Raw genomic sequence first — 60,948 nt, 5'->3', positions numbered from 1 at the left:
CCGCGACAATTGACAATTGGTTATATATTAATTATTTAATACTAATCCTGATAATGCCGCCTCGTTGGTACCTCTTGTCCTTTCCGTCCAACGATAAACGCGTGTTGTCCAAAAGATTTGCCACGTGTCGCCCAATCACCATGAAAACTAGATTTTTTCTTTAAAAATTTTAATTCTATTATTATTTCTTCTCATGACAACAATAAGAAAACCCCTCTCTAACATCGAACATTTCGTATGGATGCAACCTGAAGAATATATTTAATTATAGATATAGATACAAAGAAAATAAAAGAAAATGTGCGGAGCGTCTTCATAAATATTGAAATTGTATTCCACAAAGAAAACGAGAACTTGGAATTGTATTTATAAATGTACATTGTCCGTATTTTGTTTAAAAAATACGGAAATTAGAATACTAGAGTAGATGAATAAGAGTATGAATATGGATAAAGAATTGTGAGAAGTTGAGAAAGAGAAAGAGTAGTGTGGACTGTGGAGGAGGAGTATGTGTTGTGTTAGTGAGTAGCTAAGCTAGGTAGGTGGGTAGCAACTAGCAAGTAAGTGAATATTGTTTCGTTTCCTTGCTGTTTTCCTCTCTTAGCTGTTTCCCATCTCTTTCTCCCTCCCTTGCTTCACTGCCAGGTTCCAAACATTTCTTTTTCTTTCATCAGTAATCCAGTTGCTATGTGGGTATAGAAACATGTTCAAACCATTCTTCTAACTGCTGTCTTTATTTGTCAACAAACAAAAGAAAATGGTGTCAAGATCTTATTCAAATCTACTGGAGCTGGCATCCGGTGAGTCTCCATCATTTGGGACCATGAACAGGAGAATCCCTCGGATTATGACTGTGGCTGGTTTGATATCCGATGTTGATGATGACCCTGCTGACAGTGTGTGCTCTGACCCCTCTTCTTCCTCTGTCCACCGTGATAGGATCATCATTGTGGCTAATCAGCTTCCTATAAGGGTTCAGAGAAAGCCAGATGGTAACAGGAACTGGCTCTTCACTTGGGATGACAATTCACTTCTCCTTCAACTCAAAGATGGCTTAGGTGATGATGACACTGAGGTTATCTATGTTGGTTGCCTCAAAGAGGAAGTGCATCCAAATGAACAAGATGAGGTTTCTCAGATACTTCTTGAGACTTTCAAGTGTGTCCCTACTTTTCTCCCTCCTGATCTCTTCACCAGGTACTACCATGGCTTCTGCAAGCAACAGTTATGGCCACTGTTCCATTACATGCTGCCGTTGTCACCAGACCTTGGAGGCAGGTTCAATAGGTCACTGTGGCAGGCTTATGTATCTGTCAATAAAATCTTTGCAGATAGGATTATGGAAGTTATTAACCCTGAGGATGATTATGTCTGGATACATGATTATCATCTCATGGTGTTGCCAACTTTCTTGAGGAAGAGATTCAACAGAGTCAAACTTGGGTTTTTCCTACATAGTCCATTTCCTTCATCGGAAATATACAAGACATTGCCTATTAGGGAAGAACTCCTGAGAGCACTTTTGAATTCAGATTTGATTGGATTCCACACCTTTGACTATGCAAGGCATTTTCTCTCATGTTGTGGTAGGATGCTTGGTCTAACCTATGAGTCCAAAAGGGGTTATATTGGGATTGAGTATTATGGTAGAACTGTTAGTATCAAGATTCTTCCCGTTGGGATTCACTTGGGACAGCTTCAATCAGTTTTAAGCATGTCCAAGACTGAAGAGAAAGTTTCTGAGCTTATTACACAGTTTACTGATGAAGGCAAGATAATGTTACTTGGTGTTGATGACATGGACATCTTTAAGGGAATAAGTTTGAAGCTATTGGCAATGGAGCAGCTCCTGATTCAGCACCCTGAGTGGCAAGGAAAGGTTGTGTTGGTTCAGATAGCCAACCCTGCAAGGGGAAGAGGGAAGGATGTGAAGGAAGTGCAGGCCGAGACGAAGGCTACCGCGAAACGAATCAACGAAACCTTTGGGAAGCCAGGGTATGATCCTGTTATTCTTATTGAAGAGCCACTGAGGTTTTATGAGAGAGTTGCATACTATGTTGTTGCTGAGTGTTGTTTGGTGACTGCAGTGAGGGATGGAATGAATCTCATACCATATGAATACATAATCAGTCGTCAAGGGAATGATGGGTTGGACAAAGTTTTGGGAGTAGCTTCCTCTCCAAAGAAAAGCATGCTGGTTGTGTCTGAGTTCATTGGTTGTTCGCCATCTTTGAGTGGCGCAATCAGAGTGAACCCTTGGAACATTGATGCTGTGGCAGATGCAATGGACTCTGCCCTTGAAATGGCTGATTCAGAGAAGCAGCTTCGGCATGAGAAGCATTATAGATATGTTAGTACTCATGATGTAGGTTACTGGGCGCGCAGCTTCTTGCAAGATTTGGAAAGGACTTGTGGTGATCATGTACGGCGAAGGTGGTGGGGGATTGGCTTTGGATTGAGTTTTAGAGTTGTGGCACTTGATCCAAACTTCAGGAAGCTCTCAATGGAGCACATAGTTTCGGCTTACAAGAGGACGACAACTCGGGCGATACTTCTTGATTATGATGGTACATTGATACCTCAGGCATCCATTGATAAGAGCCCAACAAGTAACTCCATTAAGATGCTTAACAGTTTGTGTAGGGATAAGGACAACATGGTGTTTCTCGTCAGTGCTAGAAGCCGAAAGAGGCTTGCAGAATGGTTTTCTCCTTGTGAGAGTCTTGTAATTGCTGCTGAGCATGGTTACTTTCTAAGGTAACATTTTTGGACCTATAAGTTATAACATTTCTAAAGATTTGTTATTTTTCTCGCGGCTGATGTTGGTTTGTATGGTTTATTGTTTTAGATTGAAAAGAGATGCAGAATGGGAAACCTGTGGGCCTGCTATAGACTGTAGTTGGAAACAAATTGCAGAACCTGTAATGAAGCTTTATACAGAAACAACTGATGGATCCACCATTGAGGATAAGGAAACTGCACTTGTTTGGTGCTATGAGGATGCAGATCCTGATTTCGGATCATGCCAGGCTAAGGAACTTCTTGATCATCTGGAAAGCGTGCTTGCAAATGAACCGGTAACAGTCAAGAGTGGACAGAACAATGTTGAGGTTATACCACAGGTGTGTATAATTTGCAAGTTATATTTGTTTTCAATCAGCTAATAATTTCGGGTTAAGACTGATAGAATTGGTGGTGTTAGATTCAGTATCAGTAATGGTTCATACTTCAATTTTGTCTCCCTGAATGAATTAATTTATGTATATGTATCAAACTTTGGGAAATGACTATTTAATGTGTATAAACGTGCAGGGCGTAAGCAAGGGGCTCGTGGCGAAGCGGCTGCTTTCCATGATGCATGAGAAGGGAATGTCACCTGATTTTGTTTTGTGTATAGGAGATGATCGGTCGGACGAAGACATGTTCGAAGTAATCACCACTTCCATGGCTGGTTCTTCGGCAACACCCAGGGCTGAAGTATTTGCATGTACTGTTGGTAAAAAACCAAGCAAGGCTAAGTACTACCTTGATGATACCGCTGAAATAGTGAGATTGGTGCATGGTTTGGCTTCTGTTTCGGAACAAAAAGTGTTACTCTAGGCATGGTAGTGCAAGGTATTGAGATTGCCCTTGCTTTCTTTCCTTTGTCACGCACTATTTAGCCTCAGTTGTGCTCTCCATACTTTTGAGCTTTTTTGCTTTTTCTTGGTTGTGATAATATTCAGTGTATATTGTTACATTTGTTAATGAGAATCCTGTAGGAATTCTCCTCTCAAGTGTTTGTTTCTATTATCAGGAGAACTTGTAAATATAATTTGTTTTTGCATTGTGAACTCTGTTTTTTGTTGCCCTTTAGTGCAGTTGATACTTGATACTGGTTTGTTTTGGATATTAATTCTTCTCTTGAAATCAGTACTTTGACAAGGAAAATGACTATGTCAATATGATGCTTGTGTTGTGACTTGCGACGGTTGCGATTATGCATGTTATTTTCATATGGTGAAAACTCAGGTGCAATCGACTTCACGTGAAGTTGATAACTGAGAGCCGTTAGATTATTTGACTGATTTGACTAAATTTTCATCTAACGGCTTTCAGCTATCAAATTCACGTGAAGTCGACTGCACCTGAGTTTTCACTTTTTCATATTTGTATCATATAAGTTGCCTTATTTGTCATAATACGATACATGCCAGGATTCATTGTCAATGGCTATTGGCAAAGCTTGAAATTCTAGTTTTCTCAAAGGAAGGGGACGAAAGAAAGCGATGAGTCAAAAGAAAAGGCAGCAGATGAAAGCTCTACGAAAATGCTTATACTCGTTTTCTTCAGGCATGGGTCAACCGTCAAAGGACTTTGACTCCTTAATTAGTATTATTTTCTTTATTCATTGCATGCACATTCCTACACCGCAAAATGCTCAAACAATGGAGATTTCTTTTCATAGTTTAGGGAGGAAAATATTTACCTTTGAATTTAAAAATAATAGAAATAGAATAAAGATAGAGAGATGGTGGATGAAGAATTTTTAACTTTTCTTGTATAGAAGAATCTTTTTTCATTAAGGACTTCCTCATTAAGGTTCTTTGTAAGAAGTCTCTAGTATTGCGTGTACTTTCTATGGTATTTTGTTTTAGGATTTCTAACGGCATCTGTGATTTAATGACTGGAAATTTCGTTGTAAACCTGAGGAAGACAACAGAAGGAGAGAAAAAAAAAAGAGGGGGGGGGGGGGGTGCATAGTTTTTAAAGAACAAAAGAAAGGTTGACATTGCAATGGGTGATATCCGATGATCATAAGTTAGGTTAAATTTGACTGAGTTATCAGGGTAAAACTTAACAGAGATGTAATTGGACTTTAATTTGTAATCATAAGAAAACAATATGAGTTATACTTATTACCTGAAAAATGATCTAAAGGAAGAGCTTCAAATAACATTAATTGACAGATGCCACAACACCATTGTGGTTTTGCTGATCCAGCAATTCCTGAAAAACGAAGTTTTAAGAACACAATGGATTACAAGTTATCAACAATTCCTGATTTCAGTGTGTGTGTTTGCCAAACTCTTGCTTAGAATTTTAATCCACCTCTCAGTTTATCAGTGCTGCAGCTTACCCTTCCCTTATTGCTGGCAAGGTCGCAATGCACATGATTGTCAATCATAGTTGCTACATTAATATTACCAATAATCTCCACATGAACAAGATCCATTCTTAAAATGGTGAAATCGGCTATTATCCCAGAAAATGATTTCTCTGCCAACTATTGCTGCAATAAACTTAATTGCTGCATGGCAGTCCACACAAACCCGAATATTCTTTATTACGGGGATAGTTGTACCAGAGTGCTAATGATTCCAAATGCTATGGCTAGCCTCTCACTGTAGGTGAGTAACAAGTCACGTCGGTGATCCTCATCAACATCATGAAGTGCCTCACTTGTCAAGAACATAACCTTAGTTTATTTTGTCAAAATATGGATGTGATTTATCTCCAGCAGTAAAAGTATGGACTTTGTTTCCAACTTCAATTCAGCTGCATGCTGGAGTCTTCTTCAAACCCCTTTTCCTCATGTAGATTCTCAACTTTGAAGCATCTTTCCATCCTCGAGCAGAAAAATAGATGTTTGACATCAAAGTATTGGCACCTATGTTTTCAGGATCAACCAATATTATCTTGTCAAAAACCTTCTCAGCTAATTCAACATTCTTATGAAGCCTAGAAGCAGCCAACAATGTCAACCACACACTTGCTGAAGTCATAGGCTTCCTCCAATCTTCCAGCTCTGCCAAGCAAGTCTGCCACAGCAACATAGTGGTCCATGCCAGGAGTAATACCAAACTCTTTTTCCGTACTGTTTAAATACTTCCAACTTCCAAGCTTCATCTACCAACCCTGCGTGACTGCGTGCTGTCAGAACAGCCATAAATGCTACATAGTCGGGCTCTACTCCATCCATTAGCATCTGCTCAAACAAGGAAACAGCATCAAGAGCATGGCCATGCATAGCGCATCCCATGATGATGGCTGTCCTGCCAGTCCATGATACCATGTTATTCGCCTCTATTTTGTTGAAAATACATCTAGCCATCTTGATGTGGCCACATTAGGCATACATGTTATCCGAGAGCTCGCTATATATTTGTTATCAAGTCCAATTCTAATTATATACCCATGGATCTGTTTCCCCAAACTGAGGGCAGTCAAATGGCACAAAGCTTGTATTACACTGGAGAAGGAATCATCAATAGGTTTGACTTTGTCCTTCAACATTTGACGGAATATCATGCGCCTCTGATCGAATTTACTATTTTGCACAGAGCCTGCAATGATAGTGTTCCACAAAATAGTGTCTTTCTTGGGCAAGAGGTAGAAGGAACGAAGCTAGTCTTCCAGGCGAGTACATTTTGCGTACATATCAATTAAGCTGTTTCCAATGACCGTTTCTGCTAGCATTATGAATCTCCTTTCCTTTCATAAGATCAACATGCTATGCAAAGATAGGGAGAATGCTTGACAAAGTATAGAGAATCGGGCTTCATTTTGAGCATTTCCGGCAATAACAGTGCTCCAAGAAACAACATCCCTGACAGGCATTCTATCAAAAACCTTGCTAACACTATCTATGCCTCTGCGTCTCTCAGGCAATCCATCAAGCACCTTACCTGCATAGCCACCCAAGACATGTTTGCATTCCCTCTTACTTCTCTCTGCAACTCTCATTCCGACATTCATCAACACCACCACAGGTAGAATCTAAATGGGCCTGCCATTTAGGCAAGTCCAACCCAAATACTTGTTGCGTCAGCTTGACGTCGTTTTTCTAACTCACAACACAGCTTTCGTCACTTTGCGCCTTCTTCTGCTACTGCTATGCTCATAAGTCATAACTTTTGACCATGCGCATAGCACCCACACACTACGTTTGAGACCCAAAACGGTGCCTGATAACTTAGGCAATTTATGTAGCAAATCAAATTGAAACTATAACATGAGGTCCATGAATAAATGAACATATGCTTTATTTTGTTTTGCTATCAAATTCTGAAAACGACAGTTGTTTATTTATTACCGCTAGAGACCCTTTCAACTCCTTGATCCTGAGTGCGTGTGGCTTACGTCATTTTTCTTTTAACCGTTTCCATTTAATAATATAATTTAATTTTAATTAAGTATATTTTAAAAATGATTCATATTGTTAGAGATAAGAGCCATTAATCTAGCCATAAGTCCGATCCTAGTTACTATTGGTTTAATAAGATATTTGGATATGAATTTATTTGAACCTCACAAAACGAGATTATGGTAAATAAATAAATAAATAAATATTTTTGTTGTTTGTATTTTGGCTTATTGTACTTACCAACCCACTGTGTGAATGGGGTCCCATGTTTCCTTGTTTCCGTAGCAACCGGAAAGAAATGGAATTAAAAAAAAAACTTAGAAAACAGAATGACCAAACAGGAATTCAAACTCTCCAATTAACCTAACGTATCACAGTCAACCCCAAGAAAAATAAATGATGGCACAAACGATACAACCTAGAAAGTTAAAAAATAAGTGGCTGTGTCAATTCCATTTTACACTATAAATGAATGAGTTGATCAATTTCATTGAAAAAGGGAATAGAAGGAAGGGAGAGAGAGATATATATGATGGGAAAAGAGGAGATAGTGGAGGAAGCATTCAGGAGCTTAGGAAAAGGGTTTGACTTGACCTCAGATTTCAGACTCAAGTTCTGCAAAGGCGAAGAGCGTATGGTTGTTCTGAACGAAACGGAGAGAAGAGATGTCAGGGTGCCTGGTTTCGGAACCATTAAGGATGTCTCTGTTGACATCAAATGCGACAAAGGTGACCGCACTCGTTACCAGTCCGACATCCTTACCTTCACCCAGGTAAGTATTAAGCTTTAAGAAGCATGTATGCAGATAAAGTTAATATTTAAGAATCGTTTAGATGACAATTTAGTTAAATATATTAAATTAGTTAAGAATTCTCATTTTAAGCTTTTAATATATTATCAGATGTCGGAGCTGTTCAACCAGAAGAGCTCAATACATGGGAAAATTCCGTCAGGGTATTTCAACAGAGTGTTTGGATTTGATGAAGCTTCGTGGGCAAGTGATGCAGCCAACACAAAGAATTTGGGTCTTGATGGATATTTCATAATTCTCTTCAATGTTCATATTGATCGATACCCGCTTCAACTATCCAAACAAGTCATTCAACATCTTCCTTCTTCCTGGGATCCTCCTGCACTTGCAAGGTACTCTCACTTTATTTTTCCGATTAATGCACCTAAAATTCCCCATAAATATATGGAAAGCCAAAAATAGAATTTAATTAATTATAAATATAGTAATTAATTTTATTTATTTATGATTTAAATTAGGAGAGATATGCTCAAAAATTAATTAATTAGTTTCCGTCTCTTCTTTCTCCAAATGCCTAAACCATAATAAATCAAAAAACAAATTTAAAACCATCCAATTTACAAAGAAAAGATATCTTAATGTCTAATATAAGCACCATCCACTTAGAAATTTTAGATTAATCCAAAAATATTTAGCTAATTTTTTACTGAAACCATCTTGATTCCTAACATTATTGATATATATATTATTTCTTTCTTTGAGATATAAGTCAAAATAAATTTTTCATTAATACATTATAAAAATAATCAAAAATATTATTTATATACTAAAATAAATTACTAAAATATCATTATTATTTGAATATAAATATATATATTAATTTATTTATTTTAATATCTATTTTATATTAGTTGATTTTAATATATACCTAATAGTTGAAAAATTATATAGTTCTTTAATTAAAAATGGAGGAATACTAATAAGCTAATATCTTATGGTAAAAAAAAGTGATTACTATTTATTTAAAAATAAAATAAAAGTATTAATCATCAAATATTTCTGTTAAAAATGAGCCACACAATATATTGACTAATTGACTTGCACGCAATTGCGAGATCAACCATACGAATAAAAAACAATATAATATCTATGAACATCTCACCCATTAAGTTCATAACTAACTTTCGTGAGAAATTTATTGACATTACTCTTTTTCTTTTCTATTTATTTATTGTTTTGTAAATGAAAATCTAATGACAGGACAAAGATATCAAAAGCAAAACAGAATGTGCAGAATATGTTTTTATACTTATTTAATTTATAAAACAACAATAATAATGTTTTTTTTTTTCTTTTGCTTCAGTCATCTTTTACTCATCAACAAATTTTTCATTTTTAAAATAACCAAGTAAAATAATATTACTGTTTATGAAAATAAAAAAGATTACGTTAATTAAGTGTGATTAGCGAACTAGGTCAAATAAGTATACTTATTTGTATGTAGCATCAGCACGCATCACATACACACTGATATATTAGAAGTGGTCCATTTCATCTTTTATTGTAGAAAAAGGATAGTTGAAACAATTTTTAATCAGTCAATTTTAAACGAGGATAATTAATAATTATTAATTTTATATTTTTAAAAAATAAAATTTAAATAATTTTAATTAATGATAATTAATTAATATAGAGTGTAGTTTAAAAATATTTATTAACTTATTGTTAGTTAAACTCCTATTAATTACCTAAGGAGAATTGTTTACTATATTTATACGTTAGTCAACTACGACTCATTATTGCCATTGAGAAATGCACTCCATCCACCACTTTAAATAAAACTAGTTATTGAATTTAGGTGTGAAACCAATACTAGGAATTAATGAGAAGAAAATGTGCGAAAATGGTACTCCATAACTTCTGTGTATGTACCAAATTTGGGTTATTTGAATGGTTTTTTTTTCATATGCTTAAGTAAATATTGGTCGAATCTCGATCTATGCATGCAGTAATTTATTGACTAACAACAAACTCTTAAATAAAATTCAGAGACAGATTAATTATTGATCTGTCGAGTCAGAAAATATCATGGACAACCTAAAAAAAACTACTAATACATATGTAGTAATGATTTCGCTAAAGAAATATTAGTTGCCTCACTTCATAAGCTTTCTACGTCAAACTGGTAATTTCTTTTACGCGTGATGATTTAGAACACACTTATATTAATCATCATCAATGAGTTATAGGGTTTGGAAATTAGAGAAATTATTAGTGGAGACGAGATCAGAGAATGTGAATAATGATGTTCTGTATTTATCGTTATTTTAATTTTAATGTGCCGCTCGAATTGCATTGCAATGAGGTTCATACGGAGAAGCTAGCTCAATTAGTTGTCATGCAATGCATGCTATCCCAGCAAACAATCCTACGTTTGAATTGACTTTTAGCCTTTGATCCTTTCAATTCAGTACTCATCGTCTTTCCCAAAACGCCTTGTAACGTCAATGGTTTTCAACTACTTTATAAAAGAAAACGCCACATGCCCTATAATTATTTGATTGAACTTCAAGTTTTCACCAATGCTTATCCTTTATTTTTAGGATCATCTTCCTCTTAAATAATTCTCAACAAACTAGGTCATTAATCATTATTTATGTTTATTATCGTCGGCAATTTTATGGTTAATTCAACTTTTTAGTAAAAAACAAAATAAAAACTCACATACAGTAGTTATTTTTTTTGTGAAGTTAATATTTTAGAATTATTAAATAATTTAATAAGTCTAACTAAATTTTAATTTAATAATTTTTAATTGTGAATTTTTCATAAAAACAACTGCATAGAAGTGTTCACCATAGAACAATGTCACGTCTGTCTATTGAATTTCTAGGATGCTAACTAGAAAGTAAGCGGAAAAAATAGACAATAGACTATGTAATGTATGATGTATGATTTATTTTTTATATTTTATTTTTCCACCACTGCTGTTCATGGGTCGCATTCTCATATTATTGGACAAGTAGAGGTCAATTATATGCATTTTAAAAATAACAAATGATATCGAGTTATCAACGTTGCAATAATGTTGGAAATTTTCTAAAAGATAACGTGTTACATAAGCTAACTAAATTATCCTTTTTCTCTGATGATTTTTTATTTGATGATTTTGTGTTACACAATTTGAACTCAAAGCACTTGGATTTGTTTATTTTTTTGGAATGAAATTCTAAAATAATAAAAAAACGCAGAAAATTAATAGCATCATTAATAACTATGATTTGCGTGCATTATTATTCTGTCTTCTGAAGAACTCCATTTGTTACATTGTGTTTGTTTGAGGTGAAAATGGGAGAAAAGAAAAGAGAGGGAAAGAAATTGGAAAGAAAATAGTTATTTTTTTTTGTTTGGTTGAGGAGAGAAATAGGAGAGGAAGGAAAATGGAGAGAAAACTAAATCTCTCTCTACTTCTAATATTGCCTTTTTATTTTTTTAATATATTTTATAATATAAGGATATTTATAACATTTCTTTCCTTTTTATTTTCTTTTCATCCAAACACATCTAAGAAAAATAAAAATTCACTCAATTTTTTTTCTTTCTATTTCTTTCCTTCCAACAAAACATAGCAGAGAATTGCTCTGCTCTGTAATCACTGATAAGACATATTTAAGCAAGGTTGGTATGTAAACCTGATTAATTAAGTAATTTAAACAGATTCATTGAGAAATATGGGACACACATCCTGGTGGGGCTGAGCATTGGTGGCAAAGATTTGGTGCTTGTGAAGCAAGACGTGTCTTCCAATTTGGGGCCATCAGATCTGGGGAAGCACTTGGATGACCTTGGAGATCAGTTATTCACTGGCACTTGCAATTTCCTTCCTAAAACCAAAGATCACAAGAACAAGGTTTTTACACTTTTACTTTACTTTCTCTTCTTATGCCTGATCTTTTCGGACAATTCTATAGTGCTTTTTGTTTGATATCTAACTTTTACTTAAATTACTTTTTATAGTAATTTTAAAATATTTAAAATTTTTTAATTTTTATATTTTTAAATTTAAAATTAATTATTTTATCTATTTTAATAATTAGACAATACTTTTTAGGCATCATAACAAACACCTTTCTTAAATCTTATTCAATGTGATGTATACAGGCACCACAGGCTTTTGATGTGTTTGGTCCCAAAGTTGTTGCCTTCAATAGCTCCACATGGGTTTGTGCAAAGGATGTAAGTTGTCCCAATTGAGTTCAGTTAGTTATATAATTTTGTTGAGATAGAATATGGTTTTTTATATGGTAATAATAATAATAATAATTAGTCGACTTCACGTAAAGTTGATATCTAAGAGTCGTTAGATGAAAATTTAGTTAAATCAGTGTCAAATCATCTAACGGCTCTCAGATATCAACTTCACGTAAAGTCGACTGCACCTGAGTTTCCACTTAATAATAATTGTGTGTGCAGGGAATAACAGTGATATGTTCAAAGAGAGGAGGAGACACACAAGTGAGCAACCATTGTGAGTGGCTTCTCACAGTTCCAGAGAAGCCAGATGCAGTTCATTTCAACTTCATTCCCATCACTTCTCTTCTCAAAGGTGCTCCTGGCAGAGGCTTCCTCTCACATGCTATCAACCTCTACCTCAGATGTAATAACCTTGTTTTTTGTTTTCATTTAGTTGAAGTCATCATGGATGGTAATTTAGTTAATTAGACTTTAATGTGAAATATGTAGATAAACCTCCTATGTCAGATTTGCCATACTTTCTTGACTTCCAAGCACACAAACTTTGGGCTCCCATTCACAATGATCTGCCTTTGGGTCCACTCACAAACAGAACCAATCCTTCACCTTCTCTCACCTTCAACTTGATGGGTCCCAAGCTTTATGTCAACACAGCTAAGGTACATTATATTCATTCAACTACTCACATTCCATGCATCTTCTTCTGCCTAATAAGTTTCCTAGTCCTAATTACATAACAGGTTACAGTGGGTAAGAGACCAATCACAGGGATGCGTTTGTTTCTTGAGGGCATCAAGTGCAACAGGTTCTTTCCACACTAGCAATATATATAAGGTTAAATTACACGGTACCTACACTTTTAGTGAAACTGTAAATTGGTCATTACACTTTAAAAATTGATAATTGGGTCTCTAAAGATAATTAAAATTTGCAATTTAGTCCCTGTCGTTCAAAAAGTGTTTGATTTAACAGAATATTCTCAGCATATTCTCTATTTTAACAGAATATTTTTAGCATATTCTGAGAATATTATGTTAAATAAACACTTTTTGACCGACGGAGACTAAATTACAAATTTTAATTCTTTTTAGAGACTCAATTACAAACTTTTAAATTGTAGGGACCAATTTACAATTTTAGTGAAAGTGTAGGGACTAACTGTGTAATTTAACCTATATATAATTATAGAGATAATTAGGGGTGTAAGTTACCGAACCGGACCGAATTTTACCGCAAAACCGAACCGAAATTTACAACAACCGAAAGAAAAACCAAAAAAATCGGTTTTTTTGGTTTTTTTCGAATTAAACCGATCGGTTCGGTTCGGTTTTCGGTTGGCTCAGTAAAAATCGAACCGAACCGAACCGAACCGAAATATTGGTTAAGAAACCTTGTTTTTACACATTTACCCTTTAACCTTATTGTTTTGCTAGACATTTTTAATTGTCTTTGTTTTATGTTTAATTAAATTGAATTTGTATTGAATTTAAATGTGATAAATTCTTGTTTTTCTAGTTTATTGAAGGTTTTAAATTTTATTTTATGGCATTTTAAATTCAGATAAGTAGGTATAAAAAAATCGAAAAAACCGACCGAACCAAACCGCTGTTGGTTCGGTTCGGTTGCTCAAACTGCAGCCAACCGAACGATTGGTCTCTTTGAAGAACCAATCAGGTCGGTTCGGTTGGTTTTCGGTCCAAAACCGAACCGAACCGAACCGATTACACCCCTAGAGATAATGGTGGTTTAACATTGTTGACAATAATGATGTTATTTGGTGAAACAGATTAGCCATACACCTGCAACACCTCTTAAACACTCCAATAATGTTTGATGGGAAAATAGAGGACACAACAATATGGTCAGAAGAAGTCAACGATGACCGTTTCTATGAAGCAGTCAACAGCAAGAAATTCTCTCATGTGTGCACAGCACCAGTGAAATACAACACTAGATGGAGGACTGGAAATGAGGACGTGGCATTTATTGTCACTGGGGCACAACTTCATGTGAAGAAACATGATTCAGTAAGGAATGTACTTCATCTTAGGCTACTGTTCTCTAAGGTGTCTAATTCAGTTGTTGTGAAATCAAATTGGACACAATGGTCTTCAGGGTTGTCCCAGAAATCTGGGATATTCTCAGCAATAAGCACATCAATTATTTCTGGAAGTAACAAAGAACATAAAAAACCAGCATCAGTGGTTGTGGATTCAAGTGTGTTTCCAACAGGGCCTCCAGTGCCAGTGCAAACACACAAGCTACTGAAATTTGTTGAATTGTCACAGTTATGTAAAGGGCCACAAGATAGCCCTGGCCATTGGTTGGTCACTGGAGCAAGATTGGTCTTGGATAAGGGTAAAATACGTTTATGGGTTAAGTTTTCTTTGTTAAACACTGGTGAATGAAACAACATAAAAGGAAGGAAATTTTTTCAAACAATTATGTTTATATCATAGAATAGTTTATAGGTTCAATCATTAGAATAGTTACTCCATGGTCCATGCCATGTACGCTTCATTAGATTCTTACTCTCTTTTTTTTCATTCTTTCTTTTTGTTTTCAAGAAACGAGAATGTATAATTCATTTTTTTTTTCAATCGAAAAGACATATGTATATAGAATTTTGATATTCATGAAAATAAGGGTCAAAATGGGGCAAGAGAAAGACATCTTCCCTGATCTTTCTAACATTTGAATTCAATGATCAATAAGAGGATTTCCAATGCTAGTTTTAATTTTATTTTATTTTGGATTTTACAAAGATATTTGTGAATCATATGATATAAATAGTGATTTGAAATTAAAAATAAAATTTGCTCCTCTAATGTTTAGTATTAATTTAAGAGAATAGATTCTTTCTATTTTTTGTAATAATTGAAAAAGTAAAGTGTGATCTCTTATTGTTAATTTTATAAGTGGGACCAACAATAAATATGAGAGAGAGTAATGGAGGGTTAAAGATTACATTTTACGCTCTCAAATTTTTTTAACAATTGAGATGATCTATTTCCTTAATTCAATTATAATTTTATATTATTTTTAATTATTTCATCAACATAATTATACAAATGACAAAATTTTATTAGTTTTCTATCAAAGTAATATCATTTCTCTAAAGTGATATCAATTTTATTTCATAAATTAATTTTAGTGCATATTTCAATTCTAAATCAATTTACTTTTTAAAAATATTAAAAATGACACTCTAAAAATACTTTATTAGAAATGCTCTAATTATAATTACAAGATTAAGGATTTTCTTGTCTTTGACTAATCTCAAGTTAATTACTTTTAAAATATAGCATAAACAAAATATGCTAATGTCTATTAAGTATTAACTCACTAATAATTTAACCAAGGATTATAAACAACAATTTAGGATAATTAAACAAAAATTCACCGAACATATATAACAAAATAGTTTAATTTTAAAGCATACAGTAAAGAATTTTATAGGATCATTTTTTTTATCGAATATATGGAGACTCGAACAAACAACTTCTTAAATGAGTATAAGGAGACTATGTCATTCGAGCGATAGCACATTGACAAGATCATTTAAGGGCCGTTTAGAAAGCTTCAAAAGTAACTTTTTTTAGTTTTTGACTGATGAAGAGTAGTAGTATTAATGTCTGATATAATTTTTAAAACCAAATTGCAGCTTTCTAAGAAATTATTTAGGAGCTTATAAAGAAGTTAAAAAATGACTTCTCTTCTAATACTACTACTTTTTACTATATTTTTATAAAATAAACATTTTTAGAACTTAAAATTCAAATACAAAATAACTTATTTATAAGTTACTTTTAATATAGTCATTTATTGTTTAAATTATTTTTTAAAAGAAACTTAATTAAGTTATTTACCTGTCATTGAGTTACAAAATGAATATTATTCCTACTATCTAGAATAACCAACTGATTTTAGAGTTCACCAATGCTTATATCTCTAATACTCTCTAAACTTTCATTGTATATTGTACAAATATTCTCCTGGTACTTTCCCTTTTTGAAATAGGAAATTTAAAAGGTGAAAATTCATGTGCAGTCGACTTCACGTGAAGTTGATAGCTGAGAGTCGTTAGATTGTTTGACTAATTTAACTAAATTTTCATCTAACGGCTCTCAACTATCAACTGAAGTCGACTGCACATGAGTTTTCATATTTAAAAATAGATGATTTATTGTAGCCATTAGATTTGATCTGATCTTAATCTTAGAATGAAAGGAAAACGAATATATGGTAATGTGAAAGAGATTCCGATTCCCATTCCCATTCCACGTCAGAGATCGTTGGCATGCGGCAGTTGTTGACTGCGTGGAACTTGTGTGCTCTTGTTTTCCTCTCCCTCGCTTTCTTCCTCTATTCTCATTCGCACCCTTCTCCCTCTTCCATGGCTCAAGAATCTTCCAAATCCATCTACGATTTCACTGTCAAGGTCACCTTCCCCTAATTCTAAATTTCCAGGGTTTTGCTCAAATCACTATGCTGTTTTTCGATTTCGAGGATTGTGTATGCCTGTGGTATAATAAAATTGAATTGAATTGAATTTGCAGGACATCCATGGTAACGATGTGAGTTTGAATCAATACACTGGCAAGGTTCTGCTCATTGTCAACGTTGCCTCCCAGTGGTAACTGCTAACATACTCATTTCTTATACTCTCAATTGACTCTTATTGTTCTTGATAAATCCCGAACCCTAAATATTCATTGTTGTTATTCTAAATAATCGCTGCAGTGGTTTGACACAAACAAATTACAAGGAACTCAATGTACTCTACAAGAAGTACAAGGATCAAGGTTTATCACTTTACCGAAATGAATACATGTCATGTTTTGTTTATGAGGTGGTGAATTTTGTAGCACTATGTTGTGTACAGGGCTTGAAATCTTGGCATTTCCATGCAATCAGTTTGCTGGACAGGAACCAGGAAATAAGGAAGAAATCCGGAAAGTTGTATGCACAAAGTTTAAAGCTGAGTTTCCTATCTTTGATAAGGTACTTTCTGAACTTATCAAGACCTTACAACATTGTTTTTCCAATCATAAAATACTTTAACTGTTGTCTAGGTTGAAGTCAATGGGAAGAATGCAGCACCACTTTATAAATATTTGAAGGATCAGAAAGGGGGAATATTTGGAGATGGCATCAAGTGGAACTTCACAAAGTTCTTGGTAAGCAAAGATGGTAAGGTCGTTGAAAGATATGCTCCAACCACCTCACCTCTCAAAATTGAGGTAAGAGATATTTTGGTGCATCTCTTTTAAAATCCTCTTTTTACACTTAATTTTAACTCAATCCCTCTATCCAGAACCATGAAATTTTACATGTCAATAGTTTCTAATTTTCTATGTATATGTTCCCTTTTACAGAAAGACATCCAGAACCTCTTACAGTCTTCTTGAGTTGCATGATTTTACTGTCTCAGAGGTTAGTTTTGCAGTCATTTAGTTTTCTCCCTTCCTTTCTTCTTGATATATGCTCATGCGAGTTGACAATAATATTTGCTGATTCTATATCTTGCTTATGCAAATGCTTGCATTTCATTCAGTGATCAAGCCAACCTTTTCTTCACCCAAATATTTTGGTTGTGGCACATTACTTCTAAGAGAAATACTAATAATCCCCTTTATTTGGAACTAGTGTATTTCAAACACTTTTGTTGAAGGGTTTCCTCTCAAATGGGTAAGATTATTACTCCAATGGAAACTTCATCAGCTGATGCTCTACCCTTGTGGTCTTGTGTACAGGTCACAGGAAACGTCTACAGCGCTTTCAAAGAATCAGCAGCTTCTCAGTGGATGTAGTGCTTCATTGCCTAATTATTATCATTTTGTAACACATATCCTTTGCCTGGATTATAAAATAAGTATAGTTTGGCACTATGATCATGTCGCCAAAACAATGTAATTTGGATGCATGTTTATGTTAATGTGTGTGATCCATAGATTTAATCTGTTGCCACCGCTGTTGTGGTGTAGTTACCAACCACAAGCATTTGTTCCTATTGAATTTTCACGCACAATTTAAGCATAGATGATGAGCACACTTTTTTTCCCCTCTTACATTACATGACACATTAAGAAAAAGCTTTTTATATTGTAAATACATTTAAAAAAAAATTTGCAGCATTAAAAACCTAATGCCAACAAGAGTTGTCATTATTGTCGATATAGGTAAAATATATATATTTTTTTAAGTTTTTGAAAAATTTTAAAAAATTTGATCATATTGTTTGAAATATGTTTCAATTTTTGTTCTACTAGTTAGTCAAACTTTTAATTAATTACTATCTAATAAGATGACCCTATTGTTAATAGATAATTTGCTAAGAAACGGAACTTTTAAGAGATGCCACGTATATAAATTTTTTTATAACTAAATCCAATTAAGTTGGCATAAAATCTAGCGAAAAAAATATGTACATATATTATTACTTTTTTTTGTGTTTTTATAACACAGATTTTTGTTGGAAAATACAAAAATTTATTAATTAGCACATAAATCTTTAAAGTATAACACACAAAATTTTGCATATAACACAAATTTATCGAAATAGTACACAAATTTTCACACATAGTACATATATTTGTATATAGCACACAAATCTTTGCATATATAGTTCAATTTTTTGTTGGGAAGGTATTTTGTTAGTCAATATTCTAGGTATATAATCTTCTAAAATTTTTTATGTTACACATAAGAAATTATATGTTATGCAATAAGATTTTTGTGTTGTACACCAAAATTTATGTATAATACGTATTTAATTGGATGTGTGTCAATATTTTAAACATGTAGTCTTCAAAAATTATTTATGCTATATACTAAATTTATATATTGTGCATTAAATATGAGGAGGATAAAAAAAAAAAATTAAACAACATCAAAAAGAAGCTATGATTATTAAAAGAGAAAGAAGTGATGTGCAAATAAATTTTTATTTTAAACGATTTGATTAGACTTGACTACTCAAAAGACTTAGACATCTAATATTTTTGTTTTCTAAATTTCAGAGTTGTATCTTATTTTTTACTCTGCTAGAATAATTAGGATTAATCCATCTAAATAATAAAAATTGAAAATTTAATTCTAATGCATTAATCTTATCTTATATTATTAAATTTATTCGTCTAAATTAAACATAATTATTTGCACAAACTTGCATAAAAATAAAAAATAACTATCATACTGTTATCTAATTACATACATCATATGAGTTCTAAAATAGAGAAGATAAAAAGTGGAATAATTTTATTGATATTGTAATATATGAAATGAAAAAGTTACGAAACGATGCGTTGAAGGGGTTATCAGCTTTGATGTTCTTTCCTCAGTCGTCGTTGGCCAAGAACGCAGCATTACCCTCTCAGCAATCAGCATCAACCTATTTCAACCAAAATGCATATTCGGGATACACAATCTCTTCACTTTTGAGAACACCACAAAATTTGTGGCTTCTAAATTTAGTTTTGTTTCGTAAAGGTTGTTCCTCAGCTAATTCCTAAAATGGGTTCCACGATTTTCAGAAGCTTTCAAGTTCACTCCTTTATGCTTTACCCAACATCATTAATCACAAGGAGAAATGGGGTTTTCCGCTTCACAACAAAGTCCTCACAATCCCAAACAGAGACCCAACAGAGGCAACAAACCAAAGTTTCACAGAGCACACAGTCCAAAAAGCTTGACAAAATCCCAAAAGACTATGAAGCAGTTATTGGGATTGAAACTCACGTTCAGCTCTCAACTCTCACCAAAGCATTCTGTGGTTGCCCTTACAATTATGGCTCCCATCCCAATAGCACAATTTGCCCAATTTGCATGGGTTTGCCCGGTGCATTGCCTGTGCTGAATTCTAAGGTCATTGAGTTTGCTGTGAAGTTGGGTCTTGCCCTTAATTGCAACCTTGCTTTGAATTCCAAGTTTGATAGGAAGCAGTATTTCTACCCAGATCTTCCAAAAGGGTATCAGATTTCTCAGTTTGATGTCCCAATTGCCACTTCTGGTTTTCTTGATGTGGATATTCCAGTGGAGTTTGGTGGGGGCCACAGGAGGTTTGGCATTACAAGGGTTCACATGGAAGAGGATGCAGGCAAGCTCCTACATACAGAAGGCGAAAATTACTCACAGGTAAATCCTTTTTTCTTCTTTTTTTGGAACTTTAGTTGTTCTAACTTCAGTGCTTGATATGTAGTTTTTATTTGCTGAATTGCATACTATTAGGATGTGGAAATGATTTCACACATCTATATTTGGACAATTCCTCATAGCTTTTGTAGTGTACACTTCATTATTTGATCACACATAAAGATGCTCAACAACCATTATCCATGATAAGAGAGTGTTGAAGTTGGTAGTGTTTTCATGATAGGTTGATCTAAATAGAGCAGGGGTACCTTTGCTTGAGATAGTTTCTGAGCCTGATATGAGAACTGGTATTGAAGCAGCAGAGTATGCAGCAGAAATACAGAGATTGGTTCGGTATTTGGGAGTGAGCAATGGCAATATGCAAGAAGGATCTCTTCGTTGTGATGTCAATGTCTCAATTCGACCCATTGGTCAATCAAAATTCGGGACAAAGGTATGTAGCTATTGGCCTTTTGCAGGTCTGTTACTGAATTTTTGGAATTGGCACTTTGTTTCATCATTATGAAGCTTGTTGGATATTAGTCACTTTAAAATTGTTATTACTATTTATTTGGACAACAATTAAGTGCATAGAATTTTTTGCTTTTACTAACCTGAAGGCTAAAAGAATTATGAATAATATTGTTATAAGCAGGTCTTGTGTGTTGGAAAAACTTGTCAAATATATATATATTTTTTTGTAGCAGCGCTTTAGCAAAGTTCATCTACCCTTGCTTTTGGTAGAAATAAAGTTTCACAGAATGACTATATCTTTTCTCAATGCAATAAGAGCAAAAGACAATTTATTTCAGCTTTAGCAGATAATTTGAAAAATTGTTCTGGCAGGTTGAAATAAAGAATTTGAACTCATTTTCGTCCGTGAGCAGAGCCATTGATTATGAAATTGCGAGACAGGTGCAACTCCATAGAGAAGGCCAGGAAGATCGGATAGTACAGGAAACTCGTCTATGGGAAGAAGGCGCTCAAGTTAGTATTTTGATTTTGTTTTAGTTTTCTTTCCAATCTAGCAGGCAGAAGATAGTACTATATTCCTTTGTAGTCATTTAAGTGGATTACTTTTTTTTATCTGTTTAGAAAACAATTACAATGAGGAAAAAGGAAGGGCTTGCTGATTATCGATATTTTCCAGAACCCGACTTGCCAGCAGTAATACTTTCTCAAGAATATGTTGATGATATTCAAAGTTCTTTACCAGAGCTTCCAGAAATTAAGCGGAGAAGATATGAAACCATGGGCTTAAGCATGCAAGATGTTCTTTTCCTGGCTAATGACAAAAATGTGAGTTTGCTGCTGTTTTCTAATATTTTAAAATAAATAATAATAAATGTCAATTAATTGTATTACACTATTAATACAAGTGATCTAACAAGATTTTTATTGTCTGAAATGATTATTAGGTTGCAGATTTTTTTGATGCTACTGTTGCAAAGGGTGCAGATGCAAAGCTGGTTGCCAACTGGATTATGAGTGATGTTGCTGCCTTCATGAAAAACGAAAAGTTGACCATAAATGAAATAAAGCTTACACCTGATGAGCTGTTTGAGTTGATAGCATCCATTAAAGATGGAGTCATCAGTGGCAAGATTGGCAAGGAGGTATAGCTTGGTTCGGCACTAACGAATGGTGCTTAGCTAAGTTCTAAGCTTCCATCATACTTTGTTCATACAATTTGTTCATGCATTTGCAGATACTATTTGAGCTATTATCCAAGGGAGGAACTGTTAAGGGAATTATAGAGGAAAAAGACTTGGTTCAGGTTAGTTGTAGAATCATGCATCATTGAAATTCAATTAAAAGTAGTGTGATATTGGTGCTCTATTTTGATGCTAAGAAAGAAAATGTAATGTTCATGAGGCTTGGAAATTGACAGATAGTAGATCCCGCCGAGATCGAAAAAATTGTGGATAAAGTGATTGCAGATAATCCGAAACAGTTAGAGCAATATCGCGGTGGCAAAACCAAACTACAAGGTTATTTTGCTGGCCAGGTATGAACCTGTGGAGTTGGAAGCAATTCATATATTATTTTTCTCATCATCTATGAAGTAATCTTTATACCTCTTTGTCCACAAAGCAGGTGATGAAATTATCTAAAGGCAAGGCAAATCCAGGTCTCCTTAACAAGATCCTCTTGGAGAAATTGAATTCAAATAGCTGATCCTAATAGGCTGCTATCGGATTACAGATCATACGCATCGCCTGACAATGGATATCGTCGGACATTTTTGGATTAAACGGCAATCCTTTAGAAAAATTGCCAGTGAAAATTATAAGAGGAAGATAAGTTCTTGTTCTACTCGTTATGTTGGCTAATTAATTTAGAAGATTTTAAAGATAAACCTTGTAAGGTGGATGAGTTCCACAGGGTTTTCAGTTAAAATGAAGCATATCTGTTGTTATTCTGCAAAGAAAATAATCAATCTGTGTAGGCTGTATTTGGTTCTGGGAACAAGACATGACAAAACAATGTGAACAAGATACAAAGGATAGAAACACAAAAATTAATATTCTTGTATTTTGTTTGGTGATAAACTAAAATAAATTGTAAAAGTTTAATTTATTCTTATTTTTTTTCATTCAAAAAATTTAGGAAGAAAAATATAATAATAAAAAATATAATTATAAAAAATTAAAAAGAATAATGAAAAAATAAAATAAAAAATAGATTGTATTTTTGTTAGTATTTCTGTGTTTTTTTGTCAGGATAAATATAAAATACAATAATTCAATATTGTGTCTCTATCTCACTGTCCTCCTATTTATATTTGGTCCTACTTATAGAATTAAAAGTGAGAGATCACACTTTATTCTAGGATCACTCACACGCACTACATGGGTATTATGGATTCTTTAAACAACATCCCGCCTCAGCTGGGATTTAAACCCGGGTGCAGCTTGCAAGAAGCATATTGTTACAGCGTATTTGGGTTAAGCAACGCGTACAAATTGGTGTTCTTTATGTTGTAGCCTTGTAGGTAAACCATCATTTTGGTCCCAAACTCCCAATCACGTATCAATGTTCTTTTCGTGAAATCTTATTCTACTTTGAACTCAATAAAAAATTAGTAATGATAGTAACTTGTGCCATAAAAGGTAAATATTGCCTCTAACAAATTTTTATGATATTATTGTTGTGAATAAATTTAAAAGATAGTTAAGGGAAACAAATAAATTTATATATATATATATATTCACTCCGTGTCATCATTAAGTTTCTATAACTATATAAATCCAAGTTTTTTCTCTAGAAAAAAGTAGTATTGGAGAAAATATATTTTGTGTTAGTATTCTTGAAAGAATTAAAAGTGAGGATAAATTTTTGAATTATTTTTGAAAACATTTGGAGCCCAAATACAAATATGGAATTTTTTCTTTTTAATATTGTATTAGTATGGATAAAATCTTTTATGATGAACCAAACTGTGTGTTAAACATTATTATGGTCATCTACAAAACGTCACTGACGTTTTGTGTTTCTTCAATTAAAATAATATTTTTTTAATAAAACGTCGTTGACGTTTTGTGTTTTAGTAATTAAAATAATATTTTTTATTATAAAATGTCAGTGACGTTTTGTTCTTTCATAATTAAAAAAAAAAATATTATAAAACGTCAATGACATTTTGTGCTATTACCACAACCATGTAGAACACTAAAATGATCAAATATTTTGGTATTTCACATTCAAATTATTTATATATAAAAATTTTAGCCCCCAAATATGATTTAAAAAAACCCGTTAAAAATAATATAGACATCTACTCTATATGTTTTGGACAAAAAAAATATTTTATTAAAAAATTTTATGTTTGTAATACATGAGCATGGGTAGCATCTTGATGATTATCTTCAGTAAGAAGAGAATAATTTATAGGAAAACGATAATCTTACCTCTATTTTAATAATATTACTCATTTTTTTATAAATACATACATATATATAACTCAAAAAAAATATAAAGAGTGATATTACCAAAAACAAGAGTGAAATGATCATTTTTCTAATTTATAATCTTGATAGGTAATAATTGGTTGCTTTATATTAATACTTTATTTCTGAAAGATTACCATGTGTTCATAACACGCAGCGGAAGAAAAAAAAGTAATCGTAAAGATCTATTTTGTGCTTAAACTTTATTCCAATAATAAATATACAGTAGATCAGATCTAAATACCTTTAGACGCTTTAGCAAAAACTTTATTCTTCGATTGTACGAAGACTCTATGCGTATCCACACCGAAACTAATATTTGCTGTCAACTCTTTGACCAATGGATATCTGATCTAAATTGAGAACCTCTTTGCAACTCTTTGCACACCATAAAATTCTTCTCCAACAATTAGGTTCACATACATTTATGTGTATAGAGATAAAGGAATAAAACTCTTGTTATTCTCTCGTTGCTTTCCTGTACTCTTGACGTACATATATATAGTATGAGATTTATTATTGATTTTAAATTTGATTCTCAATTCAAATTTAAATCATATCTTGAAATTCCAAATTTGAATCGTTCAAATTTTATGAATCATATCATAACTCAATTTGAAAACAGAATCAGTTAGGATCTCATCCAAATTCAGAAATAGAATAACTAATTATTCTCAAATCTCATTTAATGTTCTCAATTATCATACTATTATTATATTCTTGGTGCTAGCAAAGAATACAATAATATTTCATTTGAATTAATATAATTATTTATTTGATCAAATCAAAATAATAATTAAATAATTCTATAGCAAAGGTTAGAACACTCGTTAGTGTGTGACCCTATAGGTTCAATACTAAGCGGGTAGTAAATTAGTCGTACTAAATTTACTAATCAAAGTTGGCGTCTAGCAACACTCCTCAACGACCCGATAGTATGAAGTAATATATTTTTACTAAGAACCTCAGAAGAACAAAATATAATTCCTTCCATCTTTCTAGCTCTTGGTTAACCCTTAGAGTATGGTTTAATTGTCAAACTCTAACTTGTTACCATTATTATAATGAACTGTGAATGACCTAAGAAACTCATTTCTTCATTCATTCAATCCCCTTGACCAAGGTTTTATTCATCTCAGTCATTATAATCATAGAGCTCAAACTCTTTAACGAGAGTTGACGGATTCCTTATTGATTAATCATTAATTCTACAAGTATTTAAATCATACCCAATATCCATTCAACTAGCACCCTATAGTATTAGGTGTCCAGAATCAAAGTATAATAAATACATTGTTAATTACTATGATAGTCACAGGTTAAAGGAAACTCTATTACTATGTTCATCTTGAGAATATCCTATTGACAAATATACGGTAATTATAACCATTAGAAATTCTTAGAGTGAGTCAGTTCAATGGTCATATCTCTATATGCACCATCTATATGTATAATTTAATAAATGAGATTTATTAATCTTCATCCAATGAAGACCATTATATATATGTTGATCTTTTCGGATTATTAATGTCCTTTTTAATAATCCTATGACCAAGAACAATTTAGATTAAATTATAAAAGATTTATCTCTCAATATTATGATCATTATCACAATGATAAATCTCTAAATTTTAATCAATAACATTATTATATTAACATTTTAATATAATAACAATAACAAATTATTTGACACGTGATTGATTGGATTATGGTCATACTACTTATTTCCAACAATTTCATCGTTTAATCAAATTATTTTATGCCTTCACATTAGCCAGTATAATTGAAAAAAATAAAGTTAATTATAATTTGAATATGTTGATCAAATGTGTTTTTTTTCTTTTCATATTTTCTTTAGTCCCTCTCGGAGATTGCATGATGCAGGATATAGTAGCTGATTTTGTCGAGTAAAAATCTGCTTCCGCCAATCATTATTTTATTTTGGAAAGAAACCTAATTATAAAAGAAGATTCAGTATACTAATAAAAATAATCCTAAAATTAACGATTTCTATATCTTCATTACCTATCTATCTCTCCATGCATGTTTCACTGTATAGTTTATTCATTCATGTTTTGCATTCAATTCATTCCTTCCCCCATGCATGATGCAATGTCGGCAGCACCATACCAAAGATTATGGTTGATGATATGTTACTATCCTTAGCATAGTGACATGAACCATAATTGAACAATAACAAAATCCCTGACACTTTGTTACTTCACAATCATGTTTTCTAAGATTTCAACTCTATATATAACAACTTTATTATTAATATGTGATATGTCCTTGATCGATCTTATGTGTAGGTACTAGGTAGTAGGTAATGCAACTTGCACATACCCACCATCATTTCTTTAAAGATCAAATTGGGACTGTTCGAGACTGATTCAACCCATCAATTTCTCATGATGTATCCACTTGTTTGCTTGAATTCCTTATTATATATGGAGCTTATTAATTATATGTAATAATGTTTCCATTCCGTTACTTTTTAATCTTAGAAGAACATATTATCCAAAATTAATATTTTACTTTTACATATGGTCATATATAATTATATAAATGCAATTCTGCGATAATGTATATCATTATAAGCCACCAGTAGTGCAGGAGAAAAATTATTGTATGGCCAAGTATTTGTTTATAATTAACTTTCTTGCCTCACATGCATGCATGATCGCCCTCATTGTATGTTCTCGTTTTAATTATTATTATTATTATTGTTATTTTTCATTCTTTTTTAAATGTTTTCTTTTTGAAAATAAAATTTAATATATTTTGAAAATTTTAAGTTGTTTCATGTGTAGATGTAAAATCATTTTATAATTAATTATTTCACCAAAAGATTTATATTTGAAATAAATGTTAAAATAACTTAATAAGAAAGTTTAGGAAGCAACATTTTTATTAAAATTTGTTCAACACTTAACCATCAAAAGAAAAATGAGAGAATTTTATACCATGAGAGAATTTTATACCATTAGATGTCATATGATCTCACACCATTAAAAACACTGATGATGGCTAATTAATAGCTACACATTACAAATTCTATTGGCCCCTAACACCCCTCATTCCAAAATACATATATCATACATATATCTCTTCTGAGAAAACAAAAAGCAAAATCAAAATGAATAAATGGAAGAACAATAATTTACACCGTTGTGTGAATATACTTAACTAAAAGCAATTCAGGTAAAGATTGATTCTAGCTAACCTATATTTAAAAGATTCTTAGGACATTGTAAAAATGCAAAATATCATTTTCATGAGTTTAGCACATTGTTCAGATTACATAATACTCTTTTTACATCATGTGATGAAGTTTTTAACCGTTATTATTCAAAGTGTTTTAAATGTATGTTATTGAGCAAACTTTTGAGATTTGTAAAACAAAGTGAAAATTTTTACAAAATATGACTAATTTTAAGTTTAAAATTCAATTTTAAATCCTTTGAACTTGTTTTGCTTTGCATAACTACATAAGAAGAACAAACTCAAATGATGTCATGTTAATATTCTTGAGCAATTTAAAGATATCTCTTTTATAAGTTATGAATATGTATTTATTTATTTTTATTTATATAATTAAGTTGAGCAAACACATGCAGTCCTATATAAAAATATTAGATTACAGTAAGAGAGATGATGTAGTATTTTATATTTTAGAGGCATATTAGTGGTATGTATATTAGGAGTTGAAATATACAAAGGATGTATTGTGGTTGTTAGTCATGAATTTTGTATTTTGATTTTATTTTTGATTTAATTATTCTGTTGGTTATTTTTTATAGTTTTGCGAAATTTTTAATTAGATTTCCGTATTTTTTTTCTTTTCAATTGAGTCGTTGTACTAAATTTTTTTTTAATTGGGTTTTTACACTATTTTTTCTTTTATTTGGTTCCTGCACTAATTTTTTTAGTTGGATCTCTATTAAATTAAGTCAATTACTGTCAAAAGGGATCTAATTAAAAAAAATAATACACGGACCTAATTTAAAAAAAAACATAGGATCTAATTGAAATTTTCGCAAAACTAGAGTAATTAAACCTTTAGTTTTTTTTATCTAATTAAACTTTGTAACAAATATAAGATTTTGAAATATATCCAAAATAAACTAAGTCTAGGACACATTTAAAATAACATAATAACACACAAAATATTTTTTAAACATATCTAAAATCCCTTTAAATTTATAATCAAAATAAATATCATTAAATATTAAACTACACTCACATTAAAAAAACTTTTCATTTTAAAAAAAACTTTTAACTTTTTGTTTTTTATTTTCTTGCTTCCAGATTAAAAGACGTTGTCTACCTTTTGCGAAACACTTTCTTATTTTTGTTTTTGTTTTCTTTGCTTCCCAGATTAAATGATTTAGTATTTTTTTTATTTTAAAAAGTTATAATTCTAAAAATTTTAAATTTAATTTAAAATAACTACTTTTTAAATTTTTAAATTGATTTTTTTGAATGTTAAAGAAAAAAGAATTTAATTTTCATGTATTGATAGTGTAAAACATTTTACATAATCGTGCAATCATAATCATTCTCTTAGATGATCATTTATGCAATCAACGTAAAATAGTTATTTTTTATAATGTGACTTTATATAATTGGATGTATGTATAAAATAGTTTTACACTAATAATTTTATACTACAGTTTATCAAAATTAAATTTAAGAAAAAAAGCATTAAATTTAGATGCAGTTATTGTAACTTTGTAAGTATATATTTGAAATTTTTGTAAAAAACATAGCTGAAAAATAGAATAATTTAATGGATATTTAGTTGCATTGATAGAAATATTAGACTACTAAAGAAGATTGTATAGTATTTTATATTTTAGAGATATGTTAATGGCATGTATTAGGATCGGAGTTGAAACATATAAAAGAGATGTAGTTACTAATAATGAATTTTGTGTTTTCATCTTGTTCTTTTCTATAATTTAAATAAAAAATATTTTTTATCTTGGGATGAGTTTAAGAGTAGTCTTAAATGAGACTGTCTCTCTATTTAAGCAGTTTCTTATTTTGTTTGTTTTGTTTTTCTTTATTTAATTTATTTCAGTCACCAAAAAAGAATTTTTTTGTTTATCTAAATAAAACTAAAAATACTTTTTATATTTAAATTTTTTAAAAAAATCTTATCTAACTATAAAATAGTTTTTTATTAAAAAAACTTTTATAAAAAATAAAAAATTTAAGTTCTTTCTTTCTTTCCAGAGTTAATCTAAACTAATTTTAATATATAAAGACAGCTTATATCCAAACTAACCCTAATATGTGAAGACAACATATATGAAAAAAGAGGAGTGTTAGGGGCAGCAATTTTTGTGTTTTGTAATCATCAATTAGCCATCAATAGTATTTTTAATGGTATGAGATTACATCTAATGGTATGAGATTATTTAAGTATTGGCCACAAAACAAAAAAATTATTGGTCCTAGACTTTTTTTTGAAAAAAAAGAATAATTTGGGTTGAATCCATTTTCTCAATCAAAATTAAACCTCAAGGTTGATAAGTACTTGTGATTTACCTTGATATAAACCAAAGTTATAATATGTGATTATTATCCATGAAAACTTGTCCTTGATAACCATCAAGTAAGGAATCAATGGATGTTGAAGAAGAACCATATAGAGTGGGAACTTGTGAAAGAGCTACAGCTGCTGCATTTCTTCTATGCAAGTCAGTTCCATACTCACATATGACATAACTCAATCACATAGTATTTCTTTTTTTTAACTTAAATTCAGTAGAATGGCTTTGGCCTGGTTATTTCAGCATAATGGTTTTAGACTTCAGATAGTTGGCATGTTGTAGTAATGGACATTGGTTAACTGCCTCATTTTTTTTACTCAATTTAGTTTATTTTATTAAAAAGAATTTTTTTTACTAGTACAAAAAATTCAAATCTTAGTAAGTATACATTATAATTTTTAAGATTTATTGTTGTAACTAAAATTTTTCTTTACCTATTTAACATTATATATATTCTGAACTTTCTACAACTATAATGATAAAAAAATTTTAAAGAATTGATGGTTTTTTTTAGAGAACGAAAGACTGTTCAAGAAGAAAAAAAAGTATATTTTTTATGAAATTGACATCTATTGATAATAGTTTCATTACTTTAATAATCAAGAAAAAAGTAATCCCATACAATTTATAAAAATTCAAAGATCACATCTAATAAATTTGATCTTAATTTTTTTAAATGAAATTCTAAAAATGATTTTAAAGCATCACCCAAATGTCAAAAGATCTTATTTTAAATGAGATCTATATCAAAAATATTTAAACAATTATTCTCTATTAGATACAGATTATCTAGAACATCTCAATGTGCTTGGTTTGATAATGTTTTTTCTTAATTAGCATAAAAGTGCGACATTACTGTTTGTTATTTTTCAAAGAGTATATAGGCCGTCCCAAAAATTGTCGTCAAGGTCCCCGGCTGGAAGCTGCTGATGATTGTGCTGGTGGTGAGTTCTTGAGAAGAATCCTGTTGGAGAAAGGGACGATGATGATGAGGGTGGTGCTGATGATGATGATATATAGCCATCATTCAGAATCTCAGCAATGCTGCCACTTCCGCTGACTGAATTATTATTCATTTTATGATGATAATGATCAAGTGGTGCTGACGATGATGAAGAAAATGTATTGTATTCAACAAGAGGATCACTCCTACAGCCACCACTACCTCCCCTAGTTCTCCCTTGAAAAGCAGCTCCATCAAAGGATTGAGGAGCCATCATTGGATAATAATGACTTTGATTACGATGATGGTAGTGATTTTGCACCTGTCGCTGTTGTTGCTGTTGCATTAGGTTCATAGTAATATACCGACCATAATCATTATTCTGATGATTAAGTGCCATGTTACTTCCAACAATGCCATTGTTGTTGATGAGACCAAAGGGGTTACTATTAGGGAATTTCAAAGTATGAGGTGCAGCACTAACAGTTGGCACAGATAATGAAGAATAATATTGATGATGAAGGGGCAGTGTTTGTGGAATTTGAGGAATGTTGGTTGTAGCTTGAACCCTCAATGGTGCACAAAGTTGCTTATTAGCTTCTCTATTAACATTTAGCTTCCCAATAATATTTGTTTGCATAGTCTCCTCACTCTTCTGCTTAAGATGCATCCGATATTTCTGCAAACCAATAACAACAGAATAATTATACAGTGTTCAAATAAATTAGGATTCAAATAAATCATGTAACATACACAATGCAAGTTTATTATTTGCATTAGTAACATACCTGGAGATGGCTTGCTACATTTTCCCTTGTCAAGTCAGGGATATCCATCAATTCTAGAATTTTCTTTGGCACAGCTTCTGAAAAATTGAAACTTGCATTCATAAGTAAACACCCACGCACGTGAATTAAAAGGAAGAGGAAGAAGAAGAAGAAGAAGAAAGAATGGTCGTACTATCAATCCCTAGTTGGAGTACAGCATCGACGAACATTTGATGCCTTTCTGGGGTCCAAATAAAACGTGGCTTCTTGTTAGGAGTGTTGGGCTGAACATCATGATCACGATCGTCTCTTTCCGTTGATAAGCTCCTCTTCCTTCTATTCACTGTTCCTTTGCTCTCATCATCATCATAGCAAACTTCTTTCTGGGTTTTCTCCACCACATTCTGCCACATGTTCCTCAAATCTTGCTCGCTAAGAGGTTTAACTAAATTATAACAAGCCCCTTTCTTTTTCATACCCTCCATCACTGCACTTGATGACTCATCATCTGTTGCACACATCACTGCAACAACACCAACACCATAATCATGATTAATTAATATCCCTAATCATCAATAATTGATCATTCAAACAAGGTCGGTAGTCAAAGTTACTTACTTACGACAGGAATATTGAATTCTTGGAGAACATGGTCAAGTAACCGAGAACCATCATCCATTATCCCTGGCATATGAACATCACATAGTACCACATCGAAACACCCACTGCTCTCCCGAAGAAGATTCAAAGCATGAGAACCCTCGAAGCATGTGGTCACTGCATTTATTTGTGTATAGCATAAAGATTACTTTTTTATCATGAAAAATCAAAACTTGAATTGTTTATAAATAAAGAAACCTTGTTACCTTGATAGTTGCATTGAAAAGCGATATCTTGAATAAGTCTTAAGTGTTCAGGATCATGATCAACGACCAGAAGCCTAAGAGCAGGGGTAGTGGAGAATTGATGATCAAGAATAGGCGGAAGCATAGAATTCGCATTCTGATCAGTGAGAGAATGCGGATTGTTGTTGGCGGCCATAGCAGAAAAGAAGAGTGAAGAGTAGAGAGTGCAGTGAACAAGTTTGGATTTAATTAACAGAAACCAGAGAGAATCGTGATATTGTTGTAACAGATTGGAATGGAAAAGAATAAGAGTGGAAAACTTATAAATTTGAGTTGAAAAAAAGGTGACTGTGAAATATGGAAGGAATACGGGGATCAAAGAGAGCAATCACCAACTTTGGATCAAAGCTAGGGCTACCTCACATTCAATGCTACTTCCACCCACCATTAATTCTTTCCAAAATTAACTTGATTGATTTTTAGACTAAATCCTAGCATATCTTTTATAATTAATTATATAAATTAAACAATATTTTAATTGATATAAAAATCTCCTTTTATAAGATATTTCATTATATTATTTTTTAATTAAGAAAGTAAATAAAATTTTAAAATAACTATATTTAATGTTTTTTACTTTTTTAAATCAAATAAAGTAGTTCTTCTTAAATTCGTTAACTTTTCTTTTAAAGATTTCAAATTTTATTTTGGAATTACATGAAAATTAGAAATATTCTTTCTTCTTTGAAAAACATTATTTTTCTTTTGTTAACCGGTAAGTTTCTGTTTCTGTTTTGTTTTTGTTTTCAAAATCAAACATTTAAATTTATTTTTCCCTAACCAAAGCCAAAAATAAATAAAGAGAAGTGCTAGGGAGCCAGCACTTTTGTTAAATTCTGGCCAACACTTAACCATCAAAAGGAAATTGAATGATTCTACACCCTTAAATGTAATCTCACACTATTAAAAATATCATTAATAGCTAATTGATGACTAAAAACCACAAAATCTACTGGTTCTAGACTTTCTCATAAATAAATTACAGGAATTAAAAGATATACAAAATTGTCAGTGGAGAATTAAATCTAACAGTCGATGAAAATTGCTTACAAATAATCCTTAACTACTAGACTATGATTAGGGGCCGGGTGACAAATTAAATGGGTATGTTTGCTTAAATGTGCAGTCACAAAGTGTACGTGTCTTTCTTAATTCACCAGAAATAATTTTTTTTAAAATAAAACAAATTAAAATTGTATAAACTGAAATTTGAGTAGAAGTAAGGTGTTTTTTTTTTAGAATTTAAATCGAATTTTTTCGGTTTAACCTGGATTAAACTAAAAAGAATAGATGAATGACAAAAGATAAGATGAAAATAACAACTCGACAATTCAATGTTTCGATTAACATATTGAATTTCAACAACAAAAAGTATTCTAAATTAAAAAACAAGAAGTAACATTCTTGCAAAATTCAATAAAATTCGTAATAATTCATAAATATTCTAAACAACAAATAATATATATTTAATTTAGTGTGTCTTGCACTACTAAAATCTAAGGATCAGACATGCGTATTAGACAGATTTTTTTTCCCTACAAATTTAAATTTAATGTCGTATAATTTTTTTAGCGGGCTAAATGAATCAAATCGCAGGATAAATTACAGGATTAAATTTAATTTTTGTCTTTAAAGTATGGATAAAATATTTTTTTGTTTTTAATTTTTTTTGTATACAAAATTGTCTTTACAATTTAAAACCAACTCTTAAAATTGTCTTTTTATTTAAGTATTAAAATTTTGGATCAAATTACTCGTAATTAAAAAAATTATAAAATAAAAAAAGAGAGAAAAAGAGTGGTTTTTTTTTTAGGAAGGGAGAAGGGTCAGAAGAAGGAAAAACGGAAGAAGAAGAATAAGCTGTCCACGATCTGCATCTGTCTCCACTTCTATCGCCACTTCCGTATAGTTGTAGTCCTTAAGCTAAAGGCGATTTTAAAACCAAGTTAAATTTTAGAAACGATTTTATATGCAAAAAAGGTTAGGGACGAATTTTTGACTTATACCTTAAGGACCAAAATCATATTTAACCCTAAACTATAACTCCTAATTAATTATATGCAAAGAGTGAACTACCAATTTGGTCTCTGTCTATTTTTCAGAATGACAACGCGGTCTATTAAGATAAAAACGATCTATTTCGGTCTCTATCCTCTACTTTCGTGACACAACGCGATTTCTTTGGGTATTTTTCCGTAAACTCTGAATAGAAAACGCTAATGTGTCAGGTTCAGAAATAGATAGGGACCTAATTATCTCTAAATTTAAATTGGTTGGGAGTTTATTTATCCTTATCCTTTAAACAATATATTTTTCAGATTTTTTTATTCATTATATTAATAATTTTTTTTAATAAATTACTAAATAGATGGTATAATAAGTACAAAGTGATTAATAAATTATTTAAATTTAAGAATATTATTTACTATGAAACTAAATAAATAATTCTCAAATATAATTTTTACATATATAAACTCAACAAACTCAAAACATCAATAATATTATTAATCTATTAATAATACATATTATCATGAAGTTACAGATCGATAAAGATTTATCAATATAAAAATAATGTAGATTAATTAAAATTTATGTATACTAAAATTTAATTAAATTTACATATATTTTACTCAAAATATTAATTAATTTTGAGTAAAATATATGTAGATTTAATTGAATTTTAATATACGTAAAATTTTAATTAATCGACGTTATTCTTTATCTGTAATCTTATGACAATATGTATTATTAATATAATTATTATAATTTAATTTAAAGAGATAAAAATTAAATTTATTATTAAATAAAAAAATTAAAAAAATTACCATTTGTATCCATGAAAGATACAAACATTCACAAATGTATCCATCAAACAAAAAAATTAACGTTGTACCCATAAAAGATAAACTCCATATGACAAAAATATTCAAATTTTAATTTTTTATTGACTTTTTAATAAAATTCCTAAATTACCCTCTCTTTACCTTCAATCCTCCCTCCCTTCTCTCTCTATATTTCTTTTCTCTCCTTGCACAGCCTCCACAATCCTCCTCTCAACATATGTAATAAAACCCTTATTGAGCCAGAAATATTCATTGGTTTTGTTAGTGATAAAGTTATCAGTCTAAATGTGAGCAAGTTCATGAGTCACAACCTAAACACGGTTGTTATCTCTTTTGATCACAGTCAGAGTTAAGAATACCATCTTTGGATTCTTCATTCTGTCGTAATAAAAATTTGGCAATAGCACCAAAAAATCAAACATTTTCCAATCGTATTTTTCGAAGAACTTGTCTCCTTCCCCAATTATATCCTCTGATCCCTCGAACTCATTCGTCATTGAATCCAACACCATCGAACCCTCCTCCGCATAAGCCCTAGTCTTAGATCCCAACTGCGAAGGCAAAGAGGTAACGAAGCACCGGTTATTCCATCACAAACTCCTCCACCAACAGTTTTGGTTGTACCAGTTCAAGTTCAACGAGACGAAGGTAGCGGTGTTGTCGTCACGTGGTTTGCAATCATGACTTCGGAGAGCTTAAAAGGGATGTTGAGGATGACAGAGTAGTAAATCCTTCAGACAGGAGTGTCGTAGGAGGGGAAGATAGAGAGTGTGCATAAATAGCTTGGCATTGGTGTAGGTGTAAGGGTGGATTTTGTTGCAGATTTCTGGAGAGAAGAGCCATTAGAGTGTGGAAGAGGAAGGGGAGGTGGAGAAGGTGAGGACGAAAGAATGAAGAGTGGTTAAAAAGTGTGAGAGTGATCTGAGGAAGATGTTCTTGATGGGGTCAAAGGTGGTGGAAAAGGAGGAGGGGATGGCTTCGTCGGCGTGAAGGACAGAGCGGATGGTGAGAGAACGAGTGTCGAGAAAGAAGGGGCCGGAGTGGGAGGTTTGGAGAGTAAAGAGTGCGGAGGTGTGGATGGTGGAGGAGGGAAAGTCGAAGTATAGAGTTAAAGTTGTGTGAGTAACGGCTGGCTGAGTTGACTCGGTGAATGAGTGAGGATCAATAGGTGTCATTGTTAAAGAGAGAGAGGGGGTTGAAGACAAAGGAGGGTAATTTGAGAATTTTATTAAAAAATAACAAAAAATTAAGATTTTGATATTTTTGTCACACCGAGTTTAATTTTTTATGGGTATAACGTTAATTTCCTTATTTGATGGGTATATTTGTCAGCGATTGTATTTTTCATGGGAACAAATAATAATTTATTCTAGAAAAATTTTACTTTATATCAAATAATGATTCATTAATTTTCACTTTATTGTGAAAATTATCTAGATTATAATACTAATAGTATATCATAGAGTTATTATTATTAATATTTATTATTTATATATTTAAAAATTATATTTGAAAATTATTTATTTAGTTTTATAATAAATAATATTTTTAAATTTGAATAATATATTAATTAGTTTGTGCTTGTTATACAATATATTTAATAGTTTATTAAAAAAATATTAATATAATAAATAAAAAATAATTTAAAAAATATTATTTAAAGAATAAGGATAAATAAACTTTTAACTAATTTAAATTTAGAGACAATTAAATTCTTGTATACGTCAATGTTTTTTATTTAGAGTTGATAAAAAAATACCCACAAAAACTAGTGTTATGTCACAGAAATAAAGAACAGAAATTCAAGTAAATTATTTTGTTTTAAGAGATCATATTGTTATTCTAAAAAATGGACAAAAATTAAATTATTAGTTCACTCATATACAAATAATTTTATATTTTATAATATAATATCTCAATATAATGCTATTGAAATAATCTCGTCTAACATAATTAATTTCATAATAACTAATTAAATATGCACCAAAGACTATAATAATTAGAAGTATTAATTAGTCGTTTTATTTATGAACGTCAATTCCAAATTATTGTTAAAGAAATTGTTTTGATCGTCTAATTAAGTCCACCCCTTAGCTTATTGGTTAGTTCGCTGATGGAGAATACAAATTTTTTTTTCCGGCTTTTGAAGAGGAAATGGATAATTGGATATTGTTACTTTAATGTTATTTTTTTTTGTAAATTTATTCAATTATAAATGTAAAATATTCATATATGGAGTGATATAAAAAATAAGAATAATATTATCATTTTTTTTTAAAATAACGGGATAGAAATATTTAAAAAAAATATAGATTACATATTCATTATTTTAAAAAATATGATTTCAACCAAACTAGGAGAGAAATTAAGAGAAATATAAGGAGGTAGAAAAAAAAATATATGACAATTATATTATAAATTATGTCATGTAAAATTAGTTTCTCTGTATTGACTTTTTTAAATGGGTAATGTTAGGAAGACAAAAAAAACAGTCAAAATTTATTTTATTTAGGATTCATTAATTATCGCAACAATTAATGAATGTTAAATAAGACAAATTATGACTATTTTTTGCTAATTTTCTTTAGTTACTAAACATTTCCGTTTTAAATTTATGGTCAAAGTAGTTCTAACTCTCCAATGCTGTAACGGTTCTGAATGGTAGAGACTAAAGGATTCGAGAAATGAATATTAATTGGTTGATTCTTGAAGACATATAGATCCAGTTACTTTTGTGTCAACTTCCATCTTTACACAAATAAAATCTATATTGAAGATAAGATATAGTCCGAAACTTAACAAGTAATAAGTGTTCAAATTAGCATTCTAATTAAGCAGTTAAAAATTTTTCATTATGATTCTTGAAATTTATTTCACATGCTGTTTTTTCGTCTTTTATCAGAGAATTTTCTGAATTTAAGTTTTGGACGAGATTTAGAAGATAACTAACATACATATTGTACTATTTATTTTCTTAATTCTTGCTTTCATTCAAAAATAAGAAAAAAAATAAGATGTACACTATGAAATTAATTTACAATCCAATTACTTGATAATTTATGTGATCACCGAACAACTGAATACATAATTTATTCTCTAATTTATAAAATTTAACAAAGATATTCAAAAACATATTTGTTTTGTATTTATTTAATATTTTATTTATTTATGTTATATTTATAATTATATTATATATATTTTTATCAATATATTTAAAAAAAATACCGTTAGTGTTAGCACGCATGGTGTATTAAATAAATTAAATGATAGAAATATGTAACTATTTTTTTTTCAGTCAAAATTCAGTAAAATACTGTAATTTAGACTTGTAATATCAATATTGTTCCGGGGCTTACCTAGAACCGGACAGTGGTTGGGCTTGTTTGTGAGGCCCAAGCGTTGGAGGAGTGTGGTCTCTGACTTGGTTTACGTCTGGGAGCCGCCTCCGAGTTGTGTATGTGAAAGAATGGGGGGTGGTACCTGCAAAGACACTCCGATGCCTAAGTCAGCATGGGGTTAAGCAGGTTTAGAATGTATTGGAACTTAGAGATACCTGAGAGGTGTCAGCGTATTTATAGTGGTGAACCAATAACCACCGTTGGAGTAGTACCACCTTTTTAGGGTGTTAACCGTCCCTTTATCTTAGGGAGGTTAAGATATGACTCTGTGAAGTGGTTAGAGAGATTCTTGGGGCAGTTACTCATTTGAATGAGTGTTTATCTGCCAGTTAACCCTCGTACCCGATTTCTTTAGAGCAAGTTGTGGTGAGTACCGACTTCATAAGACGAAGGTTGGTATTGGGTGAGGTCCAACCCTTTGGATTGGGCCTTTTGCTTGATCCTGGGCCTTTATTATTGGGCCAGGGTATTAACAGTGCCCCTACTCGAGCCCAATTTTCTTTTCAAGATTTTAGGTTCGAGTATTCTACCCGGGGTCGTAGTCGACTTGTAGGAGGACCGACGTGATGGTCTGAAACCGACATGACTTTTCGTAGCCTTTTGGTTCTGACAGTTACGTCTAATCAAGCGTCATGTCCGTTAGGGATGTGCGTAGGGATTGATGGCCTTGGTAACGGTGCATTCTCATTAAATGACTGCCCCGCTTTTACCATTATGCCCCTATCGTGCTTATAAATACTTTCTCTCTATTTCATTGTTTCGTTTCTTCGATCTTTCAAATTTTTCCCTTTCATCCGTAAAGCATTTTCATATCAGTTCGTGGGACTTCATCCGTAAAGCATTTTCATATCAGTTTGTGGGACTTCTTTCATTGAAGGCTTTCATCTTCTCCTACCTTTTTCCGGCAAAGGTTGGTTCTTTTTTCTCTCCCTTTGTTAATCGCTTTTGCTTGCATGCTTTTTATTTTCTTTGGAGAGGGAGAAGTGACGTTGTAGGCTTCTGTTAAGTTTCGTATCCCCTTAGGGACTCTCGTTTTTTATTCTTTTTCTTTTTTCTTTGTAGGTTTTCATCGTATTTTTAGAAAAATGTCTTCTGTAGAAGTTCTTGCTCAATGGGTTGATGTTACGGTCCTGGGGGAGGAACCCTTGGTTGATGCCGAGTTCATCACCCATCTTCGCACTCATCACTGCATTTGTACTTTTGAGGAGGATGAGCCCAAGTATGAGTTGGTGGCCCCGGGTCTGGAAGACCGGGTTTGTTTTGGGAGGGGTTCCGAGGAGGTCCCTCATTTTTTCTATATGTATGAGAGCATGATTACCCGTTTGGGTGTTTTTCTTCCGTTTTCTGAATTTGAAATGGCTATTTTGCGCCACTGTCGAGTTGCCCCTACCCAACTTCACCCCAATTCTTGGGGTTTTCTGAAAATTTACCAATTTATTAGTCACGCTTTGGATTTTCCGACCTCTTTGAGGATTTTCTTCTATCTTTTCCATATGACTAAGCCCTTTAGTGGGCTAAATAACAAGCAGCAATGGGTGTCCTTCCGAGCCATACAAGGTCGGAGAATTTTCACCCTTTTTGAAGAATTCTTCTACGATTTCAAAAATTATTTTTTCAAAGTTCAAGCTGTAGAGGGTCACCACCCCTTTTTCTTAGATGAGAATTCTTCCCCCTGTTTTCCCTGTATTGGTTGGAGGCCTCCCCCTGTGAGAAATACAGTTTGGACGACCTAGACGAGGTGGAGGCGGCCATTGTGGGGTTTCTCCGAGAAGCGTGGGAGAGGGCTCCATACTTGGATACTAGAAAGTTTCTCCAGGGATCGCCGACTTTTGTTCGGTCGCAACTAGGTAGTTTATATATATGTATATATATATTTCTTATTTCCGACTTGTATCTGCCGACTTTGAGGTTTTAACGACTTGTTGTTTTTGCTAATTGTTTCTTTTGCAGATATGGCGAGGAAGAATGCTCAGGAGTCTTACCAAAGAGTTCAGGAGGCTAGGGCAAGATCTCGGGCTAGGACTGGTGGCACCAAGGCGATCATCTCTCCTCCTCCTCCTCCTCCCCAGAACACGGGGACTCCTTCCCAGCCCATGGTGATTTCTTCTTCAGCTTTGTCTCGGCCGCTCCCCTCCGCCCGACTTCTTTCTAAGCCGGAGAAGAAGAAGCGCAAGACTTTAGAGTCTGGCTCTTCTTTTGATGGTGGGGTTAAGGCGGATGCTCTTGCATTCATCCGAAAGAACATCTATCCTCATATAAGTATGGATGATGTCTCTGTTCGGAACCACCTTACCACTCTAGCTGAGGAGAGTTTCAGGGCGGCGGGTGTTTGTGGCAAGCTCTTGGATATTTTTGAGAAGACTCCTCTCAGCTCTTTGGGGTTAACCTCGAAGGTTGAGGAGCTGGAAGGAAGGCTTCTTTCTTATCAAGAGCATGAGAGGGAGTTGAAGAAGGAGGTCGCCAAGCTGAGGGCGGAGAGAGATACCCTTCGGGAGAAGGAGAGTAAGTTGCAAGCCCAATGCAACATGGAGGCGGGTTTGAGGAAGACAGCACAAGAGAGTTACCAGAGTTTATTTCAAGATCTTGTGTCTGTGAGGAAGGATCTGCTGAATTCTCGAAATGCATATGCCGAGTTGGAGGACTCTATTGCTGATGGCGCTGAGGAGGCTTGGAGGATTTTCAAGGAGCAGGTCGGAGTCATTGCCCCTGACTTGGACCTTTCTCCTTTAGATCCGGATAAAGTCGTCATTGATGGCGCCATTGTGGATCCTCCTGCCCCCGTAATCGTTTCCGAGTCAGAATTGAAGACTCGGGGGCAGAGAATTATTGAGTCCCCTCCTCGTTCTAAGGATGCTCCGAGCTCTTCTGTTGTTCCTCCGACTTCCTCTTCATCTCCTGTGGATGCCTCTCTTCCCGGTCCTGGTGGCGCTCTTCCTGACTCTGGTGGTGGTGATCCGTCTACTCCTCTGCAGAAATAACTTTATATGGCTATATGGGGGCTCAGCCTGTGGGTCCCCCCTTTTTTAAACTCTTTATATCTGTTTGTTGGTGGTGTTTGCTGAACAATTTCTTTTGGCCTTTTAAGGCCATAAACAAAATATTTAAAAATACCCTTTAATAAGGCTTTTAAATTAACAAAATAAATACCCTTTTTTGGATAAGGGTTTAAGTTACCTTATGCGTGCATGCTTTTTTTATTTTGATTTTTCGAAGTCCCCTTGATCCTTTTCTAAAAACCTTTCCCTTTGGCTTGTCTGTTTTTCTGAGCCTTTTTGTTTAAGGACTTTAGGACAGCCTTTAAGCTTTTTCCTAGGTTTTTTTTATCTCTTTTTTGTTATTCCTTATACTCAACTTTGTTTTATTGAGTTCTTATGACTTAGGTTATTTTTGCGATTCGTTTTCTTTTCTACTCGGTTTTTCCTTTCGACTTATGAGTCGGGATGTCTCCGAGTTTTTTACGATCAACTTTTATAACCTCATTACACCGACTTGTACCTCGTCGTTTTATCCTGACGACCATCTAGGTCGGTTCAGGGATTTTCACGTTTTGTCGAGCTTAAGTCGGCGCGTTTCGTAGAAAGACTTAGAAAATAGAAAGGAGTTTATAAGAGATATTGTAAATGAAAAAGATCTTTATTGATTGGGGAGGTACCTTCTTGCTACTAAGTGTTTTTAATAGCCTTTTTTCCCTTAGCCTCTACTATGATGCCTCGTTAAAAACCCTTCTCCAGAAAAAACCCTTTGATTTTGGGGAAAAATCATGAAGTTGGGAAAAGAGTACATTAGGGAGTAGAGTTCGCTTTTAACTGTAGTACCTTTTTATATTACAAGCATGCCACGACCTTGGTAACTCGGTGCCGTTCAGGTCGGTCACTTTATAATAGCCCTTTCCTAAGACCTCATTGACTTTGCATGGTCCCTTCCAATTAGCAGCGAGTTTTCCTTCCCCTGACTTGTTGACTCCAATGTCGTTTCTGATCAAGACTAAGTCATTCGGGGCAAATGTTCTTCGAATGACTTTTTTATTGTACCTTGTAGTCATCCTTTGCTTCAACGCTGCTTCTCTTATCTGGGCTTCTTCTCGGACTTCAGGGAGCAAGTTGAGCTCCTCTTTGTGCCCCTGTATGTTCCCGATCTCGTCATGGAGAATTACCCTTGGGCTTTGTTCATTGATTTCTATTGGTATCATTACTTCTACGCCATAGACTAGTCGGAAGGGCGTTTCTCCAGTGGCGGATTGGGGCGTTGTCCTGTAAGCCCATAGCACTTGTGGGAGCTCTTCAGCCCAGGCTCCTTTTGCCTCTTGTAATCTTTTCTTTAGCCCCGCCAGTATGACCTTTTTGGCTGCCTCGGCTTGCCCATTGGCTTGCGGGTGCTCCACCGAGGTGAACTGGTGTTTTATTTTCATACTGGCTACTAGGCTTCTGAAGGTAGAATCGGTGAATTGGGTTCTATTGTCTGTAGTAATGGAATAAGGTATCCCATATCTTGTGATGATATTTTTGTAGAGGAACCTCCGACTTCTTTGAGCAGTGATGGTGGCCAATGGTTCTGCTTCTATCCACTTTGTGAAGTAATCTATTCCCACGATCAGGTATTTGACTTGTCCTGGCGCTTGGGGAAAAGGACCTAACAAATCCATTCCCCATTTTGCAAAGGGCCATGGAGAAGTGATACTGATGAGCTCCTCTGAGGGAGTCACGTGAAAATTTGCATGCATCTGACATGGTTGGCACTTTTTCACAAATTATGTGGCATCTTTCTGTATGGTCGGCCAGTAGAATCCAGCTCGGATTACTTTCCTGGCTAGTGATCTTGCTCCGAGATGATTTTCGCAGATTCCACTGTGGATTTCCTCTAACACCTCGGTGGTTCTTGAGGTCGGTACGCACTTTAACAATGGTGTTGATATTCCCCTTCTGTAGAGAATATTTCTCACCAAAGTGTAATGTTGTGCTTCCCTCCGGATTTTCCTGGCCTCTTTTTCCTCTTTTGGAAGGATGTCAAATTTTATGTATTCGACCAAGGGGTTCATCCATCCGAGGTTTAAACCGACTATCTCAAGGACTTCTTGTTTGTCTTCTATTTTTACCACTGAGGGTTCCTGGAGGGTTTCTTGGATCAGGCTTCTGTTGCTCCCTCCTGGCTTGGTACTTGCTAACTTGGATAGGGCGTCCGCTCTGCTGTTTAGATCCCGAGTTATGTGTTTAACCTCGGTTTCTGTAAAGCACCCAAGGTGCTCCAGAGTTTTCTCCAAGTACCTCTTCATATTTGGGTCCTTTGCCTGATACTCTCCGCTTATCTGGGAGGTCACTACTTGTGAGTCGCTGTATATCATCACCTTTGTAGCACCGACTTCTTCTGCCAGCTTTAATCCAGCAATCAAGGCTTCATACTCTGCCTGATTATTTGAAGCTGGGATTCAAATTTTAGGGAAACCTCTATCTGGGTTCCTCTTTCATCTACCAATATTATGCCTGCACCGCTTTTTATTTTGTTGGAGGATCCATCTACATAGAGTTCCCATGTAGTTGGTTTTTCCTCCTGATCTCCTGCGTATTCTGCAACGAAATCGGTGAGGCATTGGGCTTTAATCGCCGTCCGAGTTTCATATCTTAAGTCGAACTCGGAGAGCTCTATTTCCCATTAAACCATTCTCCCTACAACATCCGTCTTTTGGAGGATTTGCTTCATGGGTTGGTTCGTACGGACTCTTATTGTGTGAGCTTGAAAGTAAGGTCGTAGCCTTCGTGAGGCTACTACTAAGGAGTAGGCAAACTTCTCTAGTTTGTGGTACCTTAGCTCAGGGCCTTGTAGAACTTTACTGATGAAATATACTGGATGTTGTCCGACCTCATCTTTTCTTATCAGGGCTGATGAGACAGCCTTGTCTGCTACATAAGTATAGGACGAGGTCTTTTCCAGCTACGGGTCGGGTCAGAATAGGAGGTTGGCTTAAGAACTTTTTAAACTCCTGGAACGCCTCCTCGCATTCAGGGGTCCATTCAAACTGACATCCCTTTCTTAATAAGGAGAACAGTGGAAGGATTTTAGTGCTGATTGATGAGCGGATAATTTATACGCTTTTTGGCATTATTTTTAGTATGTTTTTATTATGTTTTAGTTAGTTTTTAGTATATTTTTATTAGTTTTTAGTTAAAATTCACTTTTCTGGACTTTACTATGAGTTTGTGTATTTTTCTGTGATTTCAGGTATTTTCTGGCTGAAATTGAGGGACCTGAGCAAAAAATCTGATTCAGAGGCTGAAAAGGACTGCAGATGCTGTTGGATTCTGACCTCCCTGCACTCGAAGTGGATTTTCTGGAGCTACATAAGCTCAATTGGCACGCTCTCAATGGCGTTGGAAATTATACATCCTGGGCTTTCCAGCAATGTATAATAGTCCATACTTTGCCCAAGATTTGATGGCCCAAACCGGCGTTCCAAATCAGCTCAAAACTGCCCGGCGTTAAACGCCGGAACTGGCACAAGAATGGGAGTTAAACACCCAAACTAGCACAAAAGCTGGCATTTAACTCCAAGAAAAGTCTCTACACATGAAAGCTTCAATGCTCAGCCCAAGCACACACCAAGTGGGCCCGGAAGTGGATTTTTATGTCATTTACTCATCTCTGTAAACCCTAGGCTACTAGTTCTCTACATATAGGACCTTTTACTATTGTATTATAATCTTGGTAGCTATCTTTGAGCAGTCTTATGCTATCTTAGATCATGGGGCTGGCCATTCAGCCATGCCTAGACCTTGTTCTTATGTATTTTCAACGGTGGAGTTTCTACACACCATAGATTAAGGTGTGGAGCTCTGCTGTACCTCGAGTATTAATGCAATTACTATTGTTCTTCTATTCAATTCAGCTTGTTCTTATTCTAAGATATTCATTCGCACTCAAGAACTTGATGAATGTGATGATTATGTGACGCTCATCATTATTCTCACTTATGAACGCGTGCCTGACAACCACTCCCGTTCTACAAGCAAACAAGGCTTGAATGTTTATCTCTTGGATTTCTTAATCGGAATCTTCGTGGTATAAGCTAGAATTGATGGCGGCATTCAAGAGAATCCGGAAGGTCTAAATCTTGTCTGTGGTATTCTAAGTAGGATTCAATGATTGAATGACTGTGACGAGCTTCAAACTCCTGAAGGCTGGGCGTTAGTGATAGACACAAAAGAATCAATGGATTCTATTCCAACCTGATTGAGAACCGACAGATGATTAGCCGTGCCGTGACAGGGTGCGTTGAACATTTTCACTGAGAGGACGGGATTGTAGCCACTGACAACGGTGATGCCCAACATACAGCTTGCCATGGAAAGGAGTAAGAAGGATTGGATGAAGACAGTAGGAAAGCAGAGAGACGGAAGGGACAAAGCATCTCCATTCGCTTATCTGAAGTTCTCACCAATGAATTACATAAGTATCTCTATCCTTGTTTTATGCTTTATTCATATATCATTCATACCCATTTGAATCTGCCTGACTAAGATTTACAAGGTGACCATAGCTTGCTTCATACCAACAATCTTCGTGGGATCGACCCTTACTCGCGTAAGGTTTATTACTTTGACGACCCAGTGCACTTGTTGGTTAGTTGTGCGAAGTTGTGATAAAGAGTTGAGATTGCAATTGAGCGTACCATGTTGATGGCGCCATTGATGATCACAATTTCGTGCACCACTGATCCTGCCAAAAATCTGGAGAGGGCTGCAAGTCGGCCATTCAGCTGCTGGACCTCTCTCAAACAAGTCGGGCTTTTCATCTCTAGGATGGCTCTACACTTATCGGGATTGGCTTCGATCCCTCTTTGTGTTAGCATAAATCCTAGAAATTTCCCTGCCTCCACCGCGAAGGCGCACTTTGCGGGATTTAGTCTCATCCCGTGTAGCCTTATGGTGTTAAAGACTTGTGAGAGGTCTGACAAGAGGTCGACTTCTTTCTTGGTCTTTACCAGCATGTCGTCGACGTATACTTCCATTAGGCTCCCAAGGTGAGAGGCAAACACCTTATTCATCAACCTTTGATATGTGGCCCCTGCATTTTTCAATCCAAATGGCATGACCACGTAGCAGAAATTAGCTCTGGGTGTGATGAATGATGTCTTCTCCTGGTCTGGCTCATACATTGGGATTTGATTATATCCCGAGTAGGCGTCCATGAATGATAAGTATTGATACCCCGAGCTGGAGTCCACTAGGGTATCAATACTTGGCAGTGGATAAGGATCCTTGGGACATGCTTTATTCAAGTCGGTATAGTCGACACACATTCTCTATTTGCCATTTTGTTTTTTGACTAGCACTACATTGGCTAGCCATGTTGGGTACTTGACTTCTCTGATGAAGCCAGCTTCCAGGAGTGCCTGTACTTGCTCTTCTACTATTAGGGCTCGTTCTGGGCCGAGCTTGCGTCTTCTTTGTTGTACAGGTCGGGATCCCGGATAAACCGAGAGTTTGTGGGACATGAGCTCGGGGTCTATCCCAGGCATGTCGGAGGCCTTCCAGGCGAAGAGATCAGAGTTATCTCTTAGGAGCTTAGTCAACCCTTGTTTTAGGGTTTCCCCTAGGTTGGCTCCTATATGAGTATTTTTCCCTTCCTCTTTGCCGACCTGTATCTCCTCGGTTTTCCCTCCCGGTTGTGGTCGCAGCTCTTCTCTGGCCCTTGCACCGCCGAGCTCTATTGTGTGAACTTCTCTGCCCTTTCCTCTCAGATTTAGGCTTTCATTGTAGCATTTCCTTGCTAACTTTTGATCTCCCCTTACCGTTGCTATCCCCGCTGAGGTCGGGAATTTCATGCAAAGGTGGGGGGTGGATACCACTGCTCCGAGTCAATTAAGAGTAGCTCTGCCGATTAAAGCGTTATATGCTAACCCCACATCGATGACTATGAAGTCTATACTCAGAGTCTTTGATTTTTTTCCCTTTCCAAAAGTGGTGTGGAGGGGCAAAAATCCCAGTGGTTTTATTGGCGTGTCCCATAGTCCGTATAAGGTGTCGGGGTAGGCTTTTAATTCTTTCTCTTCCAACCCTAGTTTGTCAAAAGCAGGCTTAAAAAGGATGTCTGCTGAGCTTCCTTGGTCTACTAGGGTTCTGTGGAGATGGGCATTTGCCAGGATCATAGTTATTACCACTGGATCATCGTGTCCAGAGATTATTCCTTGCCCATCTTCTTTTGTGAATGAAATGGTAGGGAGGTCGGATGACTCCTCTCCGACCTGGTAGACTCTTTTGAGATGTCTTTTGCGAGAGGATTTGATGAGTCCCCCTCCCGTGAACCCCCTGAGATCATATGGATATGTCTCTCCAGAGTCTGCGGTGGTGGGTCTCTTCTATCTATATCATCTCGCTTTCTCTTTCCATGACTGTCCGACCTTTCTATGAGATGCCTGTCAAGCCGACCTTCTCTAGCCAGTTTTTCTATCACATTTTTAAGGTCGTAGCAGTCATTTGTGGAGTGACCATATATTTTATGGTACTCACAGTAGTCGCTACGGCTCCCCCATTTCTTATTTTTAATGGGTCTAGGGGGCGGCAGCCTTTCAGTATTACAAATCTCTCTGTATACATCCACTATAAAAACTTTCAGAGGAGTATAAGAGTGGTATTTTCTTGGCCTCTCGAGACCGAGTTCTTCCTTTTTCTTGGTTTCCCTCTCCCTCTCTTTTGTTGAGGGAGGGTGCCCAGGTTGCCGACTCAAGTCTCTCAGCTTAGCATTTTCCTCCATATTGATGTACTTTTCAGCTCTTTCCTGTACATCACTTAGAGAGAAGGGGTGTCTTTTAGATATGGACTGTGAGAAGGGACCTTCTCTAAGTCCATTGACTAACCCCATTATGACTGCCTCTGTGGGCAGGTCTTGAATCTCTAAACATGCTTTGTTGAACCTTTCCATATAGGCTCGTAAGGATTCGCCGACCTCCTGTTTTATTCCCAGGAGGCTCGGTGCATGTTTCACTTTGTCTTTCTGGATAGAGAACCTCATTAAAAACTTCCTTGAGAGGTCTTCGAAACTGGTGACCGACCTCGGGGGGAGGCTGTCGAACCACTTCATCGCTGCTTTCGATAAGGTAGTCGGGAAAGCTTTGCATCGCGTAGCGTTGGAAGCATCAGCTAGGTACATCCGACTTTTGAAGTTGCTTAAGTGATGCTTCGGATCCGTGGTTCCATCGTAGAGGTCCATATCGGGGCTTTTGAAGTTCCTCGGAACTTTTGCCCTCATTATTTCCTCGCTGAAAGGATCCTCCCCTCCCAGGGGCGGTTCTTCTCGCTCGTCACGGGTGTTGCGACCTTTAAGGGAGGATTCTAACTTTAAGAGTTTTTTTTCTAACTCTTTTTGTCGTTCCATCTCCTCTTTTAGGTTCCTTTCCGTCTCCTTTTGTCGCTCCCGTTCTTGTTCTAACTGTTCCAGGCGACTGTGGACTAATCCCATGAGTTCAGTTGCGTGGGACGGTCCCTCTTTCTCTGATTCGCGCCCTTCTGAAGAGTTTACCTTCGGATTTTTTACTCCGGAGGTACCTTCCCTGTGTTGATCATTAGTTCCCTGGTGGAGGGTCAAGTCTGCATCATTATTGCCTGTGTCCAGATTCTCTTGTTCAGAATCTGACTCCACATGACCCTCTTCGGGGGATCTGTCCGCCATTAGTGGTTGATCTCTCGGGTCCCCGGCAACGGCGCCAATGTTCCGGGGCTTACCTAGAACCGGAAGGTGGTTGGGCTTGTTTGTGAGGCCCAAGCGTTGGAGGAGTGTGGTCTCTGACTTGGTTTACGTCTGGGAGCCGCCTCCGAGTTGTGTATGTGAAAGAATGGGGGGTGGTACCTGCAAAGACACTCCGATGCCTAAGTCAGCATGGGGTTAAGCAGGTTTAGAATGTATTGGAACTTAGAGATACCTGAGGGGTGTCAGCATATTTATAGTGGTGAACCAATAACCACCGTTGGAGTAGTGCCACCTTTTTAGGGTGTTAACCGTTCCTTTATCTTAGGGAGGTTAAGATATGACTCTGTGAAGTGGTTAGAGAGATTCTTGGGGCAGTTACTCATTTGAATGAGTGTTTATCTGCCAGTTAACCCTCGTACCCGACTTCTTTAGAGCAAGTCGTGGTGAGTACCGACTTCATAAGACGAAGGTTGGTACTGGGTGAGGTCCAACCCTTTGGATTAGACCTTTTGCTTGATCCTGGGCTTTTATTATTGGGCCAGGGTATTAACAAATATATTAATAGTAAAGTAGAAAAAAAATGCAATATTATATCAAAGAATTTTTTTAAATCATAATTATAATTTATGATTGAAATCATAATTTAAATATTTTAAATGGGATAATTTCATTTAAAGAATTCATAATTCAAACATAATTTTTATACACTTAATAGTTACATTTGAATTAATATATTTAATATTATATTTAAAAAATATAAACAATGCACATCATATTATTTATTTATTACTTAAATTATTACAATTCAAATTAATTTTAATAAAATAATTTAAAATCATAATTTTAATTTTATCACGTGTATGACACGAGTTATTACACTTATTTTTTTTATAAAATTATCAATCCTTCTCTTTATTCTAGACAGCTCAACTTAGAGTTATCATTTTCCTTAAAAAGAAATCTGTCATTTTGTAAACACGCATTAATTTTAGAAATTTTTAATAAAATTTCTTGATGATATTAAAAGTTTAGTTGGCTATTCTGTCCCTGCATGGCCGCTGCTATGTCTTAAAAAAAGCTCCTTAGCTTTTAAATAAATCAAATTAGTTTCAAGTTTTTAACCGTTTTTTATTTTTGATATACCAATTAGATTTGTGTAATACGTGAAAATGAGATTTTGAATGTGTAATGCACATATATAAAATTCATAACAGTGTCTAAAGAAATCGATAACTTCAATTTAAAAGAAATCATTAATAAATTTTATTTTTTACGAAAATTTCCTTTTGAACCATGTTAACAACGGCTAATTTTTCCTGGATATTATAAAATGAAAAGGATAATACGTTAATGTTATATTAATTTGATGTAATGCACTGATATAAGAGTTATTAATATCACAAAAAATTGTGACTAACGATTTTAAAAAAGAATAAAATATATATTAAAATAATTTGACATAAGACCAAAAAAATTTTAAAATCTCTATCACTATCAAATTTTCAGGAAGTATTTGATCATTGATGAACAACTGGAATCAATTTATAAATTTTATAGTGACAGAGATTTCAAAAATTTTTTGGTCTTATTTTAAATTATTTTAATATATTTTATTCCTTTCTAAAATCGTTAGTCACAATTTTTTGTGATATTAATAACTCTTATATCAGTGCATTACATCAAATTAATATAACATTAACGTATTATCCTTTTCATTTTATAATATTCAAAAAAAATTAGCCGTTGTTAACATGGTTCAAAAGGAAATTTTCATAAAAAATAGAATCATTAACAATAAAAGTATAAAAAAACTTTTAAGAACCTATAATTTTCATTTCTTAAAAATTATTTTTATTATATTAAAAAATAAAAAAATTGTCATCAACTATCAACCGAAAAATTGGTGACATAGGCAACAAATAGCAGAACGTTAAAAAAAAGTTAATGGATAAGTTTAGATTTTAGAATAGCTAATGACTAATGTTGGAGATTGTTTGTAATCAATGGGCGCTGGTATTTTGGGAAAATGGATTCTCTCAATTTTTTTAATAATTGAGACAGTGGTTGTAGTTTTCCATTTTTTGGTGAGGCTTTTAAGGAGTTTTTTCACTAAAGTTTGTTCTGAATAGTTTGTATCCATAGTATTAAAGTTGTTGATTATAATTGAGAATCTCTCAAACACTTCATCAATGCTTTCTCCATCCTTCATGTTGAACATCTCGTACTCTTTTCGCAGCATATCAATCCTCATTTTTTTGATTTGTTTAGTGCCTTCGTGTGTAACCTGGAGTTTTTCCCAGATTTCTTTGGCTGTCTTGCATCTAAACACCTTTCGGTACTCTTCAAAGCTGATAGCACAGTGAAGAAGGTTGATTGCTTTAGCATTTAGCTCCATCTTCTTCTTATCATCTTCATTCTATTCAGCTTCTTCTTTTGGAGTCACCACTCCATCAGCACTTGTTTTTGTTGGGATCTTGGGACCACTCACAACAATCTTCCATATGTTGTAGTCAATGGATTGGATGAAGATCCTCATCCTTTCTTTCCAGTAGGCATAGTTCTTCCCGTTGAAGAAAGGAGGCCTATTGTTTGACTGAACTTTAGTGAGGGTGTAGGCAACTGTGGTTGTGCCTAAGTTGTTCGCCATTGGATCTTTGCTCCAAGCGGTTAAGCTTGATTCTTGAGACCTTAACTCCTGATACCATTTGAAGGTTATGGTAGGCTTAGAGAAGGGAGGTTGGATCTATGCCTTTCTTTTATGTTACTGAAATAACCCTTTAAAACAAACTTTCAATTCTGATCCTGATTGATTGAACTCAGCAGCGAAAAATTTATGAGACAATTTATTTTTGTCTCATGAATACCAGAAAACAGAACACAACAGAGAAGAGAGAAGCTAACACCAGCATGTATCCTGGTTTGGTTGCCTTGTGCTATGCAACCTATGTCCAGTCTCCTCCGCAACAATGAAGGAATTTCCACTATAGTTAAAAGTATTACATACACCAATTCCACAGGATTGACACAATCATTTCACACTCAAGTTCTAACCTAACTTGACATTGGCTATGCTAATACCTAACTCTTCACTCTTAGTGCTAACCCAACTAAGAAAGGAATACCTTACAGGTACAAGATACAAGACATAGACATACCTAAAGAAATCTGAAAATAACTCTAGGCTTTTCTCTCAAGTGTATCACTCAGCCTTTTTTCACTCATGGCTTTTACTTGAGCTCTCTCAATATGCCTTTTCACTCAAGAAATTATAGAAAGATAAACATAGAAAAGTACATTACAATCTGTAAAATATGAAGGAGATTGACTTCATCAACAGCCTCTTTGCTATGTGATAAACCAGATTTGCAAGCCTCTGATTTAGTTCTTTAATATTGGCCGAATGCTTCTTTAAAAGAAAGCATTATCCAAGTAGAGGAACTTCTTCAGGGAACTCTTCACAGAACACAACTCACCAAACTCTGGTTTTCTCTCCTTAGCTTCTGAATGAACAGCAAACCTCATTTATCTCCTTACATGTTGCTTGGTTGCTCTTCCTAGGTCAACTTCTTGAGCTCTGTGCTTCACCAACCCAGCCGTTCACTTTCTCCCATTTTTACTCAAATTAGGGACTTTGCTTCTGACCATCCTTTTGACTGAAAGCCTCAATACAGCAACCACAATAAGTCTTCCAATGGTAAACTAGATCTCAGCCCTTGAAAACTAACTTGGTCCCCAAGATACATTTAAGACCGTGGATTTACAGCAGTGTAGAACAGACAACTTCTTTTTCATGTATCTCAGAATGGATAGGCAGAACGTTGAAGATGAAGAGAAGAAGATATGATGCATGTATAAGAAAATAGGTTAACTTTAACTTTTACCTAAGCTTGATTTGGTTTGAAATGGTTGATTAGACTTCTGCCTTTCAAGCTCAATCTTTCTCTTTCTTGCTTCTTTGGTGATTAGCTTAGGGAAGAAGCTTTCTCTCTCTTTCTTTGAGTTCTGACCACAGCAGGCAAAAGTGTACGTTGAGTTGGTGAAAGCAAGTGAGAGGGAATTAGCTTGCTGAATATCAAATCGGGTATGGATTAGATCACTTTATTTGGCCCGTTTTGATTTCTTATCTTTGTTTCCTTTTGGGCTTCGTTTGTGTCATCAACCCACCAGTCTTGTTTCATTTTCTTTTAGTTTAAGCTGCTTGCTTTTATATTGGGCTGTTGCAATGTAGAGTTTTGGCCTGCAACACTAAATAATTAGTAATATATAATTATAAACAATCAACATATAATTATTTATTTTGCCCAATAAAATAATGTTTGTCATCACTAATTGATTTAGTTAATTTCTTAACTCAACAGGACTGTACTATGATAGTGTTTCTACCACCTAGGGAATCGGAATGCTTCCCACGCTTCCCTTTCTCTTAGCGTTTCGTCTTTGATTCTAGCTAATCGTTGTTTACGCTTCTTACAGGGTGCAGTAAGGGTTGATCCTCTTATCTAATAATCACAACAATAGCAAAAAATGGTATGCTTTCTAGTGTAATATTGCCACAAAGGATATTTATTAAGAGATATTTTGACTTGTTTTTCTAATGCAACCAGCATGAATGTCTGTCTTCTATATATGTTGCAATGGAAACTATATTTTCCTTTAGGAAGTAATTGAAGCCCAATAATTCTGATATGAAAATACTTGATTTATGTGATGCTATTTTCAGCAAAAATAGTTCTATTGACTGAATCTAATGTTATCATCCTTTCAACTCCAACCTTATTTGAGGCATAGAAGTATTTTACTTCTCTGAAATTTCTAAAGTTGAAATTTTTTCAGCATTTTGAAGGAAACTCATATTGAGAAGTAGTAAAATAGCAACCTTTGATGTCATCTTCAATTTCAGGTAACCCCCTAAGTTGTGTTCCTTTTTTTCCCTGTTTCCCATATCACCATTGAAAGTTGTTCATTTTTTATAACATTATTTTAATTCAGATTTGAAATATCTTAATAAGATTTCATATTTGTCATTATTGCATGTTTGAGTGATGATAATTGAGAATTTCTTTAAATCACAAATTAGGTTTCATCTACAGCTGTTACTAAATAGAAATGTTGCAGGAAGCTAATGAAGAATCAAAAGCCGTTACAAAAGTATCTGCTATGAAAGGTATATTGCAATGCAAACTCCCCTATATATTAGTCGAAAGCATCAGAGTCAAATTGGGTCATAATGCTAAGTGAGAATTTTTTTTGCATCAATATTGGCTATGTAAATATTTATGGTTCATATTGCATCAAATCAATAATTTTTAAATATATTGCCTTTTTCATTAGGACATTATGCGTGGCTGAAACTCAATACTCTATGATCACTGACGAAAATGCAACATCATTTTCAGCTATCAAGAAGAGGATGGAGAAGGATATTAATGAAGTTGGAAAGATTGAACATGGTGTCAAAACAAAAGTAGAAGCTGTAAACAGAGATGTAATGAGATAAAATAATGACATGATGTTTTAGTAGATTTTCATCCTGAAATTTCAAACATATGAGGAATTTTTAAATGTCTTGTTATTTGCATAATTTAGTATAGTTGAACAATACATTGACTTTATGTTTTGAATTATAGTTGAACAATACATTGAGTTTATGTTTTGAATTATAGTTGATGTATCAACATACTTTGATGTATGGTTGTTAATTATTATTATAGTTGATATATCAATACACTTTGTTTATGTTTTGAATTATATTGACTTGCTTGTTTATAGTCATTTTCTTTTAGTTTGATAATACGATGAATTTGTTTATTTTTTGAAATATTATAAATATTTGAATACAAATTAGATAAAAATTTGTATTTATTAAATTTATATTTATTTTGTATGAAAACGGGTTTATTTTGCAATGGAAAAATCTAAAAAAAATTATTTTACCTTACTGACGAATTTACAGACGGATTTTTTGTCTGTATTCAGAGTTTGGAATGGTTTTTCAAGGTTCTAATTACCGACGAAAAATCTGTTATCAATTATCAACAGAAAATTCGTCAGAAAATCTGTCTCTAGTTACAAACGAAAAATCCGTCAGAAATTTTGACGCTCGAGGAAATGGAGGAGAAAATTTACAGAGAAAAATCTGTCGATAACTGGTAAAAATCTGTCGGTAATTTACCGACGGAAAAAAATTTGTCGGTAATTTCGTCGGTAACCAAAAATTCATCTGTAATATAGACTAAATTTATCTGTATTAAACAATTTTTTAGTTGTGATCTTCTGTTATAAATCTAGCATATGGTTGACTATTGAAAATATTGACTGAATGGAGAGTATCTAATATTGGTGTTTGGGTGATTAAGTTGTTATTTGCTGAATTGATTTCTTCTGTACTTAATTATTGGTAGTAATGTTGTTAAATATCATAGAATGAGTTGTTCCAATTTCTTGACATCCTAAAAAGGACAGTAGAGTTCATTTTATAATACTATCCACATTTCTACTTAAGAGATAAAGTAAAAAGTTTAATTACCTTTTATAGTGATATGAATAGGTGATTGGGGATCTAAAAACTTCGCTTGAGATCTCCAATTGAATTCAGAATGTGAGTTAATAAAAAAAGACTCATTAATTTCTACTGATTGCCTAATTTCCGTGATGTTTTCTTGAGTTGAAAGTGTTCATTGAAAAGTTAAATGCAATTCACCTAAAATTATATTTGAGAAGAATTTTAAAACATCAATTAAAGTCTTATTAAGAGGAACAATAAAAATTTCCTTGAATATTATCTCTTATATTAAATAGTGTTGCAGAAATGTATATATATTTTTTTAGAATGTTATATAAAATGTAGACTTTTAAACATATCATCTAATTGAAAGACTTTTATCTTAAATGTTAAATTTAAAAAATTGAAATGTATATAATTATCAGATCTTTAACAGTATTATTTTTCATAAATACAAAATTTAATATATATATATATAGAGAGAGAGAGGGGGAGAGAGAGAGGAAGAGAGATAGCAAGTTTAGAAAATATTTAAATTGTGACTTACATAAATTATATTTCATCCAATAAATAATTTAATTTAGATGAAAAATTCGATAAAACTGTAATAATAACTATATAAAAACAATTTTCATACATATTTTTAAACTTAAAATATAAATTAGCTACTAATTGCAGTATTATATTTCAAAATATTTTTGTTAAATGTAGTTCGGTTTTTTAATTTTTAAAAAGTTTTAATGGCATTATTAATTGTGTCAGATAGATTATTTATAATTTGAAAAAAGCTCATTTTGGTATTACTAAAATATATATACTCAACTAATTAGTTGGCTTAGCCAGAATGATTATTTAATTTGAACAAATTATAATTTTAATATATTGAATACAAAATTTTTATACAAATTTAAATTATTTATTATTTTTGATAGAGATAGTTAGGATAAATTTCACCATAAAATCAAATACAATATAAAAATAGTGAAAGTGTATTCATTGGTTAAAATTTTTTATTTTAAATAATTTTTTTTAATTAGATATTAGTTGTCACTATTATTTTATTATAAAACAATAATATTTTCATATATAGATTATAGAAGATAAAAATGTGTAGGATAAAAAGAGATTTAATAAATTCATTAAAATATAAAATAAATGTCTAAATTAATCAAAATGTAAAATAAATGTTAAGACTCCGGTACCTGACAATAATAGTTTAATGTAAAAATTTTCGAAAGATACATGTTTTTTAAGTTTTAATGTTCAAATATTATAAACTTAAACATCTTAATGCAACACTTCCAATTTATATAGGAAATAAAGCACTAATTTTGTATGAACAATAAACAAATTTGTCCTTATTATATTAAAAATTAGTTGTGAGAATTTAATGGAGGAATAAAATTAAGAGTAACAATTATGATTATCTTTTTAAATTTTATTGTATTTTATAATATTTAATTTAAAAAATATTTGATATTTTTCGTTAAATTGTGAAAGAAATAAGCAAACAGCATTAAATTGAATTTCATTACAATATCTAAAGCATAAGCTAACTATGAAGTTTGAGTGATTCTGCATTAATAATTTTTCTGGAACAATGATTATTTTAACATATTAAGTAGATTTATATGCATTGTCATGCGAATAAGTAGCACATCTTGTTAGAAGCAATGCTAACTTAATCTAAATATTTATAATAATGGCTAACTAAAAAATAAGAGACAAAGATATCACTTATGTCTTTTGTAGCTGACTTGTTATACTAAGATTGATTTAGTTATTGGGCTATATAGAGAATATGTGTTTATATTGAACGAAGCTATAGATTATATATTTTTTAAGACTTTTAAAAATTGTCTATAACACAAAGCTACAACAAAGAATTTAAATTTAAATGTAAGAAGTAACATACTTGGTTGCATCTCAGATAGTGGTCCTCTGTCGATGGTGAACTCTGAGTTCTACATTTTTTTATAGGTGACGTATATAGTGTTTTTCCCTTACCTGTCCAATAATGAGAAATATTTTCTTTATGGTAATCGTTGAATGACAAAAAAGATTGGACAAAATAAATTTTTATATCGAGTGCTAGAAAAGAATACGTGCATTGAGGTAGTGAAATTGTAAAATATTTATAATGAAAAATATTTGCTGACTAGTCTTTTTGTGCTCCATGATTTAGTCTTCTTTTTTCTCACATATTATAGCAGATCTAATCTTGTATTTCTTGAGTCTTCCAAATTCATTGCATTTAGGTTAGATATAATCTATACATTTCAAGTCTCAAAAAAGATTAAATAAAAATACTGAATCAATGGAATTTACATTGAGATAGTAAGAATGCATGCGGTCACCTATTGTTTTTTTCAGTGTTCTTTGATAAAAATTTAATTTTTACACAAAGTGAACAGACAAAGATGGTTGTATAGTTCATTGTTTTAAGAAGGAAGTTCTTGTGAGAAGCAAGATGAAATTCTTCTTTTTTTTGTTAACACACACAGTTATGAGCATATATTTTTTTCTTTCTTAATAATGACATGTTAACTTGGAATTTCAATAATAATTTCAATAATAATGACATCTGGTTGGAACGGAATGCACGAATCTTCAAGAATGCAAGAGCAAGCCTGGAGGTCATACACACAAGGACGTTGATGAGCTACACGGAATGGAGTGGTGGTGATCCTGGGGGAGGATGAGAGTACTGGGGATAGTAGGGGTTGGTTTATTTGTTGGTAGCTGGTTATGTGTCTTCTTCTTTCTTTTATTTGCTCCACTTTAATGTGTTGAACCTCCTTTGTTTCAAAAAAAAAAAAAAATTTCAGACCTCGGCTGGCCTCCAAATTTTTGGACAGTGGAAAAAGACTTCACACTTAGTAACATAATTAAATCACTACAAGTTAAATGTTTGAAGATCTTCGTTAAACTGTTTGTAAGAAGTAATATTTTATTTATAACATAAATATGTAGCCTGTGATTATTCTGATGTGATATTTCTATTATATATTATGTTATATATAATAATATATATAGTAATTTTTATTAAAATATAAAAATTAAAAATATTCGTCGTGTTGTCAAATTGTTTCTGCATTCAGGGAGGTAATTAACAAAAGATGCGAAAAAGTTTTGTTAATATCTATAGTTTTATATTTAGATTCGAAATGAAATATCTAGTTTTATTAAAACTAGTTAGGTTATAATTTAATTAATTAAATAAATCAATAATAGAAAGTAGTCATCTGATATATTATGTAAAATACTTTGAATAGAATGTTAGTACTAAGAAAGCTCTCTTATCATTAAATTGTGTCATCTATTTTAAATTAATGAAGTTTACTAAAAAAAAGTTTCTTATATTATAAATTTTAATTTTTTACGATAAAAAATATATCTAGCAATAATTTTAATTAGTTGAATTCTAAATTTGTCATAATTATTTTTTTAAATTAAAAAATATAATAAATATGTTGTATGGATAAAAAATTAGTATCTTTTTTATTATATAAAAAAGAGTACTATGTTAGAATATATTAGTGTGTAAGAAAGAGTACTATATTAGAATACATTAGTATTAAAAATAGTGATTTTGCACCAGTGACTGTTGCTGTTTCAATAGGTTCTTAATAATGTAACGACCATAATCATTATTATTCTGATGATTAAGTGCCATATTACTTCTAACAATGTCATTGTTGTTGATGAGACCAAAGGGCACTAACAATGGGTTGAGATTGATGATGGAAATGATGAATTGATGATCACACTTTTATGACATAATAATGGGATCCTGTTTTGGCATAAATAATGAAGAATAATATTGGTAATGAAGGGGTAGTGTTTGTGTAATTTGAGGAATGTTGGTGGAAGCTTGAACCCTCAATGGTGGATAGATGAATAACAAAAGAGGTGAAAAATTGCTTGAGGTAATTAACAAAAGATGTGAAAAAGTTACAATAGAAATTCGTTCTGCTACAATTTAATTAATTAGATCAATAATAAAGAGTAGTCATGCAATATATTTATTTATGCATCTATTTTTATTATAGAAGTCTGATACCAAATTAATATCAAGATGAGTTTATATTAAATAGTTATTTTTTATTGTATCATGTAAAATATTTTGAATAGAATACTAGTATTAAGAAAGATCTCTTAGTAATTAAATTATGTAATCTATTTTAAATTAATGAAATTTACTAAAAAAATTTATATTATAAATTTTATTTTTTTACAACAAAATATATATATATATCTAACAATATTTTTAAATATTTGAATTCTAAATTTGTCATAATTATATTTTTTAAATTTAAAAATATAATAAATATATGGATAAAAAAATAGTAATTTTTTATTATATAAAAAAAGTACTATATTAAAATATATTAGTATATAAAAAGAGTACTATGTTAAAATATATAACTTCAAAGATATTTACAATTTAGAATTATTTACTCCTAATCATTATTGGAACCTATTCAAATCTTAATACTTGATTGACAATTATCATTTTATTTTAGTATTATCAAGTGATGAGGTTGGAATATAGCCATCATTGAGGATATCAGCAATGCCACCACTTTCCTGACTGAATTATTCATTTGACGATGATAATGATCAAGTGGGGCTGATGCTAATGATGATGAAGAAGATGAATATGCATTGTAATCAACGAGAAGATCACTCCTACAGCCACCACTATCTCCCCTCATTCCCCCTTGAAAAGCAGCTCCATCCCATGATTGAAGAGCCATCATCGGATAATTATAATTAGATTGTTGAATAATGTAACGACCATAATTATTATTATTCTGATAATTAAGTGTCATATTACTTCCAACAATGCCGTTGTTGATGTCAAAGGGATTACTATTACTATTAGGGGATTTCATCAAAGCATGAGGTACAGCACTAACAATGGGTTGAGGCTGATGATGGAAATGATGATCACACTTTGATGCCATAATAACGGGATCATATTTTGGCACAGATAACGAAGAATAATATTGGTGATGAAGGGGAAGTATTTGTGTAATTTGAGGAATGTTGGTGGAAGCTTGAACCCTCAATGGTGCACAAAGTTGCTTGTTAGCTTCTCTATTAACATTTATCTTCCCATCACTATTTGTTTGTTT

At 33.1% G+C, this 60,948-nt stretch overlaps 6 protein-coding genes and 1 pseudogene across 7 annotated transcripts in view; 4 read left to right on the top strand and 3 right to left on the bottom strand.

Moving 5' to 3' along the window:
- The first annotated feature begins 297 nt into the window (after positions 1 to 297).
- LOC130968735 (alpha,alpha-trehalose-phosphate synthase [UDP-forming] 6) lies at positions 298 to 4,650 on the top strand. Of its 2 annotated transcripts, XM_057894171.1 has the most exons (4): positions 298 to 2,757; positions 2,849 to 3,122; positions 3,313 to 3,615; positions 4,197 to 4,650. In XM_057894171.1, exons 1-3 carry the CDS (start codon positions 758 to 760, stop codon positions 3,598 to 3,600), a joined length of 2,562 nt encoding a protein of 853 aa, XP_057750154.1. In that variant the 5' UTR covers positions 298 to 757; the 3' UTR covers positions 3,601 to 3,615; positions 4,197 to 4,650. The 2 variants fall into 2 exon arrangements, with proteins under 2 accessions (XP_057750154.1, XP_057750153.1); XM_057894170.1 differs by lacking the exon at positions 4,197 to 4,650 and having other exon boundaries at positions 3,313 to 3,987.
- A 231-nt stretch (positions 4,651 to 4,881) lies between these two features.
- LOC130970178 (putative pentatricopeptide repeat-containing protein At3g23330) lies at positions 4,882 to 7,011 on the bottom strand (annotated as a pseudogene).
- Positions 7,012 to 7,419: 408 nt separating this feature from the next.
- Positions 7,420 to 14,845, top strand: LOC130969081 (MACPF domain-containing protein At1g14780). The gene is made up of 8 exons (XM_057894661.1): positions 7,420 to 7,898; positions 8,028 to 8,269; positions 11,595 to 11,787; positions 12,039 to 12,113; positions 12,351 to 12,534; positions 12,621 to 12,790; positions 12,872 to 12,936; positions 13,918 to 14,845. The coding sequence occupies exons 1-8, from the start codon at positions 7,656 to 7,658 to the stop codon at positions 14,537 to 14,539; spliced, it is 1,794 nt and encodes a 597-aa protein (XP_057750644.1). The 5' UTR covers positions 7,420 to 7,655; the 3' UTR covers positions 14,540 to 14,845.
- A 1,502-nt stretch (positions 14,846 to 16,347) lies between these two features.
- Positions 16,348 to 18,144, top strand: LOC130966483 (probable glutathione peroxidase 2). Its single transcript, XM_057891295.1, has 7 exons — positions 16,348 to 16,572; positions 16,691 to 16,767; positions 16,875 to 16,936; positions 17,017 to 17,135; positions 17,207 to 17,374; positions 17,510 to 17,567; positions 17,888 to 18,144. The coding sequence occupies exons 1-6, from the start codon at positions 16,432 to 16,434 to the stop codon at positions 17,540 to 17,542; spliced, it is 600 nt and encodes a 199-aa protein (XP_057747278.1). The 5' UTR covers positions 16,348 to 16,431; the 3' UTR covers positions 17,543 to 17,567; positions 17,888 to 18,144.
- Positions 18,145 to 19,443: 1,299 nt separating this feature from the next.
- On the top strand, positions 19,444 to 22,803 carry LOC130966971 (glutamyl-tRNA(Gln) amidotransferase subunit B, chloroplastic/mitochondrial). The gene is made up of 8 exons (XM_057891793.1): positions 19,444 to 20,267; positions 20,509 to 20,718; positions 21,111 to 21,251; positions 21,360 to 21,563; positions 21,683 to 21,880; positions 21,973 to 22,041; positions 22,156 to 22,272; positions 22,362 to 22,803. Exons 1-8 carry the CDS (start codon positions 19,647 to 19,649, stop codon positions 22,440 to 22,442), a joined length of 1,641 nt encoding a protein of 546 aa, XP_057747776.1. The 5' UTR covers positions 19,444 to 19,646; the 3' UTR covers positions 22,443 to 22,803.
- A 7,838-nt stretch (positions 22,804 to 30,641) lies between these two features.
- Positions 30,642 to 32,523, bottom strand: LOC130967200 (two-component response regulator ARR14-like). Its single transcript, XM_057892016.1, has 5 exons — positions 32,349 to 32,523; positions 32,101 to 32,259; positions 31,676 to 32,005; positions 31,504 to 31,580; positions 30,642 to 31,394 (listed from the first exon to the last, which is right to left on the bottom strand). Exons 1-5 carry the CDS (start codon positions 32,521 to 32,523, stop codon positions 30,642 to 30,644), a joined length of 1,494 nt encoding a protein of 497 aa, XP_057747999.1.
- Positions 32,524 to 60,324: 27,801 nt separating this feature from the next.
- Positions 60,325 to 60,948, bottom strand: part of LOC130967199 (two-component response regulator ARR14-like) — a 1,775-nt gene continuing 1,151 nt past the window's right edge. The window contains exon 5 of the mRNA XM_057892015.1: positions 60,325 to 60,948. This exon is cut by the window's right edge and continues 39 nt beyond it. Coding sequence (XP_057747998.1) covers positions 60,325 to 60,948 — 624 coding nt within the window.

This window comes from Arachis stenosperma, chromosome 3, assembly GCF_014773155.1.
Source record: "Arachis stenosperma cultivar V10309 chromosome 3, arast.V10309.gnm1.PFL2, whole genome shotgun sequence".
In the NCBI taxonomy this organism is placed as follows: domain Eukaryota; kingdom Viridiplantae; phylum Streptophyta; class Magnoliopsida; order Fabales; family Fabaceae; genus Arachis; species Arachis stenosperma.
Note: the sequence above shows the minus strand (reverse complement) of the source record. Positions and strands in the feature narration are given on the sequence as shown.

Coding starts and splice junctions, on each gene's coding strand:
- LOC130966971 (XM_057891793.1), top strand. CDS start 19,647: ATGGGTTCCACGATTTTCAGAAGCTTTCAAGTTCACTCCTTTATGCTT. Junction 21,252..21,359: donor TATGGGAAGAAGGCGCTCAA/GTTAGTATTTTG, acceptor TTATCTGTTTAG/AAAACAATTACAATGAGGAA. Junction 22,042..22,155: donor AGGAAAAAGACTTGGTTCAG/GTTAGTTGTAGA, acceptor GGAAATTGACAG/ATAGTAGATCCCGCCGAGAT.
- LOC130966483 (XM_057891295.1), top strand. CDS start 16,432: ATGCGGCAGTTGTTGACTGCGTGGAACTTGTGTGCTCTTGTTTTCCTC. Junction 16,768..16,874: donor GTCAACGTTGCCTCCCAGTG/GTAACTGCTAAC, acceptor TAATCGCTGCAG/TGGTTTGACACAAACAAATT. Junction 17,375..17,509: donor CCTCACCTCTCAAAATTGAG/GTAAGAGATATT, acceptor TCCCTTTTACAG/AAAGACATCCAGAACCTCTT.
- LOC130968735 (XM_057894171.1), top strand. CDS start 758: ATGGTGTCAAGATCTTATTCAAATCTACTGGAGCTGGCATCCGGTGAG. Junction 2,758..2,848: donor GAGCATGGTTACTTTCTAAG/GTAACATTTTTG, acceptor TTATTGTTTTAG/ATTGAAAAGAGATGCAGAAT. Junction 3,123..3,312: donor ATGTTGAGGTTATACCACAG/GTGTGTATAATT, acceptor ATAAACGTGCAG/GGCGTAAGCAAGGGGCTCGT.
- LOC130969081 (XM_057894661.1), top strand. CDS start 7,656: ATGATGGGAAAAGAGGAGATAGTGGAGGAAGCATTCAGGAGCTTAGGA. Junction 12,535..12,620: donor TATCAACCTCTACCTCAGAT/GTAATAACCTTG, acceptor TGAAATATGTAG/ATAAACCTCCTATGTCAGAT. Junction 12,937..13,917: donor GAGGGCATCAAGTGCAACAG/GTTCTTTCCACA, acceptor TTGGTGAAACAG/ATTAGCCATACACCTGCAAC.
- LOC130967200 (XM_057892016.1), bottom strand. CDS start 32,523: ATGGCCGCCAACAACAATCCGCATTCTCTCACTGATCAGAATGCGAAT. Junction 31,581..31,675: donor ACTCCAACTAGGGATTGATA/GTACGACCATTC, acceptor TCAATTTTTCAG/AAGCTGTGCCAAAGAAAATT. Junction 31,395..31,503: donor ATGTAGCAAGCCATCTCCAG/GTATGTTACTAA, acceptor ATTGGTTTGCAG/AAATATCGGATGCATCTTAA.